Below are 72,089 nucleotides of genomic sequence, written 5' to 3' on the forward strand. Positions count from 1 at the left end.
CTTTGCAACATACTAACCACCACAAACCTAGAACCAGAAGCCACTGAAGCACTGCAGATTAATGAGCACAGACACACCGCTTCTAAAGACCAGAGCAACTGGATCCTTGCAACATACAAACCACCACAAACCTAGAACCAGAAGCCACTGGAGCACTGCAGAGTAATGAGCACAGACACACCCCTTCCAAAAACCAGACCAACTGGATCCTTGCAGCATACTAACCACCACAAACCTAGAACCAGAACCCACTGAAGCACTGCAGAGTAATGAGCACAGACACAACACTTCTAAAGACCAGAGCAACTGGATCCTTGCAACATACTAACCACCACAAACCTAGAACCAGAAGCCACTGGAGCACTGCAGAGTAATGAGCACAGACACACCACTTCTAAAAACCAGACCAACTGGATCCTTGCAGCATACTAACCACCACAAACCTAGAACCAGAAGCCACTGGAGCACTGCAGAGTAATGAGCACAGACACACCCCTTCCAAAAACCAGACCAACTGGATCCTTGCAACATACTAACCATCACAAAGCTAGAACCAGAACCCACTGAAGCACTGCAGAGTAATGAGCACAGACACACCACTTCCAAAGACCAGAGCAACTGGATCCTTGCAACATACTAACCACCACAAACCTAGAACCAGAAACCACTGAAGCACTGGAGATTAATGAGCACAGACACACCGCTTCTAAAGACCAGAGCAACTGGATCCTTGCAGCATACTAACCATCACAAACCTAGAACCAGAAGCCACTGAAGCACTGCAGATTAATGAGCACAGACACACCACTTCTAAAGACCAGAGCAACTGGATCCTTGCAACATACTAACCACCACAAACCTAGAACCAGAAGCCACTGGAGCACTGCAGAGTAATGAGCACAGACACACCACTTCTAAAGACCAGACCAACTGGATCCTTGCAGCATACTAACCACCTCAAACCTAGAACCAGAACCCACTGAAGCACTGCAGAGTAATGAGCCCAGACATACCACTTCCAAAGACCAGACCAACTGGATCCTTGCAACATACTAACCATCACAAAGCTAGAACCAGAACCCACTGAAGCACTGCAGAGTAATGAGAACATACATACCACTTCCAAAGACCACACCAACTGGATCCTTGCAACATACTAACCACCACAAACCTAAAACCAATAGCCACTGAAGCACTGCAGATTAATGAGCACAGACACACCACTTCTAAAGACCAGAGCCACTGGATCCTTGCAACATACTAACCACCACAAACCTAGAACCAGAAGCCACTGAAGCACTGCAGAGTAATGAGCACAGACACACCACTTCTAAATACCAGAGCAACTGGATCCTTGCAACATACTAACCACCACAAACCTAGAACCAGAAGCCACTGAAGCACTGCAGATTAATGAGCACAGACACACCACTTCTAAAGACCAGAGCAACTGCATCCTTGCAATATACTAACAACCACAAACCTAGAACCAGAAGCCACTGGAGCACTGCAGAGTAATGAGCACCGACACACCACTTCTTAAGACCAGACCAACTGGATCCTTGCAGCATACTAACCACCACAAACCTAGAACCAGAACCCACTGAAGCACTGCAGAGTAATGAGCACAGACACACCGCTTCTAAAGACCAGAGCAACTGGATCCTTGCAACATACTAACCACCACAAACCTAGAACCAGAAGCCACTGGAGCACTGCAGAGTAATGAGCCCAGACACACCACGTCTAAAGACCAGACCAACTGGATCCTTGCAGCATACTAACCACCACAAACCTAGAACCAGAACCCACTGAAGCACTGCAGAGTAATGAGCACAGACACACCACTTCTAAAGACCAGAGCAACTGGATCCTTGCAACATACTAACCACCACAAACCTAGAACCAGAAGCCACTGGAGCACTGCAGAGTAATGAGCACAGACACACCACTTCTAAAAACCAGACCAACTGGATCCTTGCAGCATACTAACCACCACAAACCTAGAACCAGAAGCCACTGGAGCACTGCAGAGTAATGAGCACAGACACACCCCTTCCAAAAACCAGACCAACTGGATCCTTGCAACATACTAACCATCACAAAGCTAGAACCAGAACCCACTGAAGCACTGCAGAGTAATGAGCACAGACACAGCACTTCCAAAGACCAGAGCAACTGGATCCTTGCAACATACTAACCACCACAAACCTAGAACCAGAAGCCACTGAAGCACTGGAGATTAATGAGCACAGACACACCGCTTCTAAAGACCAGAGCAACTGGATCCTTGCAACATACTAACCATCACAAAGCTAGAACCCGAACCCACTGAAGCACTGCAGACTAATGAGCACAGACACACCACTTCCAAAGACCAGACCAACTGGATCCTTGCAGCATACTAACCACTACAAAGCTAGATCCAGAACTTACTGAAGCACTGCAGACTAATGAGCGCAGACACACCACTTCCAAAGACCAGACCAACTGGATCCTTGCAGAATACTAACCACCATAAACCTAGAACCAGAACCCACTGAAGCACTGCAGAGTAATGGACCACAAACCTAGAACCAGAACCCACTGAAGCACTACAGAGTAATGAGCGCCGACACACCACTTCCAAAGACCAGACCAACTGGATCCTTGCAACATACTAACCACCACAAACCTAGAACCAGAACCCACTGAAGCACGGCAGACTAATGAGCACAGACACACCACTTCCAAAGACCAGACCAACTGGATCCTTGCAACATACTAACCATCACAAACCTAGAACCAGAACCCACTGAAGCACTGCAGAGTAATGAGCACAGATACACCACTTCCAAAGACCAGACCAACTGGATCCTTGCAGCATACTAACCACCACAAACCTAGAACCAGAACCCACTGAAGCACTGCAGAGTAATGAGAACATACACACCACTTCCAAAGACCACACCAACTGGATCCTTGCAACATACTAACCACCACAAACCTAGAACCAGAAGCCACTGAAGCACTGCAGATTAATGAGCACAGACACACCACTTCTAAAGACCGGAGCAACTGGATCCTTGCAACATACTAACCACCACAAACCTAGAACCAGAAGCCACTGAAGCACTGCAGATTAATGAGCACAGACACACCGCTTCTAAAGACCAGAGCAACTGGATCTTTGCAACATACTAACCACCAGAAGCCACTGGAGCGCTGCAGACTAATGAGCACAGACACACCACTTCCAAAAACCAGACCAACTGGATCCTTGCAACATACTAACCATCACAAAGCTAGAACCCGAACCCACTGAAGCACCGCAGACTAATGAGCACAGACACACCACTTCCAAAGACCAGACCAACTGGATCCTTGCAGCATACTAACCATCACAAACCTAGAACCAGAACCCACTGAAACACTGCAGAGTAATGAGCCCAGACATACCACTTCCAAAGACCAGACTAACTGGATCCTTGCAACATACTAACCATCACAAAGCTAGAACCAGAACCCACTGAAGCACTGCAGAGTAATGAGAACATACACACCACTTCCAAAGACCACACCAACTGGATCCTTGCAACATACTAACCACCACAAACCTAGAACCAGAAGCCACTGAAGCACTGCAGATTAATGAGCAAATACACAACACTTCTAAAGACCAGAACAACTAGATCCTTGCAACATACTAACCACCACAAACCTAGAACCAGAACCCACTGGAGCACTGCAGAGTAATGAGCACAGACACACCACTTCTAAAGACCAGAGAAACTGGATCTTTGCAACATACTAACCACCACAAACCTAGAACCAGAAGCCACTGAAGCACTGCAGATTAATGAGCACAGACACACCGCTTCTAAAGACCAGAGCAACTGGATCCTTGCAACATACAAACCACCACAAACCTAGAACCAGTAGCCACTGGAGCACTGCAGAGTAATGAGCACAGACACACCACTTCTAAAGACCAGACCAACTGGATCCTTGCAGCATACTAACCACCACAAACCTAGAACCAAAACCCACTGAAGCACTGCAGAGTAATGAGCACAGACACAACACTTCTAAAGACCAGAGCAACTGGATCCTTGCAACATACTAACCACCACAAACCTAGAACCAGAAGCCACTGGAGCACTGCAGAGTAATGAGCACAGACACACCACTTCTAAAAACCAGACCAACTGGATCCTTGCAGCATACTAACCACCACAAACCTAGAACCAGAAGCCACTGGAGCACTGCAGAGTAATGAGCACAGACACACCCCTTCCAAAAACCAGACCAACTGGATCCTTGCAACATACTAACCATCACAAAGCTAGAACCAGAACCCACTGAAGCACTGCAGAGTAATGAGCACAGACACACCACTTCCAAAGACCAGAGCAACTGGATCCTTGCAACATACTAACCACCACAAACCTAGAACCAGAAACCACTGAAGCACTGGAGATTAATGAGCACAGACACACCGCTTCTAAAGACCAGAGCAACTGGATCCTTGCAGCATACTAACCATCACAAACCTAGAACCAGAAGCCACTGAAGCACTGCAGATTAATGAGCACAGACACACCACTTCTAAAGACCAGAGCAACTGGATCCTTGCAACATACTAACCACCACAAACCTAGAACCAGAAGCCACTGGAGCACTGCAGAGTAATGAGCACAGACACACCACTTCTAAAGACCAGACCAACTGGATCCTTGCAGCATACTAACCACCACAAACCTAGAACCAGAACCCACTGAAGCACTGCAGAGTAATGAGCCCAGACATACCACTTCCAAAGACCAGACCAACTGGATCCTTGCAACATACTAACCATCACAAAGCTAGAACCAGAACCCACTGAAGCACTGCAGAGTAATGAGAACATACATACCACTTCCAAAGACCACACCAACTGGATCCTTGCAACATACTAACCACCACAAACCTAAAACCAATAGCCACTGAAGCACTGCAGATTAATGAGCACAGACACACCACTTCTAAAGACCAGAGCCACTGGATCCTTGCAACATACTAACCACCACAAACCTAGAACCAGAAGCCACTGAAGCACTGCAGAGTAATGAGCACAGACACACCACTTCTAAATACCAGAGCAACTGGATCCTTGCAACATACTAACCACCACAAACCTAGAACCAGAAGCCACTGAAGCACTGCAGATTAATGAGCACAGACACACCGCTTCTAAAGACCAGAGCAACTGGATCCTTGCAACATACTAACCATCACAAAGCTAGAACCCGAACCCACTGAAGCACTGCAGACTAATGAGCACAGACACACCACTTCCAAAGACCAGACCAACTGGATCCTTGCAGCATACTAACCACTACAAAGCTAGATCCAGAACTTACTGAAGCACTGCAGACTAATGAGCGCAGACACACCACTTCCAAAGACCAGACCAACTGGATCCTTGCAGAATACTAACCACCATAAACCTAGAACCAGAACCCACTGAAGCACTGCAGAGTAATGGACCACAAACCTAGAACCAGAACCCACTGAAGCACTACAGAGTAATGAGCGCCGACACACCACTTCCAAAGACCAGACCAACTGGATCCTTGCAACATACTAACCACCACAAACCTAGAACCAGAACCCACTGAAGCACGGCAGACTAATGAGCACAGACACACCACTTCCAAAGACCAGACCAACTGGATCCTTGCAACATACTAACCATCACAAACCTAGAACCAGAACCCACTGAAGCACTGCAGAGTAATGAGCACAGATACACCACTTCCAAAGACCAGACCAACTGGATCCTTGCAGCATACTAACCACCACAAACCTAGAACCAGAACCCACTGAAGCACTGCAGAGTAATGAGAACATACACACCACTTCCAAAGACCACACCAACTGGATCCTTGCAACATACTAACCACCACAAACCTAGAACCAGAAGCCACTGAAGCACTGCAGATTAATGAGCACAGACACACCACTTCTAAAGACCGGAGCAACTGGATCCTTGCAACATACTAACCACCACAAACCTAGAACCAGAAGCCACTGAAGCACTGCAGATTAATGAGCACAGACACACCGCTTCTAAAGACCAGAGCAACTGGATCTTTGCAACATACTAACCACCAGAAGCCACTGGAGCGCTGCAGACTAATGAGCACAGACACACCACTTCCAAAAACCAGACCAACTGGATCCTTGCAACATACTAACCATCACAAAGCTAGAACCCGAACCCACTGAAGCACCGCAGACTAATGAGCACAGACACACCACTTCCAAAGACCAGACCAACTGGATCCTTGCAGCATACTAACCATCACAAACCTAGAACCAGAACCCACTGAAACACTGCAGAGTAATGAGCCCAGACATACCACTTCCAAAGACCAGACTAACTGGATCCTTGCAACATACTAACCATCACAAAGCTAGAACCAGAACCCACTGAAGCACTGCAGAGTAATGAGAACATACACACCACTTCCAAAGACCACACCAACTGGATCCTTGCAACATACTAACCACCACAAACCTAGAACCAGAAGCCACTGAAGCACTGCAGATTAATGAGCAAATACACAACACTTCTAAAGACCAGAACAACTAGATCCTTGCAACATACTAACCACCACAAACCTAGAACCAGAACCCACTGGAGCACTGCAGAGTAATGAGCACAGACACACCACTTCTAAAGACCAGAGAAACTGGATCTTTGCAACATACTAACCACCACAAACCTAGAACCAGAAGCCACTGAAGCACTGCAGATTAATGAGCACAGACACACCGCTTCTAAAGACCAGAGCAACTGGATCCTTGCAACATACAAACCACCACAAACCTAGAACCAGTAGCCACTGGAGCACTGCAGAGTAATGAGCACAGACACACCACTTCTAAAGACCAGACCAACTGGATCCTTGCAGCATACTAACCACCACAAACCTAGAACCAAAACCCACTGAAGCACTGCAGAGTAATGAGCACAGACACAACACTTCTAAAGACCAGAGCAACTGGATCCTTGCAACATACTAACCACCACAAACCTAGAACCAGAAGCCACTGGAGCACTGCAGAGTAATGAGCACAGACACACCACTTCTAAAAACCAGACCAACTGGATCCTTGCAGCATACTAACCACCACAAACCTAGAACCAGAAGCCACTGGAGCACTGCAGAGTAATGAGCACAGACACACCCCTTCCAAAAACCAGACCAACTGGATCCTTGCAACATACTAACCATCACAAAGCTAGAACCAGAACCCACTGAAGCACTGCAGAGTAATGAGCACAGACACACCACTTCCAAAGACCAGAGCAACTGGATCCTTGCAACATACTAACCACCACAAACCTAGAACCAGAAACCACTGAAGCACTGGAGATTAATGAGCACAGACACACCGCTTCTAAAGACCAGAGCAACTGGATCCTTGCAGCATACTAACCATCACAAACCTAGAACCAGAAGCCACTGAAGCACTGCAGATTAATGAGCACAGACACACCACTTCTAAAGACCAGAGCAACTGGATCCTTGCAACATACTAACCACCACAAACCTAGAACCAGAAGCCACTGGAGCACTGCAGAGTAATGAGCACAGACACACCACTTCTAAAGACCAGACCAACTGGATCCTTGCAGCATACTAACCACCACAAACCTAGAACCAGAACCCACTGAAGCACTGCAGAGTAATGAGCCCAGACATACCACTTCCAAAGACCAGACCAACTGGATCCTTGCAACATACTAACCATCACAAAGCTAGAACCAGAACCCACTGAAGCACTGCAGAGTAATGAGAACATACATACCACTTCCAAAGACCACACCAACTGGATCCTTGCAACATACTAACCACCACAAACCTAAAACCAATAGCCACTGAAGCACTGCAGATTAATGAGCACAGACACACCACTTCTAAAGACCAGAGCCACTGGATCCTTGCAACATACTAACCACCACAAACCTAGAACCAGAAGCCACTGAAGCACTGCAGAGTAATGAGCACAGACACACCACTTCTAAATACCAGAGCAACTGGATCCTTGCAACATACTAACCACCACAAACCTAGAACCAGAAGCCACTGAAGCACTGCAGATTAATGAGCACAGACACACCACTTCTAAAGACCAGAGCAACTGCATCCTTGCAATATACTAACAACCACAAACCTAGAACCAGAAGCCACTGGAGCACTGCAGAGTAATGAGCACCGACACACCACTTCTAAAGACCAGACCAACTGGATCCTTGCAGCATACTAACCACCACAAACCTAGAACCAGAACCCACTGAAGCACTGCAGAGTAATGAGCACAGACACACCGCTTCTAAAGACCAGAGCAACTGGATCCTTGCAACATACTAACCACCACAAACCTAGAACCAGAAGCCACTGGAGCACTGCAGAGTAATGAGCACAGACACACCACGTCTAAAGACCAGACCAACTGGATCCTTGCAGCATACTAACCACCACAAACCTAGAACCAGAACCCACTGAAGCACTGCAGAGTAATGAGCACAGACACACCGCTTCTAAAGACCAGAGCAACTGGATCCTTGCAACATACTAACCACCACAAACCTAGAACCAGAAGCCACTGGAGCACTGCAGAGTAATGAGCACAGACACACCACGTCTAAAGACCAGACCAACTGGATCCTTGCAGCATACTAACCACCACAAACCTAGAACCAGAAGCCACTGGAGCACTGCAGAGTAATGAGCACAGACACACCACTTCCAAAAACCAGACCAACTAGATCCTTGCAACATACTAACCATCACAAAGCTAGAACCAGAACCCACTGAAGCACTGCAGACTAATGATCACAGACACACCACTTCCAAACACCAGACCAACTTTATCCTTGCAGCATACTAACCACCACAAACCTAGAACCAGAAGCCACTGGAGCACTGCAGAGTAATGAGCACAGACACACCACGTCTAAAGACCAGACCAACTGGATCCTTGTAGCATACTAACCACCACAAACCTAGAACCAGAAGCCACTGGAGCACTGCAGAGTAATGAGCACAGACACACCACTTCCAAAAACCAGACCAACTAGATCCTTGCAACATACTAACCACCACAAAGCTAGAACCAGAACCCACTGAAGCACTGCAGACTAATGAGCAAAGACACACCACTTACAAAGACCAGACCAACTGGATCCTTGCAGCATACTAACCACCACAAACCTAGAACCAGAACCCACTGAAGCACTGCAGATTGATGAGCACAGAGACACCACTTCCAAAGACCAGACCAACTGGATCCTTGCAGCATACTAACCACCACAAACCTAGAACCAGAAGCCACTGAAGCACTGCAAATTAATGAGCACAGACACACCACTTCCAAAGACCAGACCAACTGGATCCTTGCAGCATACTAACCACCACACACCTAGAACCAGAACCCACTGAAGCACTGCAGGGTAATGAGCACAGACACACCACTCCCAAAGACCAGACCAACTGGATCCTTGCAGCATACTAACCACCACACACCTAGAACCAGAACCCACTGAAGCACTGCAGGGTAATGAGCACAGACACACCACTTCTAAAGACCAGAGCAACTGCATCCTTGCAATTTACTAACAACCACAAACCTAGAACCAGAAGCCACTGGAGCACTGCAGAGTAATGAGCACAGACACACCACTTCCAAAGACCAGACCAACTGGATCCTTGCAGCATACTAACCACCACACACCTAGAACCAGAACCCACTGAAGCACTGCAGGGTAATGAGCACAGACACACCACTTCTAAAGACCAGAGCAACTGCATCCTTGCAATATACTAACAACCACAAACCTAGAACCAGAAGCCACTGGAGCACTGCAGAGTAATGAGCACCGACACACCACTTCTAAAGACCAGAGCAACTGGATCCTTGCAGCATACTAACCACCACAAACCTAGAACCAGAACCCACTGAAGCAATGCAGAGTAATGAGCACAGACACACCGCTTCTAAAGACCAGAGCAACTGGATCCTTGCAACATACTAACCACCACAAACCTAGAACCAGAAGCCACTGGAGCACTGCAGAGTAATGAGCACAGACACACCACTTCTAAAGACCAGACCAACTGGATCCTTGCAGCATACTAACCACCACAAACCTAGAACCAGAACCCACTGAAGCACTGCAGACTAATGAGCACAGACACACCACTTCCAAAGACCAGACCAACTTTATCCTTGCAGCATACTAACCATCACAAACCTAGAACCAGAACCCACTGAAGCACTGCAGAGTAAGGTGCCCAGACACACCACTTCCAAAGACCAGACCAACTGGATCCTTGCAGCATACTAACCACCACAAACCTAGAACCAGAACCCACTGAAGCACTGCAGGGTAATGAGCACAGACACACCACTCCCAAAGACCAGACCAACTGGATCCTTGCAGCATACTAACCACCACAAACCTAGAACCAGAAGCCACTGAAGCACTGCAAATTAATGAGCACAGACACACCACTTCTAAAGACCAGACCAACTGGATCCTTGCAGCATACTAACCACCACAAACCTCGAACCAGAAGCCACTGAAGCACTGCAGAGTAATGAGCCCAGACATACCACTTCCAAAGACCAGACCAACTGGATCCTTGCAGCATACTAACCATCACAAAGCTAGAACCAGAACCCAATGAAGCACTGCAGAGTAATGAGAACATACACACCACTTCCAAGGACCACACCAACTGGATCCTTGCAACATACTAACCACCACAAACCTAGAACCAGAAGCCACCGAAGCACTGCAGAGTAATGAGCCCAGACATACCACTTCCAAAGACCAGACCAACTGGATCCTTGCAACATACTAACCATCACAAAGCTAGAACCAGAAGCCACTGAAGCACTGCAGATTAATGAGCACAGACGCACCACTTCTAAAGACCAGAGCAACTGGATCCTTGCAACATACTAACCACCACAAACCTAGAACCATAAGCCACTGGAGCACTGCAGAGTAATGAGCACAGACACACCACTTCCAAAAACCAGACCAACTGGATCCTTGCAGCATACTAACCACCACAAACCTCGAACCAGAAGCCACTGGAGCACTGCAGAGTAATGAGCTCAGACACACCACTTCTAAAGACCAGACCAACTGGATCCTTGCAGCATACTAACCACCACAAACCTAGAACCAGAACCCACTGAAGCACTGCAGACTAATCAGCACAGACACACCACTTCCAAAGACCAGACCAACTGGATCCTTGCAGCATACTAACCATCACAAACCTAGAACCAGAACCCACTGAAGCACTGCAGAGTAATGAGCCCAGACATACCACTTTCAAAGACCAGACCAACTGGATCCTTGCAACATACTAACCATCACAAAGCTAGAACCAGAACCCACTGAAGCACTGCAGACTAATGAGCGCAGACACATCACTTCCAAAGACCAGAACAACTAGATCCTTGCAGCATACTAACCACCACAAACCTAGAACCAGAACCCACTGAAGCACTGCAGAGTAATGAGCACAGACACACAACTTCCAAAGACCAGACCAACTGGATCCTTGCAGCATACTAACCATCACAAACCTAGAACCAGAACCCACTGAAGCACTGCAGAGTAATGAGCCCAGACATACCACTTCCAAAGACCAGACCAACTGGATCCTTGCAACATACTAACCATCACAAAGCTAGAACCAGAACCCACTGAAGCACTGCAGACTAATGAGCGCAGACACATCACTTCCAAAGACCAGACCAACTGGATCCTTGCAGCATACTAACCTCCACAAACCTAGAACCAGAACCCATTGAAGCACTGCAGACTAATGAGCACAGACACACCACTTCTAAAGACCAGAGCAACTGGATCCTTGCAACATACTAACCACCACAAACCTAGAACCAGAAGCCACTGAAGCACTGCAGATTAATGAGCACAGACACACCACTTCTAAAGACCAGAGCAACTGGATCCTTGCAACATACTAACCACCACAAACCTAGAACCAGAAGCCACTGGAGCACTGAAGAGTAATGAGCACAGACACACCACTTCCAAAAACCAGACCAACTGGATCCTTGCAGCATACTAACCACCACAAACCTCGAACCAGAAGCTACTGGAGCACTGCAGAGTAATGAGCTCAGACACACCACTTCTAAAGACCAGACCAACTTGCAGCATACTAACCACAACAAACCGAGAACCAGAAGCCACTGGAGCACTGCAGAGTAATGAGCACAGACACACCACTTCCAAAAACCAGACCAACTGGATCCTTGCAACATACTAACCACCACAAACCTAGAACCAGAACCCACTGAAGCACTGCAGACTAATGAGCACAGACACACCACTTCCAAAGACCAGACCAACTGGATCCTTGCAGCATACTAACCACCACAAACCTAGAACCAGAACCCACTGAAGCACTGCAGATTGATGAGCACAGAGACACCACTTCCAAAGACCAGACCAACTGGATCCTTGCAGCATACTAACCACCACAAACCTAGAACCAGAAGCCACTGAAGCACTGCAAATTAATGAGCACAGACACACCACTTCCAAAGACCAGACCAACTGGATCCTTGCAGCATACTAACCACCACACACCTAGAACCAGAACCCACTGAAGCACTGCAGGGTAATGAGCACAGACACACCACTCCCAAAGACCAGACCAACTGGATCCTTGCAGCATACTAACCACCACACACCTAGAACCAGAACCCACTGAAGCACTGCAGGGTAATGAGCACAGACACACCACTTCTAAAGACCAGAGCAACTGCATCCTTGCAATTTACTAACAACCACAAACCTAGAACCAGAAGCCACTGGAGCACTGCAGAGTAATGAGCACAGACACACCACTTCCAAAGACCAGACCAACTGGATCCTTGCAGCATACTAACCACCACACACCTAGAACCAGAACCCACTGAAGCACTGCAGGGTAATGAGCACAGACACACCACTTCTAAAGACCAGAGCAACTGCATCCTTGCAATATACTAACAACCACAAACCTAGAACCAGAAGCCACTGGAGCACTGCAGAGTAATGAGCACCGACACACCACTTCTAAAGACCAGAGCAACTGGATCCTTGCAGCATACTAACCACCACAAACCTAGAACCAGAACCCACTGAAGCAATGCAGAGTAATGAGCACAGACACACCGCTTCTAAAGACCAGAGCAACTGGATCCTTGCAACATACTAACCACCACAAACCTAGAACCAGAACCCACTGAAGCACTGCAGAGTAAGGAGCCCAGACACACCACTTCCAAAGACCAGACCAACTGGATCCTTGCAGCATACTAACCACCACAAACCTAGAACCAGAACCCACTGAAGCACTGCAGGGTAATGAGCACAGACACACCACTCCCAAAGACCAGACCAACTGGATCCTTGCAGCATACTAACCACCACAAACCTAGAACCAGAAGCCACTGAAGCACTGCAAATTAATGAGCACAGACACACCACTTCTAAAGACCAGACCAACTGGATCCTTGCAGCATACTAACCACCACAAACCTCGAACCAGAAGCCACTGAAGCACTGCAGAGTAATGAGCCCAGACATACCACTTCCAAAGACCAGACCAACTGGATCCTTGCAGCATACTAACCATCACAAAGCTAGAACCAGAACCCAATGAAGCACTGCAGAGTAATGAGAACATACACACCACTTCCAAGGACCACACCAACTGGATCCTTGCAACATACTAACCACCACAAACCTAGAACCAGAAGCCACCGAAGCACTGCAGAGTAATGAGCCCAGACATACCACTTCCAAAGACCAGACCAACTGGATCCTTGCAACATACTAACCATCACAAAGCTAGAACCAGAAGCCACTGAAGCACTGCAGATTAATGAGCACAGACGCACCACTTCTAAAGACCAGAGCAACTGGATGCTTGCAACATACTAACCACCACAAACCTAGAACCATAAGCCACTGGAGCACTGCAGAGTAATGAGCACAGACACACCACTTCCAAAAACCAGACCAACTGGATCCTTGCAGCATACTAACCACCACAAACCTCGAACCAGAAGCCACTGGAGCACTGCAGAGTAATGAGCTCAGACACACCACTTCTAAAGACCAGACCAACTGGATCCTTGCAGCATACTAACCACCACAAACCTAGAACCAGAACCCACTGAAGCACTGCAGACTAATCAGCACAGACACACCACTTCCAAAGACCAGACCAACTGGATCCTTGCAGCATACTAACCATCACAAACCTAGAACCAGAACCCACTGAAGCACTGCAGAGTAATGAGCCCAGACATACCACTTTCAAAGACCAGACCAACTGGATCCTTGCAACATACTAACCATCACAAAGCTAGAACCAGAACCCACTGAAGCACTGCAGACTAATGAGCGCAGACACATCACTTCCAAAGACCAGAACAACTAGATCCTTGCAGCATACTAACCACCACAAACCTAGAACCAGAACCCACTGAAGCACTGCAGAGTAATGAGCACAGACACACAACTTCCAAAGACCAGACCAACTGGATCCTTGCAGCATACTAACCATCACAAACCTAGAACCAGAACCCACTGAAGCAATGCAGAGTAATGAGCCCAGACATACCACTTCCAAAGACCAGACCAACTGGATCCTTGCAACATACTAACCATCACAAAGCTAGAACCAGAACCCACTGAAGCACTGCAGACTAATGAGCGCAGACACATCACTTCCAAAGACCAGACCAACTGGATCCTTGCAGCATACTAACCTCCACAAACCTAGAACCAGAACCCATTGAAGCACTGCAGACTAATGAGCACAGACACACCACTTCTAAAGACCAGAGCAACTGGATCCTTGCAACATACTAACCACCACAAACCTAGAACCAGAAGCCACTGAAGCACTGCAGATTAATGAGCACAGACACACCACTTCTAAAGACCAGAGCAACTGGATCCTTGCAACATACTAACCACCACAAACCTAGAACCAGAAGCCACTGGAGCACTGCAGAGTAATGAGCACAGACACACCACTTCCAAAAACCAGACCAACTGGATCCTTGCAGCATACTAACCACCACAAACCTCGAACCAGAAGCCACTGGAGCACTGCAGAGTAATGAGCTCAGACACACCACTTCTAAAGACCAGACCAACTTGCAGCATACTAACCACAACAAACCGAGAACCAGAACCCACTGAAGCACTGCAGACTAATCAGCACAGACACACCAGTTCCAAAGACCAGAGCAACTGGATCCTTGCAACATACTAACCACCACAAACCTAGAACCAGAATCCACTGGAGCACTGCAGAGTAATGAGCCCAGACATACCACTTCCAAAGACCAGACCAACTGGATCCTTGCAACATACTAACCATCACAAAGCTAGAACCAGAACCCACTGAAGCACTGCAGACTAATGAGCGCAGACACATCACTTCCAAAGACCAGACCAACTGGATCTTTGCAACATACTAACCATCACAAAGCTAGAACCAGAACCCATTGAAGCACTGCAGACTAATGAGCGCAGACACATAACTTCCAAAGACCAGACCAACTGGATCCTTGCAGCAGACTAACCACCACAAACCTAGAACCAGAACCAACTGAGGCACTGCAGACTAATCAGCACAGACACACCACTTCCAAAGACCAGACAAACTGGATCCTTGCAGCATACTAACCACCACAAACCTAGAACCAGAACCTACTGAAGCACTGCAGAGTAATGAGCCCAGACACACCACTTCCAAAGGCCAGACCAACTGGATCCTTGCAGCATACTAACCACCAAAAGCCTAGAACCAGAACCCACTGAAGCACGGCAGACTAATGAGCACAGACACATCACTTCCAAAGACCAGACCACTGGATCCTTGCAGCATACTAACCACCACAAACCTAGAACCATAACCAACTGAGGCACTGCAGACTAATCAGCACAGACACACCACTTCCAAAGACCAGACCAACTGGATCCTTGCAACATACTAAACACCACAAACCTAGAACCAGAACCCATTGAAGCACTGCAGAGAAATGAGCACAGACACACCTCTTCTAAAGACCAGACCAACTGGATCCTTGCAGCATACTAACCACCACAAGCCTAGAACCAGAAGCCACTGGAGCACTGCAGAGTAATGAGCACAGACACACCACTTCTAAAGACCAGACCAACTGGATCCTTGCAACATACTAACCACCACAAACCTAGAACCAGAACCCATTGAAGCACTGCAGACTAATGCGCACAGACACACCAGTTCCAAAGGCCAGACCAACTGGATCCTTGCAGCATACTAACCACCACAAACCTAGAACCAGAACCCACTGAAGCACTGCAGAGTAATGAGCCCAGACACACCACTTCCAAAGGCCAGACCAACTGGATCCTTGCAGCATACTAACCACCACAAACCTAGAACCAGAACCCACTGAAGCAATGCAGTCTAATGAGCACAGACACACCACTTCCAAAGACCAGACCAACTGGACCCTTGCAGTATACTAACCACCACAAAGCTAGAACCAGAACCCACTGAAGCACTGCAGACTAATGAGTGCAGACACACCACTTCCAAAGACCAGACCAGCTGGATCCTTGCAGCATACTAACCACCACAAACCTAGAATCAGAACCCACTGAAGCACTGCAGAATAATGAGCGCAGGCACACCACTTCCAAATACCAGACCAGCTGGATCCTTGCAGCATACTAACCACCACAAACCTAGAACCAGAACCCACTGAAGCACTGCAGAATAATGAGCGCAGACACACCACTTCCAAATACCAGACCAGCTGGACCCTTGCAGCATACTAACCACCACAAACCTATAACCCGAACCCACTGACGCACGGCAGACTAATGAGCGCAGCGACACCACTTCCAAAGACCAGACCAACTGGATCCTTGCAGCATACTAACCACTACAAAGCTAGATCCAGAACCCACTGAAGCACTCCAGACTAATGAGCGCAGACACACCACTTCCAAAGACCAGACCAACTGGATCCTTGCAGCATACTAACCACCATAAACCTAGAACCAGAACCCACTGAAGCACTGCAGAGTAATGGACCACAAACCTAGAACCAGAACCCACTGAAGCACTACAGAGTAATGAGCGCCGACACACCACTTCCAAAGACCAGACCAACTGGATCCTTGCAACATACTAACCACCACAAACCTAGAACCAGAACCCACTGAAGCACGGCAGACTAATGAGCGCAGACACACCACTTCCAAAGACCAGACCAACTGGATCCTTTCAGCATACTAACCACCACAAAGCTAGAACCAGAACCCACTGAAGCACTGCAGACTAATGAGCACAGACACACCACTTCCAAAGACCAGACCAACTGGATCCTTGCAACATACTAACCATCACAAACTTAGAACCAGAACCCACTCAAGCACTGCAGAGTAATGAGCACAGATACACCACTTCCAAAGACCAGACCAACTGGATCCTTGCAGCATACTAACCACCACAAACCTAGAACCAGAACCCACTGAAGCACTGCAGAGTAATGAGAACATACACACCACTTCCAAAGACCACACCAAATGGATCCTTGCAACATACTAACCACCACAAACCTAGAACCAGAAGCCACTGAAGCACTGCAGATTAATGAGCACAGACACACCACTTCTAAAGACCGGAGCAACTGGATCCTTGCAACATACTAACCACCACAAACCTAGAACCAGAAGCCACTGAAGCACTGCAGATTAATGAGCACAGACACACCGCTTCTAAAGACCAGAGCAACTGGATCTTTGCAACATACTAACCACCACAAACCTAGAACCAGAAGCCACTGGAGCACTGCAGACTAATGAGCACAGACACACCACTTCCAAAAACCAGACCAACTGGATCCCTGCAACATACTAACCATCACAAAGCTAGAACCCGAACCCACTGAAGCACCGCAGACTAATGAGCACAGACACACCACTTCCAAAGACCAGACCAACTGGATCCTTGCAGCATACTAACCATCACAAACCTAGAACCAGAACCCACTGAAACACTGCAGAGTAATGAGCCCAGACATACCACTTCCAAAGACCAGACTAACTGGATCCTTGCAACATACTAACCATCACAAAGCTAGAACCAGAACCCACTGAAGCACTGCAGAGTAATGAGAACATACACACCACTTCCAAAGACCACACCAACTGGATCCTTGCAACATACTAACCACCACAAACCTAGAACCAGAAGCCACTGAAGCACTGCAGATTAATGAGCACAGACACACCGCTTCTAAAGACCAGAGCAACTGGATCCTTGCAACATACAAACCACCACAAACCTAGAACCAGTAGCCACTGGAGCACTGCAGAGTAATGAGCACAGACACACCACTTCTAAAGACCAGACCAACTGGATCCTTGCAGCATACTAACCACCACAAACCTAGAACCAGAACCCACTGAAGCACTGCAGAGTAATGAGCACAGACACACCACTTCTAAAGACCAGAGCAACTGGATCCTTGCAACATACTAACCACCACAAACCTAGAACCAGAAGCCACTGGAGCACTGCAGAGTAATGAGCACAGACACACCACTTCTAAAAACCAGACCAACTGGATCCTTGCAGCATACTAACCACCACAAACCTAGAACCAGAAGCCACTGGAGCACTGCAGAGTAATGAGCACAGACACACCCCTTCCAAAAACCAGACCAACTGGATCCTTGCAACATACTAACCATCACAAAGCTAGAACCAGAACCCACTGAAGCACTGCAGAGTAATGAGCACAGACACAGCACTTCCAAAGACCAGAGCAACTGGATCCTTGCAACATACTAACCACCACAAACCTAGAACCAGAAGCCACTGAAGCACTGGAGATTAATGAGCACAGACACACCGCTTCTAAAGACCAGAGCAACTGGATCCTTGCAACATACTAACCATCACAAAGCTAGAACCCGAACCCACTGAAGCACTGCAGACTAATGAGCACAGACACACCACTTCCAAAGACCAGACCAACTGGATCCTTGCAGCATACTAACCACTACAAAGCTAGATCCAGAACTTACTGAAGCACTGCAGACTAATGAGCGCAGACACACCACTTCCAAAGACCAGACCAACTGGATCCTTGCAGAATACTAACCACCATAAACCTAGAACCAGAACCCACTGAAGCACTGCAGAGTAATGGACCACAAACCTAGAACCAGAACCCACTGAAGCACTACAGAGTAATGAGCGCCGACACACCACTTCCAAAGACCAGACCAACTGGATCCTTGCAACATACTAACCACCACAAACCTAGAACCAGAACCCACTGAAGCACGGCAGACTAATGAGCACAGACACACCACTTCCAAAGACCAGACCAACTGGATCCTTGCAACATACTAACCATCACAAACCTAGAACCAGAACCCACTGAAGCACTGCAGAGTAATGAGCACAGATACACCACTTCCAAAGACCAGACCAACTGGATCCTTGCAGCATACTAACCACCACAAACCTAGAACCAGAACCCACTGAAGCACTGCAGAGTAATGAGAACATACACACCACTTCCAAAGACCACACCAACTGGATCCTTGCAACATACTAACCACCACAAACCTAGAACCAGAAGCCACTGAAGCACTGCAGATTAATGAGCACAGACACACCACTTCTAAAGACCGGAGCAACTGGATCCTTGCAACATACTAACCACCACAAACCTAGAACCAGAAGCCACTGAAGCACTGCAGATTAATGAGCACAGACACACCGCTTCTAAAGACCAGAGCAACTGGATCTTTGCAACATACTAACCACCAGAAGCCACTGGAGCGCTGCAGACTAATGAGCACAGACACACCACTTCCAAAAACCAGACCAACTGGATCCTTGCAACATACTAACCATCACAAAGCTAGAACCCGAACCCACTGAAGCACCGCAGACTAATGAGCACAGACACACCACTTCCAAAGACCAGACCAACTGGATCCTTGCAGCATACTAACCATCACAAACCTAGAACCAGAACCCACTGAAACACTGCAGAGTAATGAGCCCAGACATACCACTTCCAAAGACCAGACTAACTGGATCCTTGCAACATACTAACCATCACAAAGCTAGAACCAGAACCCACTGAAGCACTGCAGAGTAATGAGAACATACACACCACTTCCAAAGACCACACCAACTGGATCCTTGCAACATACTAACCACCACAAACCTAGAACCAGAAGCCACTGAAGCACTGCAGATTAATGAGCAAAGACACAACACTTCTAAAGACCAGAACAACTAGATCCTTGCAACATACTAACCACCACAAACCTAGAACCAGAACCCACTGGAGCACTGCAGAGTAATGAGCACAGACACACCACTTCTAAAGACCAGAGAAACTGGATCTTTGCAACATACTAACCACCACAAACCTAGAACCAGAAGCCACTGAAGCACTGCAGATTAATGAGCACAGACACACCGCTTCTAAAGACCAGAGCAACTGGATCCTTGCAACATACAAACCACCACAAACCTAGAACCAGTAGCCACTGGAGCACTGCAGAGTAATGAGCACAGACACACCACTTCTAAAGACCAGACCAACTGGATCCTTGCAGCATACTAACCACCACAAACCTAGAACCAGAACCCACTGAAGCACTGCAGAGTAATGAGCACAGACACAACACTTCTAAAGACCAGAGCAACTGGATCCTTGCAACATACTAACCACCACAAACCTAGAACCAGAAGCCACTGGAGCACTGCAGAGTAATGAGCACAGACACACCACTTCTAAAAACCAGACCAACTGGATCCTTGCAGCATACTAACCACCACAAACCTAGAACCAGAAGCCACTGGAGCACTGCAGAGTAATGAGCACAGACACACCCCTTCCAAAAACCAGACCAACTGGATCCTTGCAACATACTAACCATCACAAAGCTAGAACCAGAACCCACTGAAGCACTGCAGAGTAATGAGCACAGACACACCACTTCCAAAGACCAGAGCAACTGGATCCTTGCAACATACTAACCACCACAAACCTAGAACCAGAAACCACTGAAGCACTGGAGATTAATGAGCACAGACACACCGCTTCTAAAGACCAGAGCAACTGGATCCTTGCAGCATACTAACCATCACAAACCTAGAACCAGAAGCCACTGAAGCACTGCAGATTAATGAGCACAGACACACCACTTCTAAAGACCAGAGCAACTGGATCCTTGCAACATACTAACCACCACAAACCTAGAACCAGAAGCCACTGGAGCACTGCAGAGTAATGAGCACAGACACACCACTTCTAAAGACCAGACCAACTGGATCCTTGCAGCATACTAACCACCACAAACCTAGAACCAGAACCCACTGAAGCACTGCAGAGTAATGAGCCCAGACATACCACTTCCAAAGACCAGACCAACTGGATCCTTGCAACATACTAACCATCACAAAGCTAGAACCAGAACCCACTGAAGCACTGCAGAGTAATGAGAACATACACACCACTTCCAAAGACCACACCAACTGGATCCTTGCAACATACTAACCACCACAAACCTAAAACCAATAGCCACTGAAGCACGGCAGATTAATGAGCACAGACACACCACTTCTAAAGACCAGAGCCACTGGATCCTTGCAACATACTAACCACCACAAACCTAGAACCAGAAGCCACTGAAGCACTGCAGAGTAATGAGCACAGACACACCACTTCTAAATACCAGAGCAACTGGATCCTTGCAACATACTAACCACCACAAACCTAGAACCAGAAGCCACTGAAGCACTGCAGATTAATGAGCACAGACACACCACTTCTAAAGACCAGAGCAACTGCATCCTTGCAATATACTAACAACCACAAACCTAGAACCAGAAGCCACTGGAGCACTGCAGAGTAATGAGCACCGACACACCACTTCTAAAGACCAGACCAACTGGATCCTTGCAGCATACTAACCACCACAAACCTAGAACCAGAACCCACTGAAGCACTGCAGAGTAATGAGCACAGACACACCGCTTCTAAAGACCAGAGCAACTGGATCCTTGCAACATACTAACCACCACAAACCTAGAACCAGAAGCCACTGGAGCACTGCATAGTAATGAGCACAGACACACCACGTCTAAAGACCAGACCAACTGGATCCTTGCAGCATACTAACCACCACAAACCTAGAACCAGAACCCACTGAAGCACTGCAGAGTAATGAGCACAGACACACCGCTTCTAAAGACCAGAGCAACTGGATCCTTGCAACATACTAACCACCACAAACCTAGAACCAGAAGCCACTGGAGCACTGCAGAGTAATGAGCACAGACACACCACTTCCAAAAACCAGACCAACTAGATCCTTGCAACATACTAACCATCACAAAGCTAGAACCAGAACCCACTGAAGCACTGCAGACTAATGATCACAGACACACCACTTCCAAACACCAGACCAACTTTATCCTTGCAGCATACTAACCACCACAAACCTAGAACCAGAAGCCACTGGAGCACTGCAGAGTAATGAGCACAGACACACCACGTCTAAAGACCAGACCAACTGGATCCTTGTAGCATACTAACCACCACAAACCTAGAACCAGAAGCCACTGGAGCACTGCAGAGTAATGAGCACAGACACACCACTTCCAAAAACCAGACCAACTAGATCCTTGCAACATACTAACCACCACAAAGCTAGAACCAGAACCCACTGAAGCACTGCAGACTAATGAGCACAGACACACCACTTCCAAAGACCAGACCAACTGGATCCTTGCAGCATACTAACCACCACAAACCTAGAACCAGAACCCACTGAAGCACTGCAGATTGATGAGCACAGAGACACCACTTCCAAAGACCAGACCAACTGGATCCTTGCAGCATACTAACCACCACAAACCTAGAACCAGAAGCCACTGAAGCACTGCAAATTAATGAGCACAGACACACCACTTCCAAAGACCAGACCAACTGGATCCTTGCAGCATACTAACCACCACACACCTAGAACCAGAACCCACTGAAGCACTGCAGGGTAATGAGCACAGACACACCACTCCCAAAGACCAGACCAACTGGATCCTTGCAGCATACTAACCACCACACACCTAGAACCAGAACCCACTGAAGCACTGCAGGGTAATGAGCACAGACACACCACTTCTAAAGACCAGAGCAACTGCATCCTTGCAATTTACTAACAACCACAAACCTAGAACCAGAAGCCACTGGAGCACTGCAGAGTAATGAGCACAGACACACCACTTCCAAAGACCAGACCAACTGGATCCTTGCAGCATACTAACCACCACACACCTAGAACCAGAACCCACTGAAGCACTGCAGGGTAATGAGCACAGACACACCACTTCTAAAGACCAGAGCAACTGCATCCTTGCAATATACTAACAACCACAAACCTAGAACCAGAAGCCACTGGAGCACTGCAGAGTAATGAGCACCGACACACCACTTCTAAAGACCAGAGCAACTGGATCCTTGCAGCATACTAACCACCACAAACCTAGAACCAGAACCCACTGAAGCAATGCAGAGTAATGAGCACAGACACACCGCTTCTAAAGACCAGAGCAACTGGATCCTTGCAACATACTAACCACCACAAACCTAGAACCAGAAGCCACTGGAGCACTGCAGAGTAATGAGCACAGACACACCACTTCTAAAGACCAGACCAACTGGATCCTTGCAGCATACTAACCACCACAAACCTAGAACCAGAACCCACTGAAGCACTGCAGACTAATGAGCACAGACACACCACTTCCAAAGACCAGACCAACTTTATCCTTGCAGCATACTAACCATCACAAACCTAGAACCAGAACCCACTGAAGCACTGCAGAGTAAGGAGCCCAGACACACCACTTCCAAAGACCAGACCAACTGGATCCTTGCAGCATACTAACCACCATAAACCTAGAACCAGAACCCACTGAAGCACTGCAGGGTAATGAGCACAGACACACCACTCCCAAAGACCAGACCAACTGGATCCTTGCAGCATACTAACCACCACAAACCTAGAACCAGAAGCCACTGAAGCACTGCAAATTAATGAGCACAGACACACCACTTCCAAAGACCAGACCAACTGGATCCTTGCAGCATACTAACCACCACAAACCTAGAATCAGAACCCACTGAAGCACTGCAGAGTAATGTGAACATACACACCACTTCTAAAGACCAGAGCAACTGGATCCTTGCAGCATACTAACCACCACAAACCTAGAACCAGAACCCACTGAAGCACTGCAGAGTAATGAGCACAGACACACCACTTCTAAAGACCAGAGCAACTGGATCCTTGCAACATACTAACCACCACAAACCTAGAACCAGAAGCCACTGGAGCACTGCAGAATAATGAGCACAGACACACCACTTCTAAAAACCAGACCAACTGGATCCTTGCAGCATACTAACCACCACAAACCTAGAACCAGAAGCCACTGGAGCACTGCAGAGTAATGAGCACAGACACACCCCTTCCAAAAACCAGACCAACTGGATCCTTGCAACATACTAACCATCACAAAGCTAGAACCAGAACCCACTGAAGCACTGCAGAGTAATGAGCACAGACACACCACTTCCAAAGACCAGATCAACTGGATCCTTGCAACATACTAACCACCACAAACCTAGAACCAGAAGCCACTGAAGCACTGCAGATTAATGAGCACAGACACACCGCTTCTAAAGACCAGAGCAACTGGACCCTTGCAGCATACTAACCACCACAAGCCTAGAACCAGAACCCACTGAAGCACTGCAGAGTAATGAGCCCAGACATACCACTTCCAAAGACCAGACCAACTGGATCCTTGCAGCATACTAACCACCATAAACCTAGAACCAGAACCCACTGAAGCACTGCAGGGTAATGAGCACAGACACACCACTCCCAAAGACCAGACCAACTGGATCCTTGCAGCATACTAACCACCACAAACCTAGAACCAGAAGCCACTGAAGCACTGCAAATTAATGAGCACAGACACACCACTTCCAAAGACCAGACCAACTGGATCCTTGCAGCATACTAACCACCACAAACCTAGAATCAGAACCCACTGAAGCACTGCAGAGTAATGTGAACATACACACCACTTCTAAAGACCAGAGCAACTGGATCCTTGCAGCATACTAACCACCACAAACCTAGAACCAGAACCCACTGAAGCACTGCAGAGTAATGAGCACAGACACACCACTTCTAAAGACCAGAGCAACTGGATCCTTGCAACATACTAACCACCACAAACCTAGAACCAGAAGCCACTGGAGCACTGCAGAATAATGAGCACAGACACACCACTTCTAAAAACCAGACCAACTGGATCCTTGCAGCATACTAACCACCACAAACCTAGAACCAGAATCCACTGGAGCACTGCAGAGTAATGAGCACAGACACACCCCTTCCAAAAACCAGACCAACTGGATCCTTGCAACATACTAACCATCACAAAGCTAGAACCAGAACCCACTGAAGCACTGCAGAGTAATGAGCACAGACACACCACTTCCAAAGACCAGAGCAACTGGATCCTTGCAACATACTAACCACCACAAACCTAGAACCAGAAGCCACTGAAGCACTGCAGATTAATGAGCACAGACACACCGCTTCTAAAGACCAGAGCAACTGGACCCTTGCAGCATACTAACCACCACAAGCCTAGAACCAGAACCCACTGAAGCACTGCAGAGTAATGAGCCCAGACATACCACTTCCAAAGACCAGACCAACTGGATCCTTGCAGCATACTAACCATCACAAAGCTAGAACCAGAACCCACTGAAGCACTGCAGAGTAATGAGAACATACACACCACTACCAAAGACCACACCAACTGGATCCTTGCAACATACTAACCACCACAAACCTAAAACCAATAGCCACTGAAGCACTGCAGATTAATGAGCACAGACACACCACTTCTAAAGACCAGAGCAACTGGATCCTTGCAACATACTAACCACCACAAACCTAGAACCAGAAGCCACTGGAGCACTGCAGAGTAATGAGCTCAGACACACCACTTCTAAAGACCAGAGCAACTGGATCCTTGCAACATACTAACCACCACAAACCTAGAACCAGAAGCCACTGAAGCACTGCAGATTAATGAGCACAGACACACCACTTCTAAAGACCAGAGCAACTGCATCCTTGCAACATACTAACAACCACAAACCTAGAACCAGAAGCCACTGGAGCACTGCAGAGTAATGAGCACAGACACACCACTTCCAAAAACCAGACCAACTAGATCCTTGCAACATACTAACCATCACAAAGCTAGAACCAGAACCCACTGAAGCACTGCAGACTAATGAGCACAGACACACCACTTCCAAAGACCAGACCAACTGGATCCTTGCAGCATACTAACCATCACAAACCTAGAACCAGAACCCACTGAAGCACTGCAGAGTAATGAGCACAGACACACCACTTCCAAAGACCACACCAACTGGATCCTTGCAGCATACTAACCATCACAAACCTAGAACCAGAACCCACTGAAGCACTGCAGACTAATGATCACAGACACACCACTTCCAAACACCAGACCAACTTTATCCTTGCAGCATACTAACCACCACAAACCTAGAACCAGAAGCCACTGGAGCACTGCAGAGTAATGAGCACAGACACACCACGTCTAAAGACCAGACCAACTGGATCCTTGTAGCATACTAACCACCACAAACCTAGAACCAGAAGCCACTGGAGCACTGCAGAGTAATGAGCACAGACACACCACTTCCAAAAACCAGACCAACTAGATCCTTGCAACATACTAACCACCACAAAGCTAGAACCAGAACCCACTGAAGCACTGCAGACTAATGAGCACAGACACACCACTTCCAAAGACCAGACCAACTGGATCCTTGCAGCATACTAACCACCACAAACCTAGAACCAGAACCCACTGAAGCACTGCAGATTGATGAGCACAGAGACACCACTTCCAAAGACCAGACCAACTGGATCCTTGCAGCATACTAACCACCACAAACCTAGAACCAGAAGCCACTGAAGCACTGCAAATTAATGAGCACAGACACACCACTTCCAAAGACCAGACCAACTGGATCCTTGCAGCATACTAACCACCACACACCTAGAACCAGAACCCACTGAAGCACTGCAGGGTAATGAGCACAGACACACCACTCCCAAAGACCAGACCAACTGGATCCTTGCAGCATACTAACCACCACACACCTAGAACCAGAACCCACTGAAGCACTGCAGGGTAATGAGCACAGACACACCACTTCTAAAGACCAGAGCAACTGCATCCTTGCAATTTACTAACAACCACAAACCTAGAACCAGAAGCCACTGGAGCACTGCAGAGTAATGAGCACAGACACACCACTTCCAAAGACCAGACCAACTGGATCCTTGCAGCATACTAACCACCACACACCTAGAACCAGAACCCACTGAAGCACTGCAGGGTAATGAGCACAGACACACCACTTCTAAAGACCAGAGCAACTGCATCCTTGCAATATACTAACAACCACAAACCTAGAACCAGAAGCCACTGGAGCACTGCAGAGTAATGAGCACCGACACACCACTTCTAAAGACCAGAGCAACTGGATCCTTGCAGCATACTAACCACCACAAACCTAGAACCAGAACCCACTGAAGCAATGCAGAGTAATGAGCACAGACACACCGCTTCTAAAGACCAGAGCAACTGGATCCTTGCAACATACTAACCACCACAAACCTAGAACCAGAAGCCACTGGAGCACTGCAGAGTAATGAGCACAGACACACCACTTCTAAAGACCAGACCAACTGGATCCTTGCAGCATACTAACCACCACAAACCTAGAACCAGAACCCACTGAAGCACTGCAGACTAATGAGCACAGACACACCACTTCCAAAGACCAGACCAACTTTATCCTTGCAGCATACTAACCATCACAAACCTAGAACCAGAACCCACTGAAGCACTGCAGAGTAAGGAGCCCAGACACACCACTTCCAAAGACCAGACCAACTGGATCCTTGCAGCATACTAACCACCATAAACCTAGAACCAGAACCCACTGAAGCACTGCAGGGTAATGAGCACAGACACACCACTCCCAAAGACCAGACCAACTGGATCCTTGCAGCATACTAACCACCACAAACCTAGAACCAGAAGCCACTGAAGCACTGCAAATTAATGAGCACAGACACACCACTTCCAAAGACCAGACCAACTGGATCCTTGCAGCATACTAACCACCACAAACCTAGAATCAGAACCCACTGAAGCACTGCAGAGTAATGTGAACATACACACCACTTCTAAAGACCAGAGCAACTGGATCCTTGCAGCATACTAACCACCACAAACCTAGAACCAGAACCCACTGAAGCACTGCAGAGTAATGAGCACAGACACACCACTTCTAAAGACCAGAGCAACTGGATCCTTGCAACATACTAACCACCACAAACCTAGAACCAGAAGCCACTGGAGCACTGCAGAATAATGAGCACAGACACACCACTTCTAAAAACCAGACCAACTGGATCCTTGCAGCATACTAACCACCACAAACCTAGAACCAGAAGCCACTGGAGCACTGCAGAGTAATGAGCACAGACACACCCCTTCCAAAAACCAGACCAACTGGATCCTTGCAACATACTAACCATCACAAAGCTAGAACCAGAACCCACTGAAGCACTGCAGAGTAATGAGCACAGACACACCACTTCCAAAGACCAGAGCAACTGGATCCTTGCAACATACTAACCACCACAAACCTAGAACCAGAAGCCACTGAAGCACTGCAGATTAATGAGCACAGACACACCGCTTCTAAAGACCAGAGCAACTGGACCCTTGCAGCATACTAACCACCACAAGCCTAGAACCAGAACCCACTGAAGCACTGCAGAGTAATGAGCCCAGACATACCACTTCCAAAGACCAGACCAACTGGATCCTTGCAGCATACTAACCATCACAAAGCTAGAACCAGAACCCACTGAAGCACTGCAGAGTAATGAGAACATACACACCACTACCAAAGACCACACCAACTGGATCCTTGCAACATACTAACCACCACAAACCTAAAACCAATAGCCACTGAAGCACTGCAGATTAATGAGCACAGACACACCACTTCTAAAGACCAGAGCAACTGGATCCTTGCAACATACTAACCACCACAAACCTAGAACCAGAAGCCACTGGAGCACTGCAGAGTAATGAGCTCAGACACACCACTTCTAAAGACCAGAGCAACTGGATCCTTGCAACATACTAACCACCACAAACCTAGAACCAGAAGCCACTGAAGCACTGCAGATTAATGAGCACAGACACACCACTTCTAAAGACCAGAGCAACTGCATCCTTGCAACATACTAACAACCACAAACCTAGAACCAGAAGCCACTGGAGCACTGCAGAGTAATGAGCACAGACACACCACTTCCAAAAACCAGACCAACTAGATCCTTGCAACATACTAACCATCACAAAGCTAGAACCAGAACCCACTGAAGCACTGCAGACTAATGAGCACAGACACACCACTTCCAAAGACCAGACCAACTGGATCCTTGCAGCATACTAACCATCACAAACCTAGAACCAGAACCCACTGAAGCACTGCAGAGTAATGAGCACAGACACACCACTTCCAAAGACCACACCAACTGGATCCTTGCAGCATACTAACCATCACAAACCTAGAACCAGAACCCACTGAAGCACTGCAGAGTAATGAGCCCAGACACACCACTTCCAAAGACCAGACCAACTGGATCCTTGCAACATACTAACCACCACACACCTAGAACCAGAACCCACTGAAGCACTGCAGAGTAATGAGCCCAGACACACCACTTCCAAAGACCAGACCAACTGGATCCTTGCAGCATACTAACCACCACAAGCCTAGAACCAGAACCCACTGAAGCATGGCAGATTAATGAGCCCAGACACACCACTTCCAAAGACCAGACCAACTGGATCCTTGCAACATACTAACCACCACAAACCTAGAACCAGAAGCCCCTGGAGCACTGCAGAGTAATGAGCACAGACACACCACTTCCAAAGACCAGAGCAACTGGATCCTTGCAACATACTAACCATCACAAACTTAGAACCAGAACCCACTGACGCATGGCAGCATAATGAGTGCAGACACACCACTTCTAAAGATTGGACTGAGCGCATCCTTACTGCAATGTACAGAAAAAACTGAGTGTAAGGGCACATCTAAAATTTAGCATCACAGTAGACCAATAATGCTCACGAGTTGAAGGTAATTTTGGGTGCAGAGGAAGTGGCACAACCTTGACACGAGGTTGGAAATAAAACATGAACAGAAAAGTGTTTCCAGGGATGTCGGCAACGCCCGTCCCCTGCATACCTTAAAGCGGACAATTCAACCAAAACAGTGATAAAACAATTCAAATTATCTTGGTTTTAACCTATTACATTCATTGATTTCAAAAGAAAAGCAAACACATGGCAGTGATTCAATCCACAATAGTCCAGTAGGCTCAAACATTTTTTTATAATTCATTTCGTCTGCCCAAAGCGTTTCGGGATTCTGTTTCACTTCATTAGGTGCAATTCAAAGGTCGACAATACAATGTAAGATAAGCGTCTGTTAGTGTAATACATCACTATTAGCAAACGTTCTGTGAAGAATAAAAATGTATCCCTTTGTTGCATCACAAAACACCATCCAACACCCACAAGCGGGACAGATTTAGTCTGCCCTGTGTGAAAGCACCTTATAAATGTCTTTATTCATGTTATTTCATCGTATACCTTTTCAGATCGTATGTTCAACTGATTACACATGAGTTTATTGGTGGTTTTTTATCTTTTGATCTGCACACAGGCTAGGTGGAGTTATTCTTGTTATGTTTAGTTTGTGTACGATTTTCTCGATGTCCTCACCATGTGAGTTTCTCTGTATTTTGTTTTATACACCACGCCCTGAAGAAGGACCTTCACAGGTCTGAAATGCATTGGGCAATTGGCGTCTGCCTGTACTATGAAAAAATAATTATATCTGCCACCAGAATATGTTTGCCAAGCAATGTTGATGAGCACAAGATTTTAAGGGCCGCATCATGAGTTGGGCGGTAGCGCTTAAGTGCGGCAGTAACGCTATTACAGCCGCATTCAAGGGCTGGCCCAATCATGAGTTTTGCAGAAAGTGGGACTTTTACTACCACCTTTTTGCTGGAGCTATAAATGTCCCATTTCTGCCCGCTTTCTGCACAGCACTAATTGCGCTGGCGCTAATAGCGCCACCCCACACCCATTGGGTCCGGTGGACCCAATGGGGCATTGGGATTTAGCGCTAATAGCCCCAGACCAAGTAGCGGTAACACTATTTGCTTTGGCGGTACCCTGGCACAATTACCACCGGGATACCGCAAACCTCATGATAAACCCCTAAGTTTTGACTGCACATTGTGAATAATCAACACAGTTCATTTACTTTTAAATAGTGTGCAGCCCTTACCGAGGGCTCACGCCCTGGTCTTTTTGCTGGCGTATTCATATAGTCACCACCAAGATTGATGCCATTTCTGCAGGGTGCCCAATCTACCAGAATGGCAGACTGAACCATCCTGGTTCATGCCTACCTAGGAACCCAAACAACAGAACTACGTATGAGATTCCTTTCCCTTCCCTCAACCAACCCTTTCACCTTTCAATCTATTATTACCTCTCCAGTACACACACTTCTGCCCTGCACAGTACGGCACTGCCAGCACACACTCACCACTGCGGTGCCACTTAGGCCACAGTGCATGGGCTTCAGCATCTTTCACTCTATGACCCCCCTCCCCCCGCCCCCCACACTCCCGGTCCCCACCACATGTATACCAGTGGCTTCCAAGTTTCTGCAGCCAATACACCTTGTTTGGGAACCCACAAATGTGTCATTGCAAGAAACCGTGTATAAATCATGATGTGGTGCTCGGGGCCTGTACCCCCCAACCCTCCAGGCTTTAGTTACACCCGCTTCTCTCCCTCCACCACCACTGAAGCACCTTCCGAGATGCAGCTGGTTTGCCACTTCCTTTCTCAGCGACCCTGACACCCGAAAGACAGTACCACGAGGCGGGCGCGCCAACCACGGCACTGTGCATTGAGACACAAATGCTCACTGTGCAGCTGCAGTGCACCCGCCTTAAAGAGCGTGTGTTATGCAGGTAGGTTGTACAGATACCTCTTCACGTACTGCAAAGCGTGTTACTGTTGGGATGTGCATAGGCGCGAGTACAGCTCAGTTGGGTATGGTGCCTGTCGCAGAAGCATGTGGACCAGATGTGGCCTGCTTGGCAATTCGCTGACATTGGAATTATCCGGTCTGATGACTGCATCGACGCTGTACGTGCAAACAATGGGGGTTTGAACACATGCGATGTATTTCGCTTTGCCCACCCATCCGACCCAATCATATGCATAATGACTCTCAGCCAGACCACACTTGGCATGCTGCAGGCCTACATCAATATGCCCCCATGTCATTTGAGTGTTGCTCATCCACTTCTGAGTCGTGTAGGGCTGCATTTGTGACTAGCAAAGGAAAATTAGAAGTCTTTTAATGTAAACAACAGGACTGGTTTAGCATGTTCAAAATGATATGGGGCATGTTGAATTTATGTACACATAGTATGTACAGAGCCCCGTGCACAATGTGCAATGGTGCATCTACTGCAAGACGCGTTATTTGCAAAGAGCTTTGTGTGTGTGCAAGGTGCAATGGTCCTATACTGTAATACGCGTTATTTGCAAAGAGCTTTGTGTGTGTGCAAGGTGCAATGGTCCTATACTGCAATACGTGTTATTTGCAAAAGAGCTTTGTGTGCAAGCTGCAATGGTGCATCTACTGCAATACGCATATTTGCTATGAGCATCGTGTGCAAGCTGCAATGACCATCTACTGCAATACGCATTATTTGCAAAGAGCTTTGTGTGCAAGGTGCAATGGTTATCTTCTGGAATAAGTGTTCTTTGCAAAGAGCTTTGTGTGTAAGGTGCAATGGTCCTATACCACAGTACGCGTTATTTGTAAAGAGCTTTGTGTGCAAGGTGCAATGGTCCTATACTGCAATACGCGTTATTTGCAAAGAGCTTTGTGTGCAAGGTGCAATGGCCATCTACTGCAATACGCGTCATTTGCAAAGAGCTTTGAGTGCAAGGTGCAATGGTTATCTACTGCAATACATGTTATTTGCAAAGAGCTTTGTGTGCAAGCTGCAATGGTTCATCTACTGCAATACGCCTATTTGCTATGAGCTTTGTGTTCAAGCCGAAATGACCATCTACTGCAATACGCATTATTTGCAAAGAGCTTCGTGTGCAAGGTGCAATGGTTATCATCTGGAATAAGTGTTCTTTGCAAAGAGCTTTGTGTGCAAGGTGCAATGGTCCTATACTGCAGTACGCGCTATTTATAAAGAGATTTGTGTGCAAGGTGCAATGGCCCTATACTGCAATACTCGTTATTTGTAAAGAGTTTCGTGTGCAAGGTGCAATGGCCATCTACTGCAATATGCGTTATTTGCAAAGAGCTTTGAGTGCAAGGTGCAATGGTTATCTACTGCAATAGGTTTTATTTGCAAAGAGATTCGTGTGCAAGCTGCAATGGTGCATCTACTGCAATATGCGTATTTGCTATGAGCATCGTGTGCAAGCGGCAATGACCATCTACTGCAATAGGTGTTCTTTGCAAAGATCTTCGTGTGCAAGGTGCAATGGTTATCTCCTGGAATAAGTGTTATTTGCAAAGAGCTTTGTGTGCAAGGTGCAATGGCACATCTACTGCAATATGCACTCTCTGCAACGCGCCTCATGCTCAAGGTGCAGTGGCACAACTACTGCAATATGAATTCTTTGTAAAGCACCTCATGTGCAATATTCTTTAAATAGAGCTTTGTGTGCAAGGTGCAACATTGCATCTACTGCGAGACACATGCTTTGTAAAGTGTCTCATGCTCAAAGTGGTGTGGTGCAAATACTGCAATAAATATTCTTGTTACGCGCCTCATGCACAAGGTGCAGTGGCAAGTCTACTGCAATACATGTTCTTTGCATAGCGTGTCTCGGCTCCTTGAATGTGAAAATCCATCTGTGTGATGTGCCCATGAGGTCAAGATAAATAAGACGAGAGAAATTCAGCAACCCAGCATGACTCCTTACCACTGTGTGAGTGGAGCTGAGGTGCTCGTGCTCTTCCCAGTCTCTCTCTCCCACCACATGATTTCATGATGTCGCACCTAGGGTTGGATCATACATTGATACAATGGTTTTAGCTGATCCCGGGAACTTCTGCCTCGCCTGCAAGCTGTGCACCGAGGGCAGAGCTTAATCAAGCTCTGCGCTCGGTGCGATGAATCATATTGCAGTTTGTGCGACATGATATTCAATTGAACAGCAAACCAGCAGTATTATATCGTAAATTGCGATGCAATACCCGCTTATCTTATGCCTTGCACTTGAAACCAGGATGTTGTCAATACTGACTCAGGTATAGCAACAGAATGCCTCTTCCCTGGTCTTCTCCTCACGGGCTAACTCAGTCTCAAGCCTGGAGGAGATGCTACAGCTCCTAAATATGTGCTAGACGCCAGAATTGAGGAGTGTTGCTGTGAGGCAGGCTTGTACCTGGGTATTTACAGCCTCATATGTCGTACATGCTGCCTTGCACAGTTTTTGAGATGGAATGTTTAGCCAAAGTTATTGTTTTAGAATTGGAAAAATATTGTCACCTGTTTTGGTTCAAGCGCTTAAGCATGCTGCGGCTACAGGACTGCGTTTAGTCTGACGAGGTAATGGCCCAGCGTGGATGGTGTTGCTGCTGTCCAGGTGCCATTCAGTCCAATTGGTGGAGAAAATATTTGATCTTCTGTAGGTTAGCCAGTTGGTACCAATTTGTTTGAGATTCTTGTGCAATAAGTTGGTGAAAGGATAGATTGCTGTACTTTGAGGGGAGGCCTAGGGGGAAAGATGAACTCTTTTTTTCATTGGGTTGAACCTCAGGTACTCATCCTCAAGATTTGAATGATTCAGGGGAATTGTCTGTGTGCAATTCATTTCATGTATAGGTGTGTGTCATCTGCATACTGGTGCAATGTCGTGCTCGAGAGGGAAATGAGTGATGCTTGTGGCTCTGTGTATACACTGAAGGTTTAAGGGGAGAGGATGGAGCTCTGAGGGACTCCAAAGGAAACCGGACTGAGGTTTGGTCTGAAATGGCCGATGTGGATGGATTTGTACTAACTAGATAAGTAGGAGATGACATGCTAATGACTGTGAAGTGAATCCTGACCTGCCCTATAGTAATTTAATCAACCAGGTGTGGTCAACTACATCAAATTCAGTGGAAATATCTGGGGCCAGTAGTCACGAGTCTTCTTTGTCTTCTTGTTTGGTTTATTGCATCGTCAATAACTTATATTGTTGCTGTTTCTGTGCTACATTTGGGTCTGAAGCTAGGCTCGTAGTCATGGAGTAACCATCACTGAGCAATCCTGTCAAGGATTTTGTTTGCTGCTGCACCAGCATGGTAGGCTGGTGATTGGTCAGTATATTGACAGATCGTCCGGGTCCACTGTGCTTTTTTCTAAATAATAGTGCCAGATTTGTTCTTTTGTGAGGAAGTTGTAATGTCTGAAGGAATCTAATTTCCTCAGGGAGCACCATGTACCCAGTTTTCCAGATGTGAGATCTTGCACATACCATGCTGAGTGCTTTCCTGGTTGCTGGCTGCTGTTAGCCAATCCAGCCCATGGCTGCATGAGGTCTTTGCACCCATGCCAGACATGCAAGAGAGGCAGGCTTCATCAGGTATGGTAACAGCTCCCTCAGCCCTGGGAGTTTCTCATGGGAGCCTTGCACCTACGAGATGCATCCTTCACAACGCTACCAGCCTCATTAACAGTGCCTTCCAATACAACCACTGTGAGAGACTCTTGGAGTAAGATACAGGCAACAGATTCAAAGTTCAAAATAAACACTTTTATTAACTTAAATGTCAGGATAGAAAAACGCCTATCTTGCCCTATATTAAGGTGGGATTTCCCTAACAAACTAAAACTAAGGAAAGTCAAATGCCACAAGTTCAACTTAGAAATCTGTCTGTGTCTAAAACCTATACTTGCCCTCAGAACTAATCTTATACAACGTATAAGGATGTCAGCAGCCAACAAAATAGTGTTCAACATAAGGGTCAGAACTTCCTCCAGCACGCAGCTCTCTTTCAGCACCCTTCCCCAAGTATAAAGCAGTTCTAACAAAAGATTCAAGATTGCCTGAAGTTCCATAGTAATGTAAGCTTAACCGGTACTCGGGGTTCCCTTCCCCAAGTTCCAAAACAAGGTTCAATAATGTAATGATAGGATGAGGTTTCCCGATGTTCTTAATGTTCTGCGCCACACTTGCACCCTCTGCATATGGCTAGTCTTTGCACAACAAAGTGGGCCTCATTACGAGGTTGGAGGTAGCCTTGCCGATAAAACCGACATGGCTACCTCCAAACTCGCATCTGGGCCCGGCACCTGCGAATGGGCAATTACCGGGCTATTCCGCCCCATTCCCATTGAGCCCCTAATAGCACCATGGTTTACCGCATAACGTGTAATGAGGCCCACTGTATTCTTTATATCTTGTAATTATCCCTACGTTGGAGAGATCTCTCTTTCTAACAATTAACCTATCTTTTGCAGATTTCAGAATTCGGAAAAATATATGGCTACGAAAAACTATGAATAACGTAAATTCAGCTATGACAATCATAAGGCTGATGAGGAGGTAGCACGTTAGCCTGTTCTTCTTCAAATACTTCTTTGAAATCCCTGTACTCTGGTGAAAGGGTTCCTATTAATCCTAAAGTGGATTGTTATCTTGAAATTACTTGAACTTCCTTTTCAAAGGTTCCGTCTTGAACATAGCAGGAATGTCTGCAATCCTCATTCAATACTAAGGCCTTGGTACGCCAATCAATCTGTGGGTTATGTTTCTCTAACGATGGGATCCCTAGAATCACTTTAAATTGTGGAGCACTAATTAGGTCAAACGAGATATTTTCTCGATGTCCCTCCTGGCAAAGCAAGATGCAAACTTCAGTACACTTCGTCACTGGTCCAGATGTGAGTTGAGTCCCATCTACTGCGGTGACATTTTCTACCACAGCCTTTTGGTGCATACCAATACCCATCTTGCCTGCTAGCTCGTAATCCATTTAGTTCCCTATCCCACCACTGTCCATATATGCTTCTAGAGCATATGTCTGGGAAGGTTGAAGGTCACTGCTTGAGATAACTGGAACAACGAAATGAGAGATCTGAATTTCCTTCTTCAGGCTCGACAAGTCGACCTCTAAACTTGTCGGACGTTGGGGTTTTCCATCTGCTTTTTGTCTTTGATATTTCTATCTGCCTGGTCTACTGCTCCCACTGGTTTCCATGGTGGGTTCACTGGACAATTTTTCAAGTGGTGACCTGCTGATTTACAATAGAGGCATAGATTCTGTTGTCTTCTTTTGTCTCTTTCTTCCTTAGAAATGGGACCCCGAAAACCTCCTAACTGCATTGATACTGAGTGAACTTCAGTCGCTGGACGAGTTCCACAATCCTTTGAACGAACATAGAAAGTCCTAGGTTCCGATCTGGCCCTATCAGAGCACTGGTTCTGCAGCCAGTGATCTAACTGTATAGTTAGGTCTATAAATTCAGCACAACCTGTAGGAGTATTCACTAATTGCACTAATATGTCTTTGAGTTCCCCTCGTAATCCTCGATAAAAGAGGGGAGTCCTCTTCTCCTAAGGCCAACTACTCTCTGCTACTAATTGATTAAAGGAAGCTATGTAAGCCAACAATTCCTGGTTACCTTGACATAGAGAGAACAGCTAATTATCCAAAGCCTGCCCCTGGGCAGGATGGGTGAAGAGGTTCTCTAATTCCTGCCAAAATCCTGGGACATTCCTCAACAAGGAGTCATCTCGATTGACTAAGGGTATAGACCAGTCAGCAGCATGTCCCCCCAGATATGATAACACAAATGCAACCTTGGCTTGATTTGAAGGGAAAACCCCGGGTCTACACAGGAAGTGTGAATCACATTGGTTCATAAAAACTGCAAAGCGTTGTAGATCCCCCCGTAAACCTCTCGGGGGCTGCTAATGGAATATTCCCAGGCAAAACTACCTGTAAAGGTGGACTGAGAGTGGAAATGGAACCCTGTGAAACCCCACTAGGGAGTGGTGCTTGTCCAGCTCGGAATTGTAGTAATTGGGAACCCAATTCATCGGTGCGTTCTCTGTTAACCACCAACACTCTTCTGAGAGAATTGGTTTCAGACCTAGCTGCGAGGACTTCTGCTCTTAATTCTCCTAAAATCTGAGATAAATGATCAATTCCTGTGTCCTGCATTACGCTCAAGTGGAGTATTTTTAAGAATGGCTTTGCGTTCTGTAACGCTTACCTAGACTCCTCGGGAGCGTAATCCTGTCGCAGCCTGTGAATCTGTACTTGGGCACTTTTTGTATTTATTGTCTGTAAAAATGATAACAACAACAATAGAATGGCTATAACATCTAATTACTGAGAAGGTGCCACCTAAAGAATATATATACTTTGGTAATTCTCCGTTCTCACCTGTGTTTATTATGTTTGGAGTTCTACATCCTGATTTCTACAAGAGGTGCGTTGAAATGGAATACAATGGGATCTGGGAATACTGAGGACTCAATAGTTGTTTGCCTTGAAAATGTCTATACTTTTCCAGAAAATGGGCCTCATTACGACCCTGGCGCTAAGTGTTTAACGGCGCCGTAAAAGGCTGCGGCTCCGTTAAACACCTAGCGCCTAATTACGAGGTCTTTTTGCGGGACCCGACCTTAACGGCTGGTTTTACCAGCCGTTAAAGTAGGGACCCGCAAAGGGACCTTGGTGCTAATTACGATACCGCAATTTGCGGTACCGTAATTAGCGCCTTCCCCATTCCCATTGAGCCCTATGGGGAAAAAATGGGAATGGGTAAGGGCCATGGTGGCATGGGGAATTACCACCCCACCAACCTCGGAATGGGGTGGTAATTACCCATTCCGCCATGGCATGGACCATGGTGCTAATAGGACCATGGTTTAGCGCTGGAGTCCTAATGAGGCCCATTTGTCTTGGGTAAGTATCTTGGTAAAAACACAGTATTCTTTATATCTTGTAATTATCCTTATGTTGGAGCGATCTCTCTTTCTCACAATTAACTTTTCTTTTGCAGATTTCAGAATTCTGAAAAGTTCATGACAAAAGCTGCTGTGGGAATAAACGACCACTGCTGACTGGAGATACTGCTTCGAAGAAAACTACGGTTTGGTAAGTTCTTTGTATAAACTATGAGGTTCTTTTGTCGTTTATGTAAAACTAATGTTAAAGATTTCTCTCCTTTTGACGGGTTCTGTCAGGAGAAAGCGTCGGTAGCGTTGCCCGCTGTCAGCAGAGAAGATGCAAAGTGAGCGCTTCAGCGCCGGCAGCACTTAAGTAGCTCCCTCTGCCATATCAATGGAACGCGCTGTCAGATATGAATTGGATCTTGTGGGAGCCATGTTTGGAGTATAAGACCAATGTTAACACTATGAGAGTCTATGAAAACTGATGCTGGGATTGGTGCAAATGCCAGGCTAACACCCACTTGAGACCCACTGACTGAGGTAATGTTCCTGGCTTATCTGGGATGCGTGAATGTACACTGTGCTCATTGGCTGGGATCATGACATTGTGTATGTTGAGTGAGGGGAGTTGATTTATAATAGCCTTGGAGGTGGGAGAAAAGTTGTATTGGTCAGTAGTAGGAAAAGGGAGATAGGAAGTCTCTCCTAAAGGCCATCCCATTGTCAGTCCCCAGAGACCCTCCACCCCATTTATGTTTAGCCCTTTTGGCCTTCTTCCTAGTACGTCTTGATTGAGAGCATCTCCTACCCTTTTCCTGGCCAATGGGAAATGAATAGCAATACCGCTTACTGCTGCTGAAATAAAGGGATTTCCTTGGGGAATACTGTGTCTTGTCCAAAGGTACCCCACTTGCAATTCCCAAGGATCCTCCATCCAAGTGATCCTCCCTCACTTGTCCACCCAGGGTCAGGATCCAAGAGCGATGGCATTTCCCTGGCCACCTGTGAAGAAGGTCCCAAATGAGTAGAAGTGAGAATACCTTCACGTTTCTCACACCACAGAACACTCACACTCATTGAAAAGTACTAGATTAATGCACACGTCACCTTCAAACCCTGCTGTATCATATACAAAGTTGTCACAATGTACTGTTCCTTCTTTCTGGAAGACAAAGACACCATATCCGGCAGCCGGCATCAGAAGTAATACCAGGCATGACTAGAGCAGTAGAAATGGAAAAAATAAATGCACTAGGCAAGAAGAATTTTTGGTCTACATCCCAAGGCTTGGAAGCCCCATAGCTGTCAACAGCAGACGTCCTCCCATTATGCAATTTTGAAAATAAGTCAAGAGCATCTTCTTTACTCTCCAAAAGATATACTCTCATGTATCCTCATAGTCAAGTAGCCCTTCTGATGACCACACTTTACAGTCGACTCACCTATTCCGACTCCACTCTTCTGCAAACTTGATGGTTGATGAATGTAAGGTGTGTAATTGGTCATTTCAGCAATTGCCTTGCAATTGCTCTGTGTAACCCTATAGGTAAGTGGTCTCCAGTCTTCCATGCTATTACTAAAGGGTAAAGACCATTTGCAATTCAGGGTTAGCCCCACCCGAAAGGGGGGAAGCCAGCTCAAACTGCTAGGTCATGGCACTCCTGCATAGGAGCACAAGCAACCCCAGATGTGTTTCAGCTTCACTGGACGTCATCACTACGGTGTAGCTTGGGTTTCTAAACACATTAAGCATGGGACTTACAACTTAGCGTAGCCATCCCACTGAGGGTGACTAATGCAAAAAGGCTCAATCCCCCCTCTGCTAGTGCAGTCTTGTATAGATGTCATAAATCCTGCAGACCTATGTTCTGGTATCGATAAACCTGCATGATCACACTGTTTGATCTTGAGTAAGTTTCTGTATAGCCCTGTGCCTCAGTTACTTTGCGAGGTAAAATGCAGAGCAGTTGACACGTTTGATATTGATAGTCTGTATTTTTATTTTGCGATGGTGTTTTTAAAGTGCAAAGGTTCTCATTGACGCTCTATGACAATGTATGAAACTTATAAATGAACATGGACCTAATGACAAGTGGTAAAAAAAAAGAAAGATGTTAAGACAGGTTAGGTTTTATCACTTCCAGTCCTCATGTAGATTGTCCATTTGGTAAATTAATTTGTGTATTTTTGCCATTATAAATAAAGTACTACATGTCCAAGAGTAAAAAAATAAATTAACAGAACTTGGTGGGCTATATTCACATATCTTGGGATAAATTGACAGTTCTGAAAGTGTGAGCCAACTGCTGGTATTAGGTACTGTATTAAAATTTGATATTTGCACATATTATCAGGCTAATGACAAGAATAAACAAACAAATATCTCAGCCCCAATAAGAATGCCCCTATTGCAGGGCACGGCCAGCTCTTGGGATGCCTTTTAATTGGCACCCGGCCGCAACATAAAGTGATTTGGTCGGCTTTTGCACCAGGATTGCAGTGATGCCTGAAACACGGTGCAGCTGTGCTAGGGGCAGCCCATTTCAGCTACTGTGTCATCCTACTTGGTTTTAGAAGAACAGTTCCAGAAACACTTATAGGCATCCATTTACCCCTGTTGTGCATATTTTTGCAGAAGAGGGATATTTGTTTTATCAGTCCACAACCAAACTCATAGCTGTTCGTGGCTTTGCACAACAGCATGACTGTGTGACCTTCTTTATACCCTATCTTCAATCAGACTTTGTACATATGCAGTGTGGGTGTGACCATACATCACTTTCCACTGAATTGATGCATTTGTTCTCTGAGGATAGAGTTGTGAACCCTGAGTAAAGTTCTACAGTGAGCTTAAGGACTGAAACATGTTGGGGTATTACTGCTCCTAACCTGAAACTGGTGATCTTTTGAATAAAAAGAAGAGGCACCAAACACAACAGACTGTACAATAAAACATGTTTTGTATTGCTCCTAGCTTAATGAATATGGTAACTGTTCTGTGTGCTGTAAATAATTTAGTATTTATGTATGTATGGGGTTTATAAAGTAAAAACAGGGATGGGAATGAACATAGAGCAGGAGTAGCAGAGGAACTAGTATCCACATGTGAGATGGATTGTAGGCGAGCTCCAGAGGGGGAGATTTCAGGGTTGAGTGGTGCAATCATCAATTAGCGAGAGGTTCTTTGAAGTGTAGGGGCTTCAGTACGGACAGTCTTGTCTGCACTGGTCGCTTGTTCCAGAGAGAGGATGCAGAGGTGTTTGGTGATGAGTTAATTCACTTTGTGATTTTAAGTTATGGTCTTCACTATAAACTGATTAATAGAGATATAAATTGTATTCATCCTTTGTCCCTTGCTTTTGGGTTTAGCTCATTGAGATATTTAGACACATTCGACAGGGTGCATGTTTATTGTTTCCAGTTGCACAATCCACTGGCTATTTCCAACATGTACTCATGGAACACCATTGTCCGGTTTGCTACGATATGCTCTGGTACTCACATCATTTGGCAGGTACCACTATCATAAGCCAGGTATTGCCATCAATCGGCCGGATACTTCAATCGTCACCAATTTATGATCAGAGCCCCAGGTATTCGTACCAATGTCAGGTGTCCTACGAGGTGGCAAAGAAGTGCCTGGCTCCATTGTACCCAGTCAGCATAGCACGTCCACATTCTATTGGCCAAACAAAGACATGCACATCAGTTTGAACATTAAGCTTGCAGATGTCCTGCTGAAAGGTTTTTATTGCTAATTTCTCAACAAAATAAGTGATTGGTTTCAGGAAAATATGAAGGTTTGAGTCAGCAGCCCATGAAGACCCTCTATTAGTTGAGTGATAATTGAGTGTAAAGACTCTTCTTTCCAAGATGGCCGCCTGCTTTGTCATTGACATTTTTGACATCATGCAGTCACATAGAATATTGTAAAGTTCCCCCAATAATCCTTGTTTTTAGGTTAGAAATGTGTCATCAATGTCAGCACGGGAACACAAAGCTACCAAAATAATTGTCAAATTCTACTTGTGAAATAGTTTAAGATGAGAGCATCTCCCTGCCAAGCAAGTGGTATTCTAACCTCCACCCAGTGCTCTATGGCAAAGTCAAAGTGTAAATGCAAAACACAAATACAAACACTGATCGAAATACAAAAGTAATCGCATAGTAATCTCATAGGTTCCTTACAAGCTGAATGGGAAACAATGAGCCCCATTACAAGTTTGCAGGTCCGGTAACTTGGGTAACTACGGTACTGGCAAGCTTACTAGTACCGTAGTTACCATAGTTACCGGACCAGCAAACTACGAGTTCTTCTCGCGGGTGCCTTTTCACCCTCCAGGCGAGCTCTGGCAGGCGGACCGGCACCTGTGAGCAGAGCATATCGGATGCACCGGAACTATTCTGAATGGTGCCGGTGCACCCGGCCTCCTCATTCCCATTGAGCCCTATGTGGCTCAAATGGGAATGAGAAGTAAAAGTTTCCACCCCTGTCAATGGGGAAATACAGGGTCCGTCAGGGTTGTAATTGCCCTGTATTTCCCCATTACCAGGGGCCGGCAAAATGTGCATGTTTGACAGCAGCCTGCTGGTTTTACTGGCAAGGCTACCGCCAAACTTGTAATGAGGCCCAATGCCTTTAGCATGAACCATTGCCCCAGTATTGGCTTGTAACCTCAGCAAAAAAGATATGAGGATCACTCAGATTTGTGTTTCATAAGAAACTTGCTGGGGTACCCGGCATTGCCGTGTCCTGATCGAGTGGGCCTCATGTGCCCTGGAGGTTGTTACTCTTGTCCTCTTGTCGCAAGTCCTGCTTGAGTTTTCTCTAGTGTCTCATGTGCCCTGGAGGATATTACTCTTGTCCTCATGTCAGCAAGTCTTGCTTCAGTTTGTTCTGGCATCTCATTTGCCCTGGAGGAAGTTGCTCTTGTCCTCTGGTCAGCAAGCCGTGCTGCTGTTTGTCGTTGTGTTTCAGAAGCTCTTGATATTGATTATCGCTTTACATCAGATGGAGCTTTTCCAAGTGATGTTTGATTTTTGTGCGACATGTTTCAGTCACTCAATGGCTTCAGCACATTTGAGAAAATGTCCATGAAAGATTCATTGATTGTGCTCTCTTCTCATGAATGAACTTAAGTAAGCTGTAACCTTGCCATTTCTCATATTTGGAGTGGCGTGATAAAAATATGTTACTTTTTTATCTTTAATTCCCTTCAAAAATGCTTTAATAAACACTTTCGAACTGTATACAGTAGTAATACATGTCAAAGGAATTTCCAACACATTGAACATTTTGCCTCAGACACTTTTACAAATGTTGCCATATTCTAGTACCTACTGTAGTGAATCGGGGTGAGCATCAGTAATTGAGGGTGTCTAGGGAGTGAATTATTTGCATCCAAACATAGACTACGATCTTGCCACAGACAAAAGAGCAATCCATGCTAAATTTGGTAGAAGTAGGTTCTACGGTGTGGATTTGTGTAGCCGAACAAACATACACACACACACACATCCACATTTTCTTTTGCATATAGGATTTTAGCATCCAAACATAGACTACGACCTTGCCCCAGACAAAAGAGGAACCCATGCAAAAGTTGGTAGATGTGGGTTCAATGGTGGGGATTTGTGTAGCCGGACAAACACACAGACATACATTTAGCTTTATATATAAAGATGATAGGAAGGTGCTGGCATGTTTTACTGCAATGCATAACTAGAGCGCTGCAGAGCCAGCTCTCTTGGTGTGAAAGGCCTAGTAGTTTCTCCACACAGTTGCTGCCCACAGGAAGGAGAGCGCATCTTGCAAAAGTCAGCGACCACTTTTCATTATCTTTGATCATTTCCCCTCAGCTGAAGCAGTCTTTAGGGTGTCAAGTATGACGTTTTCGCAGGTGATCCCATTGATGTCTGTGGTAATGAAGACTATTTTTTGAGGATGTTGAAAGGTTGCTGGAAGGGTGATTCTATGGGAGGCATTTGGCTTGTTGGGAGGGTGGAATTAATGTCAGAATGTGTGACACCTGTCAGATGACAATGTTAAGAGTATGGGTATTAGTGCCAGAGTGAGGTTGGCTCAGAGGGGCTGTGCTCTCTGTGTGAGTCTCGTACAGTTGGCTTTGTGTGGCAGGTCTTCTCTTCAGCATGGCCACATCACCAGTGTCTGGCTTCACAGCATTCCTAGACTGAAAATCCTTGTTTCAGGAACCGGACCTCCTTTGCATCATTGGAATACAGGAGTCATATCTGCTGACCATCACTCTGCGAGGACCCAAGCATTTTCCAACAGAAGTCTTCAACAGACCATTATATGTGGAATGCAAGGTTACCAGCCCTGGATTGCCTTTGGAAGGGCTCCCGATCGACCACAGCAAAGTCCTCAGTGTGACATTCGTCCATGTCTGTAAAATGAGTCCCTCTTTTTATCATTGGGTTGTGCTCATTATCACTATGAGTGCCCAAGAGGGGATTCTAAGACCTAAATTATGAACTCGTCTTGTACATTGTTTCATTTGAGTAACTGAGTCCTAAAGTATGAACTCGCCTTGTACAATGTTTCATTTGAGTGACTGAGTCCTAAAGTATGAACTAGCCTTGTCCATTGTTTCATTTAAGTGACTGAGTCCTAAAGTATGAACTCACCTTGTCCATTGTTTCATTTGAGTGACTGAGTCCTAACTATGTACTCGCCTTGTCCATTATTTTATTTGAGTGACTGAGTACTAAAGTATGAACTCGCCTTGCCCATTGTTCCATTTGAGTGACTGAGTCCTAAAGTGTGAACTAGCCTTGTCCATTGTTTCATTTGAGTAACTGAGTCATAAACTATGTACTCGCCTTGTCCATTGTTTCATTTGAGTGAATGAGTCCTAAACTATGAACTCGCCTTGTCCATTGTTTCATTTGAGTGACTGAGTCCTAAAGTATGAACTTGCCTTGTCCATTGTTTCATTTGAGTGACTGCGTCCTAAAGAAGGAACTTGCCTTGTCCATTGGTTCAGTTGAGTGAATGAGTCCTAAACTATGAACTGGCCTTGTCCATTGTTTCATTTGAGTGACTGAGACCTAAAGTATGAACTCGCCTTGTCCATTGTTTCATTTGAGTGACTGAGTCCTAAAGTATGAACTTGCCTTGTCCATTGTTTAATTTGAGTGACTGCGTCCTAAAGAAGGAACTTGCCTTGTCCATTGGTTCAGTTGAGTGAATGAGTCCTAAACTATGAACTGGCCTTGTCCATTGTTTCATTTGAGTGACTGAGTCCTAAAGTATGAACTCGCCTTGTCCATTGTTTCATTTGAGTGACTGAGTCCTAAAGTATGAACTTGCCTTGTCCATTGTTTCATTTGAGTGACTGCGTCCTAAAGAAGGAACTTGCCTTGTCCATTGGTTCAGTTGAGTGAGTGAGTCCTAAACTATGAACTGGCCTTGTCCATTGTTTCATTTGAGTGACTGAGTCCTAAAGTATGAACTCGCCTTGTCCATTGTTTCATTTGAGTGACTGAGTCCTAAAGTATGAACTTGCCTTGTCCATTGTTTCATTTGAGTGACTGCGTCCTAAAGAAGGAACTTGCCTTGTCCATTGGTTCAGTTGAGTGAATGAGTCCTAAACTATGAACTGGCCTTGTCCATTGTTTCATTTGAGTGACTGAGTCCTAAAGTATGAACTCGCCTTGTCCATTGTTTCATTTGAGAGACTGAGTCCTAAAGTATGAACTTGCCTTGTCCATTGTTTCATTTGAGTGACTGCGTCCGAAAGGAGGAACTTGCCTTGTCCATTGGTTCAGTTGAGTGAATGAGTCCTAAACTATGAACTGGCCTTGTCCATTGTTTCATTTGAGTGACTGAGTCCTAAAGTATGAACTTGCCTTGTCCATTGTTTCATTTGAGTGACTGCGTCCTAAAGAAGGAACTTGCCTTGTCCATTGGTTCAGTTGAGTGAATGAGTCCTAAACTATGAACTGGCCTTGTCCATTGTTTCATTTGAGTGACTGAGTCCTAAAATATGAACTTGCCTTGTCCATTGTTTCATTTGAGTGACTGTGTCCTAAAGAAGGAACTTGCCTTGTCCATTGGTTCAGTTGAGTGAATGAGTCCTAAACTATGAACTGGCCTTGTCCATTTTTTCATTTGAGTGACTGAGTCCTAAAGTATGAACTCGCCTTGTCCATTGTTTCATTTGAGTGACTGAGTCCTAAAGTATGAACTTGCCTTGTCCATTGTTTCATTTGAGTGACTGTGTCCTAAAGAAGTAACTTGCCTTGTCCATTGGTTCAGTTGAGTGAATGAGTCCTAAACTATGAACTGGCCTTGTCCATTGTTTCATTTGAGTGACTGAGTCCTAAAGTATGAACTCGCCGTGTCCATTGTTTCATTTGAGTGACTGAGTCCTAAAGTATGAACTTGCCTTGTCCATTGTTTCATTTGAGTGACTGCGTCCTAAAGAAGGAACTTGCCTTGTCCATTGGTTCAGTTGAGTGAATGAGTCCTAAACTATGAACTGGCCTTGTCCATTGTTTCATTTGAGTGACTGAGTCCTAAAGTATGAACTTGCCTTGTCCATTGTTTCATTTGAGTGACTGCGTCCTAAAGAAGGAACTTGCCTTGTCCATTGGTTCAGTTGAATGAATGAGTCCTAAACTATGAACTGGCCTTGTCCATTGTTTCATTTGAGTGACTGAGTCCTAAAGTATGAACTCGCCTTGTCCATTGTTTCATTTGAGTGACTGAGTCCTAAACTATGAACTTGCCTTGTCCATTGTTTCATTTGAGTGACTGCGTCCTAAAGAAGGAACTTGTCTTGTCCATTGGTTCAGTTGAGTGAATGAGTCCTAAACTATGAACTGGCCTTGTCCATTGTTTCATTTGAGTGACAGAGTCCTAAAGTATGAACTCGCCTTGTCCATTGTTTCATTTGAGTGACTGAGTCCTAAAGTATGAACTTGCCTTGTCCATTGTTTCAATTGAGTGACTGCGTCCTAAAGAAGGAACTTGCCTTGTCCATTGGTTCAGTTGAGTGAATGAGTCCTAAACTATGAACTTGCCTTGTCCATTGTTTCATTTGAGTGACTGAGTCCTAAAGAAGGAACTGGCCTTGTCCATTGTTTCATTTGAGTGACTGAGTCCTAAAGTATGAACTGGCCTTGTCCATTGTTTCATTTGAGTGACTGCGTCCTAAAGAAGGAACTGGCCTTGTCCATTGTTTCATTTGAGTGACTGAGTCCTAAAGCATGAACTTGCCTTGTCCATTGTTTCATTTGAGTGACTAAGTCCTAAAGTATGAACTTGCCTTGTCCATTGTTTCATTTGAGTGACTGCGTCCTAAAGAAGGAACTGGCCTTGTCCATTGTTTCATTTGAGTGACTGAGTCCTAAAGTATGAACTTGCCTTGTCCATTGTTTCATTTGAGTGACTGAGTCCTAAAGTATGAACTGGCCTTGTCCATTGTTTCATTTGAGTGACTGCGTCCTAAAGTATGAACTTGCCTTGTCCATTGTTTCATTTGAGTGACTGAGTCCTAAAGTATGAACTGGCCTTGTCCATTGTTTCATTTGAGTGACTGAGTCCTAAAGTATGAACTGGCCTTGTCCATTGTTTCATTTGAGTGACTGCGTCCTAAAGTATGAACTCGCCTTGTCCATTGTTTCATTTGAGTGACTCTGTCCTAAAGTATGAACTCGCCTTGTCCATTGTTTCATTTGAGTGACTGAGTCCTAAAGAAGGAACTGGCCTTGTCCATTGTTTCATTTGAGTGACTGAGTCCTAAAGTATGAACTTGCCTTGTCCATTGTTTCATTTGAGTGACTGCGTCCTAAAGAAGGAACTTGCCTTGTCCATTGGTTCAGTTGAGTGAATGAGTCCTAAACTATGAACTGGCCTTGTCCATTGTTTCATTTCAGTGACTGAGTCCTATGATCCCTCTCATGTGTGAACTGTGAATGTTACCAAAATAAAGTTACTGGTTTACTTTCATTTTGTGGTTGACACCTAAAGATGCTTCTAAATACTTTTTTGAACTTCAGTACACACTTATGACCTGTACAAAAACATTTACCTACTTCGTACAAGCTATATACAGTTTTGTCATAATAACCATAAAATGATAAAAAAGCCACTCTACCCAGTTTAGACAAACCCAGCACTAAAAAAGTAGCCACCAATACACCCTCCAACCTGTTCACATTTTCTCAAGTTTCAATCTATGAGGTTGAAAACGTTATTCTATCGCTTAAACCGTCTAACTGCAAATGAGACAGTTGCCCAGCCCAGATCATCAAAGACGCGGCTAGAGACCTCTCATCCTTCATAACTAAACTGTTCAATTCCTCATTTACTTCTGGCACTGTCCCCGTTAACTTAAAAGAATCTTGGGTCCAACCCCTGCTGAAAAAACAGACCCTAGATCCCTCAATCCCTACCAACTACAGGCCTATTACCACTGTGCCTTTTTTACTGAAAATCCTCTCAAAGTGGCCTACCTAAAAATTCAGGAATACTTGGAGTCAAATTACCTTCTCGGCACCCGACAATCGGGCTTCAGACCCCGACACGGTACTGAGACAGCTCTAATAGACTTAAAAACACAGATTGACGAACTGAAGGACAAGGCAAAAACAGCCCTGTTATTACTCCTTGACCTTTCGGCCGTATTCAATCTGGTGAACCACCAAGTGCTCTGTAACCATCTGGCATCAGCAACACACTTTACACATAGTGCCATCATCTGGATTAGATCCTTCCTTAATAACAGGAGCATGCGAGTCGTCTCACCTCTTGCGGCTGCCGACCCCATCCCTACAACATGTGGGGTCCCACAAGGCTCCTGTGTTTCCCCCACTCTATATAATATATTCACAAAGCCACTGTTCGATGACCCAGATCATCTGGGTGTCACCTACACTAACTATGCAGATGACACTAAGATCCTCATACCCCTTTCGGGCGACTATGACAGAGACCTGACTTTGGTGAATAAAATATACCTCATCATTCAGGCCTGGAGGGCCACACATGGCCTCTGTCTGAATGATGACAAGACTGAGTTGCTAATATTGAGATCAAAATCCAACCTCAACAAACTTGAGCAAAACTATACCACCTTCAACATTGACTGCAACTCCATCAATATGGCAAGAGTGGTAAACAACCTAGGTTTCTACTTAAACTCTACCCTCACTCTAAATAAACAAGTCAGCTCCCTGGCTACCTCCCCAGCCTACACATGTAAGCTGATCAGAGCATGCAGACCATTCTTGTCGAAGGTAAGTTGCACCACCCTCGCGAGAGCACTTATCCTATCCAAATTGTATTATTGTAATGCTCTCTATCTAGGGGCCAACAAATACCTCATGAATAAAATCCAAACCCTGCAAAATAATGCCTTAAGAACCGCTCTCGGTATATCCAAGAGAGAGCACATCTCACAACTAAGAAGACACACGAAATGGCTCAACACTAAAGATAAAATCGTGCTCAAAACATTATCCCTAACACAAATGTCTTAACCATGCAGCCCCTACTTACCTTTCTGAGAGAATTAACAAACACACCCTGACCCGCCCTACTAGAACCCTCAACTCAGCATGACTTGTGGTACCCAGATTCAAGCTAAAAAAGGCAGGGAGAACCAGCTTCCCGGTCATGGCAGCCCAAGCCTGGAATGCCCTGCCATCACATATGAGAGCAGACCAACTCTTTTATATATTCAGGCGCAATGTTATAAATTGGCTCATCAACAAAGACACCCATGGCCAGCCATAGTCTTGCATTCATCAGAACACACTAGAAACTGACTTCCCTCTAGCTGATCGATGCACAAGTTGCTTATGAAGTCTCCTACCGCCTCTTATATATATGCTTATTCATATGTGTTTAATGTATTTTTCTACCTTACATTTTTGTATATTACTGTCATTCCATTCTATGTACATGCTGTATCTAAGTTGAAAGTATTCTTATAACTCACTCACCATGTAAAAGTGCACAGATAGCCTTGGGTCGGGTGTGCCATTCAAATAAATAAACAAACAAACAAACAAATAAACGTCTTTATGGACACCCTATTATGGTAACATGAACTCTTGTGTAACCTCCTCTCCTGAAAGTTCACCTTAACACCTCAATAAACTGCCTACCTATGTTAAGTAGGGTGCACTCACGCCCATAATGCTGAGCTGAGACAATGGGCCTCATTACACGGTAGGCGGTAAGGGTTTACCGGTACCGGTATTTTAGCGGTACCGGTAAACCCTTACCGCCTTACTACGAGGTCCCTTTGCGGGTTGGGAATTTAACGCCTGCTTTTTGCAGGCGTTAAAATCCAACCCGCAAAGGGACCAGGGAGCTAATTACGGTACCGCAATTTGCGGTGCCGTAATTAGCACCTTCCCCACTCCCATTATGCCCTATGGGGCAAAAATGGGAATGGGGAAGGGCAATGGGGGAAGGGGGAATTACCGCCCCGCCAACCTTAGAATAGGGCGGTAATTCCCCTTTCCACCAAGGCGGTGCCGGTATTTTACCGCACCTTGGTCCACCGCCATCCGTGTAATGAGGCCCAATGTGCCCCAACAAGTGCCCAAGTGCCACCTTTCAGCCAGTGGCTTTCAGAGGATCGAGTTGCTCTCCCTGAGGAAAGTCCTACAGTTTAAGGACTGAAACCTGTTATGTCCCCTAACCTGCATTCTTTGTATGATAAAGCATTGGCTCCTGAGTGCTCATTCTTTAATGGGAATCGTAGCTGTTCCGTGTGTTTTCATTTAATAGGTTTAATTGAGGTTTCTTTGGAAATATTTTGTGCCTTCTAAAATTACTATTTTTGGTGAACATTATTATATTTTTATATCTTTAAGAACAGAAAGTATTTTGTGCTGTTTTCGATCTTGTCATTGAAAGTGTATGCAAGCCATGTCCCCCGCCCACACACAGGGGACACTGGGGGTTCCTGTAGACCAGCCCTGCCACTCTGCACTTGCATCTCCTAAAGACAGGAGAGCAGACCCTGACTGTAGCCATCCTGTCCTTGATTCCCCCTGAGTGGGGATTACAGCCTCCGGAGGACAAGAGGAGCTGAATCTCCCTGTTCTGCTGCAGCGCACCGGTCACACCATGTTCACCACCTATAGAACTAGAGGGAACATGCCGGACTGGCTTTTGCGCTCCTCCACCCATCCAAACTATACTGCCTACATCTTGAACCGGCTAAGCCAGTCACCTGCTAGGCTCGAATCAACTGCTCAGCAACAGGACCTAATCCGCACCACTGGAGAGTCACACGACAACTATGGCCGGGCGTTGCAACCATGGCTCAAACTAACTAGCCCTCAAACAGCCGTTTTACTGACCCACACATTGGAGCACCCAGATCACCAATTCAATGACTGTTGCCCGCGGGAACAACCCACTGGAGTGTTATTCATCAACCCTTACTTGTGGCTAAAACCCAACTCTGCCTGACCCAACCTCGAAGAGATCCTGGGGAATGCCCAACCTAGCCCCCTTTGAAACACAATCGTCCTTGCTCAATGCCCACTTGCTGCATCCACTTGCTGCATCCACACAATCCACTGTGCCTGAACTGAGCTTGATCTGCTCACATCAACATTTGACACTGCGTTCGATACTGTCAACCTACCAAAGAAAAGAAACCAGTTACTGTTGGCCTCAGTCCACTTGGGCCCTAGAGACTGGTTAGGTCACTATTGCACCTTAGTTCACCGGAAGACATATCCTTTTTGTGGTTGGTATTTTGTCTGTCAGCCCTGTACTCACACTCAGAGCGCTACTTCCTTCAGTCTGTTGCATCTTCTCTGTTCTTCCACAGGGGGGGAATTTTCATACAGTGTTTTCTATTTAGTTCTATTGCAGATGGTGTAATGTTATATCAAAGGATATTTATACTGCACACTATCACCACCGGAGTGGTCCCCTGGCGCTCTGGCGGATCTGAAAAGCAAGAGGGTAAGGTAAATTAGTAGGAATGAGCAGTTTAGGTGTGTATTTCGGTTGGTTGCCGTCGTGAGCTGTTGTGTGAGGCTATGTATGTTTTTTTGTTGTTGCAGTGCAATGAAGTTTGAGCAGTTTGATGTGCTGTAGAGGTATGGTTGTGTTTAGTTCAGAGTTTGAGAGGTGTAGGCAGAGAGATTAGTTTTTTAGTAGGCTTGGTTAGTGACATCACTATCTTGATGTATGATAATCTGCACAGTTCAGTATAGATGTAACGGATGCTAATCTCCACAGTTCTATCTAGATGTGACTCATGCTAAACTGCACAATTCTATCTAGATGTGACGCATGCTAATCTTCACAGTTCTGTCTCGATGTGACGTATGCTAATCTCCACAATTTTGTCTAGATGTGAGGCATGCTAATCTCCACAATTCTGTCTAGATGTGATGGACGCTAATCTCCACAATTCTATCTAGATATGACGCAGGCTAATAATTGCAATACTGTCTAGATCTGATGCATGCTAATCTGCACAATTCTGTCTAGATGTGACACACGCTAATCTCCACAATTCTGTCTAGCTGTGAGGCATCCTAATCTCCATAATTCTGCCTAGATGTGATGCATGATTATCTCCACAATTCTGTCTAGCTGTGAGGCATCCTAATCTCCATAATTCTGTCTAGATGTGATGCATGATTATCTCCACAATTCTGTCTAGCTGTGAGGGATGCTAATCTCCACAATTCTGTCTAGCTGTGACACATGTGAATCTCGACAATTCTGTCTAGATGTGATGCATGCTCATCTCCACAATTGTATCTAGATGTGACACATGCTAGTATCCACAATTCTGTCTAGATCTGATGCATGCCAATATCCACAATTTTGTCTAGATGGGATGGATACTAGTGTCCCCAATTCTGTCTAGCTCTGAGGCATGCTTATCTCCACAATTCTGTCTAGCTGTGACGCATGCTAATCTCGACAATTCTGTCTAGATGTGACGCATTCTAATCTCAACAATTCGGTCAAGATCTGATGCATGCTCATCTCCACAATTGTATCTAGATGCTAATCTCCACAATTCTGTCTAGATGTGATGCATGATTATCTCCACAATTCTGTCTAGCTGTGAGGCATGCTAATCTCTACAGTTCTATCTAGATGTGACGGATGCAAATCTCCACAATTCTATCTAGATGTGACACAGGCTAATAATTGCAATACATTCTAGATCTGACACACGCGACTCTACACAATTCTGTCTAGCTGTGACGCATCCTAATCTCCAAAATTCTGTCTAGATGTGATGCATGCTCATCTCCACAATTGTATCTAGAGGTGACGCATGCTAATCTCCCCAATTCTGTCTAGATCTGATGCATGCTAATCCCGAAAATTCTGTCTAGATGTGATGCATGCTAATCTCCACAATCCTTTGTAGATGGGATGGATAATAGTCTCCCCAATTCTGTCTAGCTCTGAGGTATGCTAATCTCCACAATTCTGTCTAGCTGTGATGCATGCTAATCTCGACAATTCTGTCTAGCTGTGACGCATGCTAATCTCGACAATTCTGTCTCGATGTGACGTATGCTAATCTCCACAGTTCTATCTAGATGTGACGCATGCTAATCTCCACAGTTCTATCTAGATGTGATGCATGCTAATCTCCACAATTCTTTGTAGATGGGATGGATAATAGTCTCCCCAATTCTGTCTAGCTCTGAAGCATGCTAATCTCCACAATTCTGTCTAGCTGTGATGCATGCTAATCTCGACAGTTCTGTCTAGATGTGACGCATGCTAATCTCCACAATTCTGTCTAGATGTGACAGATGCGAATCTCCACAGTTCTATCTAGATGTGACACGGGCTAATAATTGCAATACATTCTAGATCTGACACACGCTACTCTCCACAATTCTTTCTAGCTGTGACGCATCCTAATCTCCACAATTCTGTCTAGATGTGATGCATGCTCATCTCCACAATTGTATCTAGAGGTGACGCATGCTAATCTCCACAATTCTGTCTAGCTGTGATGCATGCTAATCTCGACAATTCTGTCTAGATGTGACGCATGCTAGTCTCCCCAATTCTGTCTAGCTCTGAGGCATGCTAATCTCCACAATTCTGTCTAGATGTGACGCATGCTAATCTCCACAATTCTGTCTAGATTTGACGCATGCTAAACTCCACACTTCTATCTAGATGTGACGCATGCTAATCTCCACAATTCTGTCTAGCTGTGAGGCATCCTAATCTCCATAATTCTGTCTAGATGTGATGCATGATTATCTCCACAATTCTGTCTAGCTGAGAGGGATGCTAATCTCCACAATTCTGTCTAGCTGTGACACATGTGAATCTCGACAATTCTGTCTAGATGTGATGCATGCTCATCTCCACAATTGTATCTAGATGTGACACATGCTAATATCCACAATTCTGTCTAGATCTGATGCATGCCAATATCCACAATTTTGTCTAGATGGGATGGATACTAGTGTCCCCAATTCTGTCTAGCTCTGAGGCATGCTTATCTCCACAATTCTGTCTAGCTGTGACGCATGCTAATCTCGACAATTCTGTCTAGATGTGACGCATTCTAATCTCAACAATTCGGTCAAGATCTGATGCATGCTCATCTCCACAATTGTATCTAGATGCTAATCTCCACAATTCTGCCTAGATGTGATGCATGATTATCTCCACAATTCTGTCTAGCTGTGAGGCATCCTAATCTCCATAATTCTGTCTAGATGTGATGCATGATTATCTCCACAATTCTATCTAGCTGAGAGGGATGCTAATCTCCACAATTCTGTCTAGCTGTGACACATGTGAATCTCGACAATTCTGTCTAGATGTGATGCATGCTCATCTCCACAATTGTATCTAGATGTGACACATGCTAATATCCACAATTCTGTCTAGATCTGATGCATGCCAATATCCACAATTTTGTCTAGATGGGATGGATACTAGTGTCCCCAATTCTGTCTAGCTCTGAGGCATGCTTATCTCCACAATTCTGTCTAGCTGTGACGCATGCTAATCTCGACAATTCTGTCTAGATGTGACGCATTCTAATCTCAACAATTCGGTCAAGATCTGATGCATGCTCATCTCCACAATTGTATCTAGATGCTAATCTCCACAATTCTGCCTAGATGTGATGCATGATTATCTCCACAATTCTGCCTAGATGTGACGCATGCTAATCTCCACAGTTCTATCTAGATGTGACGGATGCGAATCTCCACAATTCTATCTAGATGTGACACAGGCTAATAATTGCAATATATTCTAGATCTGACACACGCTACTCTCCACAATTCTGTCTAGCTGTGACGCATCCTAATCTCCACAATTCTGTCTAGATGTGATGCATGCTCATCTCCACAATTGTATCTAGAGGTGACGCATGCTAATCTCCACAATTCTGTCTAGATCTGATGCATGCTAATCCCGAAAATTCTGTCTAGATGTGATGCATGCTAATCTCCACAATTCTTTGTAGATGGGATGGATAATAGTCTCCCCAATTCTGTCTAGCTCTGAGGTATGCTAATCTCCACAATTCCGTCTAGCTGTGACGCATGCTAATCTCGACAATTCTGTCTAGCTGTGACGCATGCTAATCTCGACAATTCTGTCTCGATGTGACGTATGCTAATCTCCACAGTTCTATATAGATGTGACGCATGCTAATCTCCACAGTTCTATCTAGATGTGATGCATGCTAATCTCCGGAATTCTTTGTAGATGGGATGGATAATAGTCTCCCCAATTCTGTCTAGCTCTGAGGCATGCTAATCTCCACAATTCTGTCTAGCTGTGATGCATGCTAATCTCGACAATTCTGTCTAGATGTGACGCATGCTAATCTCCACAATTCTGTCTAGATGTGACGGATGCGAATCTCCACAATTCTATCTAGATGTGACACAGGCTAATAATTGCAATACATTCTAGATCTGACACACGCTACTCTCCACAATTCTGTCTAGCTGTGACGCATCCTAATCTCCACAATTCTGTCTAGATGTGATGCATGCTCATCTCCACAATTGTATCTAGAGGTGACGCATGCTAATCTCCACAATTCTGTCTAGATCTGATGCATGCTAATCCCGAAAATGATGTCTAGATGTGATGCATGCTAATCTCCACAATTCTTTGTAGATGGGATGGATAATAGTCTCCCCAATTCTGTCTAGCTCTAAGGTATGCTAATCTCCACAATTCTGTCTAGCTGTGACGCATGCTAATCTCCACACTTCTGTCTAGATGTGACGCATGCTAATCTCGACAATTCTGTCTAGCTGTGACGCATGCTAATCTCGACAATTCTGTCTAGATGTGACGCATGCTAATCTCGACAATTCTGTCTAGCTGTGACGCATGCTAATCTCCACAATTCTGTCTAGATTTGACGAATGCTAATCTCCACAATTCTGTCTAGCTGTGACGCATGCTAATCTCCACACTTCTATCTAGATGTGACGCATGCTAATCTCCACAATTCTGTCTAGCTGTGACACATGCTAATCTCGACAATTCTGTCTAGATGTGACGCATGCTAATCTCCACAATTCTGTCTAGATGCTTATTTTTCCAGAAACTTTCTTGGACACTGCCTTTATTTTGGACTGTGCTACTGTGCTGTTTGTGCTGCTACTAGACCACATTCAGACCCCTCTGAACAGTACATCCATCCCTCTGCCCACATTACCACAAACAGCGGAGGTATATCTCTTTGCTGTCCCTGTTTTACCTTAAGGATTGCGTTGGCTCCTGGTTTGCAAAAAAGGGTAAGGGCTGATTTGTCACTTTTACCCTTACTCATCGTCACAGCATCACCATTCTACGAAGTGGCATGTGGCACAGGTCTCCGAGGAATTCCCATTCATTTATTGAATTCACTTTTAATGTAATGTTTTAATATAGTGCCAACATACCATCAGAGAATGTTGAGGCACTTCAAGATGAGGAAGAAGAGAAATAAATATCATAATGTAGGGAAGTGAAGGCAGTGGCAGCAAACATTGAGGGTTGTGCATGGCTGGGAATGCAAATGGCGGGTGCTGCAGCCCGGCATCAGACTGCATGAACAATGTCCAATCCTGTGCCAGCTTTACACCTCCCTAAAACCAGCCAATGCGGAGAAGCACCCCAGGCAAGCCCTGACCAGAATCCATCTGTAGAAATTCCTACGATGGCTTCTTTAAATTAAACTGTCACCGATTGGCAGCGGGGGCGGCCGGACGTCTGCCACAGCCAACCGATAAAGTGATGGCGCATCGTGCGCTTTCCTCCCAGACCCCAGCAAGGAAAGAGGCATCTCCCCTGGGGTTTGCGGGCCTGAGTGAGAAATCCCTGGACTGCAGTTGCAATTAAAAGGGTAATTTTGTGCAAATCCTCCTGACCTCAGGCAGTGGTCAGACATGTGTTCTTCAAGCAGCGGTGGGGCCGCATACACAGACGGTTGCTGTAATCGGTGCATTGCACGGGGGGGGGTCCAACCTCTTCCCAAAGATGAGTGGGATGGGGAGCAAACTCTTGCTACACATCGCCACACATCACTGCACGTGTTTGACCTGGCCTTTGCTTGGCAAGAGTCATGCGCTTGCCTTTTAACTTTAACAGCACAGCTCCTTTCCTTTATGAGGTGGCAGCACAGGTGTTAAATGCAGAGAGGGGATTAGCTGCACGTGGCTGACCGGGCCTCGCTGCTGGGCGTAATGTCTGCACGCACTCACGTGCCTTGCACTGCAGCGCATTAGACCTCTGAAGAGAACGTAGAGGGCTTGTGCATTTCTGCAACGCAAGCTGTGGCCTACGCTGAGCTTGCATTAACGTCACTCAGGCCCGCTAGGATCCGAGCTCGGATTAGGAGCCGGCCTTGGAAAGAGCGGAGCCGGCCCATACTTTGCAGAGCTTGGTTTGCTTGGAAAGCCAATTAAATGGGTCATCTTGCGAGTTTGGCTGTGTCACTTCCTTACCACCGCCTTGTTGCTGGTAAAGGAATTACTTGTACTGCACCCGTTTAATTTTAAAATGGAGGATATACTTCCAGCATAATGATGTCACGAAATCCTCCAATTTAAAGTAAATAATCAGTGGTATTAGCACGGTGGAATTACCGCTCGCGTTACTTCTGTCATATACCCCACATATGAGGATTTTCACCCACCCTCAGCAAGGGTAATACTGTGGTAAACCCACAGCACTAGTGACGATAAATGAGTGTGGCCGAAATGTGGTGGATTTACCGCTGAATTACCACCAAACTCGTAGTGAGGCCCCATGTGTCTGTCTTCTGTAGCGTCTTGTGTGCGGTACTCCAGCGCATAACCTGGTCTGAGGCAAGACACTCTCTGAGGCCACACAGACTCGGATGTCAACAACATTTGCAGGTGAAGCTTTGTAGCAGGTTAAAAAAATATTACTAAAATCAATCGGGATTCAGTATTTCTATGACTGATCCCCCCATTCTACATTTTTATGTGCCAATGCCATTTAACACATGTGTGCACAATGTTCCGTTCTCTGCAGTGGGCAAGCTAAACGCGCCCAAAGGTGATCGTTCGTTTGATTCCGGCTGGTCTCACGCGACCTTTTATGCTTCATATGTTCAAAAATTGAGCTGCACTTGTTTAAGTCCCTGGTATAGATCACTACGCTAGTACCTCTGGTGTGCTACACGCAGTCTTTGTCCCGCCCACATGGGCAGTCCAGCACCGAAATGCTATGGCAATTCCCCTTTGAACAAGAGCTCCAACAGGAACCCCATACACGTGTTCCAGCCTTGTTGTGCATCATCAGAGAGGTGAAGCTCTGTCTCTCTAAGCACAGTGAGCAGGGAGTCCACGTCTGGTTGCCCCCAGGTAACCTAGGGTGACCAACCCCAAGTTCCTTCAAAGAATTTAAAAAAGGTAACAGGCGCCCCTCTCTCGGAAGAACAAGGCATGATAACCTGTTCAGTGGTTGTTAACCACATTGAGAGTTCGCAGCCATCTGCTTTTTGCTCACTGTACCTTTCACAGATGGTAAATATCCATTTGCATATCAGTCTTTGTCCCGCCCACATGGGCAGTCCAGCACCAAAATGCTATGGCAATTCCTCTCTGAACAAGAGTACCAACAGCAACCCCATGCACATGTTTCAGCCTTGTTGGGCATCATCAGTGAGGTGAAGCTCTGTCTCTCTAAGCACAGTGAGCAGGGAGTCCACGTCTGGTTGCCCCCAGGTAACATAGGGTGACCAACCCCAAGTTCCTTCAAAGAATTAAAAAAAAGGTAGCAGGCGCCACTCTCTCGGAAGAACAAGGCATGATAACCTGTTTAGTGGTTGTTACCCACATTGAGAGTTCGCAGCCATCTGCTTTTTGCTCACTGTACCTTTCACAGATGGGAAATATCCATTTGCATATCAGTCTTTGTCCTGCCCACATAGTGAGGCCCAACAAGGCTGAAACACGTGTATGGAGTTGCTTTTGGTACTCTTGTTCAGAGAGGAATTGCCATAGCATTTCGGTGCTGGACTGCCCTTGTGGGCGGGACAAAGACTGATATGCAAATGGATATTTCCGATCTGTGAAAGGTACAGTGAGCAAAAAGCGTGTGCTGCAAACTCATCTCAGAACAGGTTATCATGCCATGTTCTTTCTGGAGAGGAGTGCCTGCTACCCTTTTTGAAATATTTGAAAGGAACTTGGGGTTGCTCAGAATTTGACGTCTTCTCATAAGATTTGTAATACGTTTCTTGCCAAGAGCATGTCAATTTTGATTAAAATAAAATACGTTTTATATATTCCGTTCGCCACACACTACTTTGTAAATTTTTTCAGGACTTTAGTGTGGCTCATTTTAGGAAGGTGGAAAAAAGACATGGGGGGTAATTCCGACCCTGGCGGTAGGGGGTTAATGGCACCTGTAAGGATGCCGGTGCTGTTAACCCCCTACCGCCCTATTATGAGGTCCCTTAGCGGGTCCCTCTAAGAGTGGCTGGTTTACCAGCCGCCCTTAGCGGGAGCCGTTAACGGACCATGGAGCTAATAATAGGCCTGCTATTTGCGGCCCCGTTATTTGCTCCTTCCCCATTCCCGTTGAGCCCTATGGGGGCTCAAATGGGAATGGGGAATGGTTTTCTGAATGGGGATTTACCGGGTCCTCCAAGGTTGGAATGACCCAGTAAGTCCCCATTCAGAGAACCCGGACCCCCATAGATATTTTGTTTCGCAACATATCCCATTTCTCTTCTTTATATAAACACATGTTTTTGTACACAGCCAGTAGAGAAAGGTGATACCCACTTCAGTGGGTGACTCTGGGTTTGATATCAGTATTTATAAACCCCACCCCGCACTGCAAACACATCTCATAAACTATGCCCAAATTGCCAGGGTTGACTCAGTTACCCTGTCAATCAATTACAGAACACAACACTGAAAAATGATAGAATATGTTATGTTGTATATAACTGTTTATATAAATGTTTGAGTGAGGCATATATATTGGTTCACGCTTCTCCCCATACGTATGCATTCTTGTATTTTCATCACTGACACAATGAAAGAGGAGAGAATAAAACATGACTTTCTCAACTTTAAGCAAAGCTTTAAATGTCTTTCACAATCCCCATTTGACACTCCTTTCTCACCTCATACAAATCTTTCACCCAGCCTACTTAAACATTGATCGTATACCTCCCCACTATCTCTGCTCTTCCCCATTCCTATCACATCATTCAGATCTCTCTACCATCCACCTGCCCCCTCTGTGCTTCTATCCTAGTATATACTTTCTCTCATAATCCTGATCCTTCTTTCTAGCTCTCTTCGTTTTTCCACTCCAGGTCAACCTTCTTGTCCTGTGTAGACTTGTTGTCTATACCTGTCACTCCTATGTAGCCTACATCCTACTAACCTTTTGCTTCTCCCTCCACTCACTCTATCCCTCCTCTCTCCTTCCTGTCACTCACCTTCCTTCTCTCACGCTTATGCTATCCTTTCTCACATGTCCATCCCCTCTCTGTTCTGTCTTTTCTCTACCACTGAATCTGTGACTATTTGTCTTGCCCTTTTTTTACCACACACTGTCTCACCATGTCTCTCACCTCCAGAGGCGTAGCCAGAATTGTCTTACAAGTGGGGCCTGAAGCTAATGTAGTTGGGCCCACTGCAGTGACATTAACATCTGTAAATGACCACAAAGTGCTGCTGACTGGGCATTTACATATTTTGGGTGGGCCTTGCGCGCTCAGGCCATACCCTGTCTTTGCATCTTCTCAACTCCCTTCCTGTTCTCTCTTCCCACTTCTCTGGACTCTCTCTCTTCTCACTCACCTTCCATGCCTCTCCTTATAGCTTCACCATTATCTCGCTGCCTCTCTTTGCCTTCCACTATGTCCTGTTTCCCTTCTCTCTCCATCCCCCGGTTCCCCTTCTTTGCCTCTGCCTCCCCTCTCCACCATGCCTGTACCAATCTCTGTCCTGTCATTTCTTGCATCTCTCTCCGGGTGTTAACTCCTCTCATGCTCTATTGCTCAACTTCATTGTCTGTGCCTCCTTTTCTATGTTTCATCTTTTCCCTTCCCCTCTCTGATCTTCCAGCACATCTCCATTGTTCTCCTCTCTCTATTTGGTCTATTTCCACTTTGATCCCTTGCTACATCGTCACTCTCCTTAGCTCCTCTGTCTACACTCTGTTTTGCGTTTCTCTACCCCTCTCTCTCGCCCTCCTTCTAGCACTCTCTCCACCATGGGCTCACTCCTGTCCTTCCCATCTTCCCTCTTGCTCGCTTTCTTTCTTATAATTGTTTTGTGCATATAGTTTATTAAAACTTTTAAACAGTATCTTAACTACAAAATATCTTCCTAAATTACATAGCACTTCAACAAATACATAAACCCGCAAAAAATACATACCCACTATAAAATGAAGGATTTAAAGCTCTGCAATCCTAAATCATTTCCAAATACCTAGGCCTTACATATACAAAGTTCCATATCTAGCAAAACTAAAATAAGTGCTATTTACCAGACTCCCAGGGTCACACTCAATAATTCCCCTGAGCAATAGAATCGTACACATTTTCCACTGAGGCCTAGTGAATCGTTATTAACATTTGTATCAACGCTATCGTAGTCACTGTAGAATCCCTTCCCATCAGCCATACCCAAAATCCTTCACTCCGAATCACACTAGGATCATCTGAATCCGTGATTTGTTTTTTAAACTGATACTCTTGGGCAATGCGTCCGCACAATCTTGTCTTATGTCTTAAACTCCTTACCTCTCCCCAATCTCTCTCCTTGATCATACGTTTTGTCATGTGTGGTGTGAAATAACCGATACCGGCTTACAGGTGCATATCACATTGCATACTAGTGCTTGTAATCCTGCATGTAAAATGTATACAGGAATTCAAACGTATGTGCTAAAATGCCCAACTCCAGAAGAAGATATGATTAACTGTTTCAGCGTATTTTTAAGCACCAAGAAGGTGCATGAAGTTTTGAGGCTTGTGGGAAAAGTGGCTAGTGGTTTGCAAGCAAAACTAGCTTTAGTTGACGTTAGAATCTACATGCTAAGCAGTTACTCTGCATTCAGATTACTGCCACATGATAGAGCCTACTGGAATCACAAGCTCCTCACAACACTTCTAAGATGGCTGCTACCTCCGGCCGACACTAGGACGGCACCGCTGAGTCCCTTCTCCAGCCTTCCACATTGTGATTGGGCTACACAGCACTCTTGTGGCCTATCAGTATGCCGACAGACTTTAGCCATCCCCCCTCATCAAAAGGCCCACAGCTAAGGCCCCTTCTGAGCCGGTCTGGGCTAGGCGGGCCCTCACCGCTCCTTAAACTATGAAACAGCTTCCTGATTTAGAGCCTCCTCCCCCACGAACTAGGCCCCTGCACCTCCACGCTCTGTGCAGATCTACCAGTGAGTGATGGCTGAATGTTTCCATCGCCTCCTCCACTAACAACCAAAACAGTGCCTCTCTCACTCTGCCGTCCTTGCCTTATCTAATCTACTTTTTCTTTTACTGCATTTTTTGTCCTTTTTTTCGAATCTAGATGTGTTTTTTTTTAACATCTCTGCACCCCATTTTGCATCCCTTTTTTGAAATTCGAGTCTAGTTGTGTGTTTTTTTGCATCTCAGCACCCCAATTTGCATTGCATTTTGTGTCCCTTTTTTGAAATTGGAATCTAGGTCTGTGTGTTTTAAGATCTCTCCACCCCATTTTGGATAGCATTTTACGTCCCTTTTTTGTAACTGCTATGCGGCCTGGTGAGTTTGTCCCAGGACTGCACTGTGCAGCCATTCCTCTTTCCTTACCCTCTGCCCTGATGGCACTCACCATCTCCCCTATCTTCTCTAAATGTTACACTACTACCTACTCTCCCTCTCTCACGAGGTCTGGAAGAGAAATGCACAAAAAGAGATCCTGGCGACTAACCCTGGCCTACTCATCGCAGACACCTATGTTAATGCAACTTCTAGACAGGTCTTCATTGATATCCTCTTGTCTGTGCCCTTCCCAGATCTATGGACTCTTCATCTCATATCTACTCTCTCTCTTTCTCCTCCTTCCCCATTAATGGTGGCACCAAGTAGGAAGTCCTCTTGGCTGGCAGGTCATCATCCAGGTGTATCATTAATGTCTATCACACTGGCACTATCTTGGTTCAGGGTCCTCAACCCAACCTCCTTCTCTTTGACCAGCACCTTCCGTCCCTCATTAACTTCCTTCCAACATCTGTCACTCCCTCTTCCACTCTCTCTGCCCCACCCACCTCTGACTGGTATACCACACCCTCATACCCCTCCTCAGAAATCTTTCAAAGGTGGAAACATCCTTCATCTAGCCAGACGTAATGCTTGCTCAGTCATCAAACATGTTACCGACATCTGCCACCTTCTTGAAGACATTGACCTCGACATCCTGGCTCTTACTGAGATGTGGTTCAATGTAGCTCAGTCACTGCTTTTAGCTCACTTCACCCTGATGGCTATAAGATCATCTCCAAGCCTCGCCCTAACTGTGCTCGCGTTGGGGCTGCCTTGATTTACACTGAGTGGGTCCCTTCCTCCCTCATACCCACCCAGCCTTACTCTTCCTTTGAGAGCCTGGTTTGCAAACTTGTCATCTCTCCATTCTGTGGAATGGAAGTGGCAGACCTCTGGTTCACCCTCTGACTAACTGGCCTGGCGCTTTTTCCAAAGATAATACAGACTTTCCATCTGTGCCAAAAAATGGGCCCACATCCAGGCGAGCATCTCAGGTGTATCCAACAACATGGCTGAACTCTTTCAAATCTACAGGGAACTAGCCAACACTTCCACTGTCTCTTCCTCACCCATCCCCTCCCAAGCTCTCTGCAACACACTGGCCACACACTTCACTACTAAAACTCAGGACATCCTGAGCACCTTTGTGTCCCTCCCCCCTTCACCCCTTGCATCCTATGGCCTCCCACCCTCCTTCTTCTTTTCTCACCTCCTTCTCGCCCCTATCACACCTGATGAGGTCACCAGAGTTGTACGTTCCATGAAAGTCTCTTCCAAACAGGTTACCCCCACCTCCTCCAGAGCCATTAAGGACAATATTGGCTCTCTTTCCTGCCCGTACACATTTGCCACTGGATATTTCCCCTCCTTCTTAAAGCACTCCCTTTAGCACCCCAGCTTGAAAACACCTTCTGCAGATCCCACTTGACCAGCAAATTTCCACCCTAAATCTATCACCCCCATCCTTGGGAAACCTTTGGAGAAGCTGGACTTCCCCCAATTTACCTCACAGATTGAACTTGTTGGTTGCCTCCATGACTATCAATCTGGATTCTGAGCATCTAGAGTCACAGAAACTGCTCTTCTGAAGACCTGTGAAGAACAGTTTGCATCTCTAGATTCTAACTCTCCAGCTGTCCTCATTGTACTTGATCACTTCTCTACTTTTGACAATGGTCAATTATTCCATCATCATAAAATGGCTCCATGATACCCTTGGTATCTAGGAGCAGGCACTGGACTGGCTGACCACCTTCGTCAGTGAACGTCCGTCCCAGGTTACCCAGGGCTCTTTCTCCTCCCCTACCTCTTTCTACACTTGTGGTGTCCCCCAGGACTCCAACCTCTCTCCACTGGCACTGCTCACGTCCACCTTCTCCCCTAGGTTCCAGTATTATGCAGATGACACACAACTCTTCCTCAAACTTCCCTCTGACCCTCTACTTACTTCCTCTATCATTCCAACTTGCTCTTAATAAAAACTCTCCATCTAGATCCTCTCTACATTCCTCTGGTACCAACTCTCTGTGTGTCAAGCACTTTCCTAAACATATGGCTGGTGGCTGATCACTTTCCTCAGCTGGCTCCATCTGATAGAACAGCCTCCCCATTCCTCTTTTTCTTAAGCCGGATCTCCTCATATTCTGGAAGATCCTCAAGACTTTCCTCTTCACCTCCTCCTTCCCTTTCGCCCTGCTCTGCTAATCCCACAGTTGATGAGATTGGTGACTAGGACCCTTGTGTGTCCTTCTGGGCCCTGGCCTCCCACATCCAAACACCTTCAGCCTCTGCCTGCTAACAGCACTTGCCTTGGTGCCCACTGGCCAAAGCCACCGTATTTACCTATGTATTGGCAGCTGACCTCTCCCTAGCACTTCCTTCACTGGGCACTTACATCTGCTGCTCACTCATGAACACTGGTACTCCTAGCAAATACCCACATTCCTTCTTCCCCTTCTCCTGTCTCTGCAATTGCACGTTCTAAATGCTCAGAAGGCCCAGTAGGTCCGTCTTTATCAATCAGTGTTTCAAATGTTTTTCAATCCCATGTTCCCTCCCTGTTGCCCTGTAGGTGCTTTGAAACACAATTTAATTGCTGTATAAGCACCTACCAAATGCACAATAACTAAAATAAATAAATGCATATTTTAGACAATTAAATGGTAGTGGTAGATGCCAGAGATGTTTCTTCAAACTGCATGCACATATTAGGATTCTGGTACGGCCCTCTCTGCCGTTCATTCTTACTCAATGCAATGGGCCTCATTACGAGGTTGGCGGCCCGGAAATAAAGTGCTGGTACCAACATTCCAGCACCCTTTCCGGACCACCAAACTATAAGTATACAGGTAGGGGCACTGACGGTGCCAGTGCTTCAGGTTTCCCATTCCCAGGGGGTCCAATGGGACTCCATGGGAATAGTAAATAACCGTACCGCTGCCGCCTGTGATATACCGGTTTCACCGGGATGTCAGGCAGCTGTAATGGTGTTACAGGGTTGCCGGTAAACCTGATGCCTACCGGTGGGTTTTACTGGCAACTTCATAATGGGGCCAATGGGTACCATTTAGATTGGTGATAGTAGAATTTGTTACTTTCAGTGCTATGAAGCTACTGGCACACACATATGGGTGCTGCATAGTTTACACGTGGTGGCACATAGCATGTAGACTGTAATGGAGTCTGGGAACCACAGAGCTGTCTGGTTAGGTCTCTCAATCTATTCTGACTACACGCAGGGAGAAACAAACGTACTTGATGCATCAATGTGAAGCCCCAACACAGAAAATGGATCCTAGTGTGTACTATATATTTTTAAAATAGTATTTATTGATGCCCACCTCAGGATGTCCCTACGTTCTCCAGAACCTATATCAGAATACGGCTTCCCAAATACACAAATACCATTTAACATGCCTATCCTTCTTATGCAATTGAATGAGTAGCTCTGCATCAATGTGGTAACATGCAGCAAGTCCCTGTAATTTTGCATTCATGTTTTGTTTCAGTGATAAGAACTGATGTGTTGATGTGCTGGGGATGTCACAGCTTTTGCATCTGAACGCCCCTACACAGCTCCAGATGTTCACTTTTTTCTCTAACCTTTGAGTGTATTTACATAATGTATATTTCTTATTGTACTTTGGATAACTATTTAATTATTTGTCGGGTTGTTTTAGTATATATTTGTACCAATCAGAGCAGAGATGAACATTTATACGATCAAGTGCCCAAATTGAAAACTTGGGTCCAATCCCATCTCCATTACTTAATCAAAGTGTGTAATCTTTGAAAAAGTATGTTTTCTTACTCTGCCTTATCTGACACAATTTTGAGCTGTGGGGTGTAGCCCCAAAATGATATAAACTAAAAGGCCAAGCATGGCCTCAACGCTAAACTTAATATATAACTGAGGCCTAGTGAATGCGAATAGTGGGCCTCACTGAACGTTGCCAAAATGGAAAGGTACCCAGGTGAAGGAAAGCCTGCCTTAAAACTTTAAGACGCAGAGCGTACCCAATGGATGCTATCAACATGAACTTCTGCAAATGTTGACTTCATGTAAAAGAGAAAAAGGCACAGTATGATTGAGATTAAAAACTGCAGCAGTACACATGAGAAAAGATACATTGAAATCCTGGGTACCTGGGACATAAAAAGGAACTCGACATATATGGAAAAGCAAAGCCAAGCAACACATTTGATTTGAAATAGATGAAACACCTACTTCCCACAATGCAAAGTGACATTATATAAAATGGAAAAACCGACTGTGTTTTAAAGTGGATACTAGCTTCATGTTAAACAGAAATGCATTGGTGAATAACTTGGGAACTGTCCTGTTCTTTCAACTGTGATATTAAAAGAACCAATGTTATATGGACAAAATGCCAAGATGTGATGTGATGCAAGAAATCAGATGCGTTACATGTAAAATAAATGGTAGTGATTTAAAAAGCCAATTCTTTCAGAATTGTACATGTGGCTTTTCTTTGCAGCTGCCCCACCGAACTGGGAGATGGACTGTGTTGTCTGTATTCCTTACCCCAGAGACCTTTGGTTGATGCATGACAAGAATGCAGGCCTGCTTAGTCACAAGGCAGCCAAAAAGCAAAGAAAAATACAGTTTTAGATCAAATCCATGGAGCGGTCAGATAAGGAAATGCAGGCCTGTCCTCTCCCACAATAAACTGTGCATTAGCTTCAAACAGAGACCATATAAGGCATTTAAATAACATTAGAAGCACAGACCCATGTCATGTGACTTTGGAGAAACGAAACTGTCTGGGTTTTCTGAAATGTGAAACTGAAGACTTCCATATCAATTCATTGCCATCTGAATAACATTGGACTAATTTTCCTTGATAACAAGAGAATTGTCAATCTCAGTAAGCTCATCCAGGACTCATATTAAAGTACACAAAAAGCCTTTCAGTCCTGTGTAAACGTCAACTCAATGTGATGTGTGGTATCTGAGTTATAGGTAAATGTATGATTGTGGCCCTCCCATAAATGTTAGAAATGTGAAAGTTGGAGAGCTAATAGAATGTGAAATTAATGTTTTGATTTGGAAGTGTCATATTTCTAGCTATGCTGCAGGAAGGTTGTACCGAGACCAAAGTAATGTTAATAGGCCTGGCAGGAGTCGCTGAATCTGATAATATTTATATTATTGTGGTTATCCACAAATTGAGGAAAGTTGTCATGTAGTGACTTTCTGAGAGACGAAAATGCAACTTTAAATGTCATTTTAAATAGATGTATTTCTCCCCTCTACTCATTATCCATAATTTAGATCTCATAAACCCCTTCCCCTATTGGCTGGAAGAGGCTGGACTTCTCGAGGGAGAGGAAAATGAATGTCCAATCTGATCTGAGCTAAAATGGCTTGGCACATCCCCATATTCATAAACTTAGTATCCTATGGGGACCAGAGGAACTGGGAGAGACTAGGGGGACTTGCAGCTGGCAGACTTGAAGAGAGGCCTTGTCAGAAAGAGACACCTGATGGATTTTGCTGTACACCTTTACTGGAGAATTTTAATGGGAAGACTGGGAGTACCAGCTGACGGAGACAGCCTAAAACCTGACTGGGCCCTGCTGTGAATAGCTGAGCAATCTTTGCAAGCTGACTCCTACCTGTTCCCAAAAGAAGGTCATAATACCAAGCTTATAACAGAGATCTCCCATGTAAGTAGATATATCTCAATTTTATCAAATGTGTGGGGAAACTACATGCCTTAATCTTTTTCCTAAATTGCAAAAACTGTGTAGACCAAGGCCATATTTGACTAAAAACTATATTTAATCAGACTTGATTGTATGGGCAAATTATCCTTCCCCATTTTCACATATCGCGGAGTTAAACAAAGATGTCCTTTGGCAGCAATTATCTTCAATCTCTTTTTGTCTGATATTGACCAGACTCTTGATAGCACAACTGCATTTCCACCAAAAATTAACTGATTCCATATAAGCCATTTTCTTTATGGAGATGATCTAATTCTGCTGGATGAAACCCCTATAGGTCTGCAAAGAAAATTAAATGCGCTAGAAAAGTACGTCCAGACCAACGGACTAACTATTAATCCTTCAAAGTCGGAAGTTTTTGTCTTGGAAGACCCAAGAGGCACCAATAAAAAGTGGCTAAGTCACTTTCGATGGCATCTTGTAAACACACCTTTGCATGTTACATCAAGCACCAGATAATTGGACATGTTGATCAACTCTAACTTGAATGACGCCCCGTGGGTTGTGAGTACAAAAACAAAATGGCATTTACTAGAAAATCAAGCTGCAATTCTAAACAAAAAATATGGTCGGTTCTCCTTATTACCTGTCCTTGCCTTTGACCACTATGTTGAATATTGAGAAAACAAGGCCTTGAGAATGACTTTTGTGGTTGAAAAAAAATGTCTGCTGAACACTGGCAGAATAAATTGTTAATTTTGTTTTAAAAAGTATGTTTGCTATCTAGCATTCTGGATTTACTTTCAAGACTTTTTTTCAACCTATTCATAGGCATTGCGTGAGTCAACATTTCTGACCTAATTGGATCTCATTACATTGTCAAGGCCCTTTGTGGTTGAGCTTTGTGGACAGTTGAACGCTGCATGCCATCAATCCTAGTTAAGCTTAAGGTGGTCAAATTAGGTCACAGGTACACGTGTCAAACCCCATGCCCATCTAATTTGTAATAAAAGCATTTATACCCTTAGCTTATTTAACTGAAAATATAATTTAATTAATTCCCATAGGGTCATTTATCACAGGATGATATTTTGTTAAAATTCGAAATTAACAAAGATCATTCCAGTGCACAGTAAATGACTCTAGTATTTTATTTAATTGGATAACCCTGCTGTTCATTTGATTATGCAGGTGTCCCAATACGAAAATCCTAAAGCCCTGCTTTTCATTTGAATGTGCTGTGTCCCAAAACACATTCTCCCATTGACTCAATTTCGCTTGATTGTGCCATTGACCCAAAAATGAAAATCCCTATACGTTCCATGGTCCCAAACCCTGCATGTCAAAATAAGCCATGCGTGAGTCTCCACTGAAAGGAATGCACTCACTCCTGTGAGTGAGCAAGTGACACTTGTAGCAGAAAGGTTTGAGACTGTTTTGGGGTGAAGAAAGAACTAAGGTGTTGATTCGAAATAATCTGTGTGTGTTCTCAAATGCATGTACTTTGGGTGTAGAGAGATTAAGCCCATGTTCAAATTGAATGTATAAATGCCTGTGAAACTTTCTAAGCTGATAACTGAAAGACAGTTTGCCCGATTGTACTGTCATATAGCAATGCATTGTGTGATTTAATATTGTGTAGTTTGCGGAACAGGCGATAACAAAATTGAACCTCATTTGTATTCTGTTAAATGAAAAATGAAAAGTGTCCCATCTATTTTGTTTAGGTTTGGATGCCACAGAGAAGGTGGCATGTGTAAATTAATTGTTT

The sequence above is a fragment of the Ambystoma mexicanum genome, chromosome 6q (genome assembly GCF_040938575.1).
Source record: "Ambystoma mexicanum isolate Mex_15411 chromosome 6q, UKY_AmexF1_1, whole genome shotgun sequence".
NCBI classification, from domain to species: Eukaryota; Metazoa; Chordata; class Amphibia; order Caudata; family Ambystomatidae; genus Ambystoma; species Ambystoma mexicanum.